The sequence below is a fragment of the Papaver somniferum genome, chromosome 6, assembly GCF_003573695.1.
Source record: "Papaver somniferum cultivar HN1 chromosome 6, ASM357369v1, whole genome shotgun sequence".
Classification (NCBI taxonomy): Eukaryota; Viridiplantae; Streptophyta; class Magnoliopsida; order Ranunculales; family Papaveraceae; genus Papaver; species Papaver somniferum.
In genome coordinates, this window is record NC_039363.1 from 133,314,462 (window position 1) to 133,385,998 (window position 71,537).

General features: G+C 38.6%; 5 protein-coding genes across 7 annotated transcripts; 4 read left to right on the top strand and 1 right to left on the bottom strand.

Annotated features, from left to right (window-relative positions):
• Positions 1–27,323: 27,323 nt before the first annotated feature.
• Positions 27,324–27,797, top strand: LOC113291515. Its single transcript, XM_026541040.1, has one exon. It carries the CDS (start codon positions 27,324–27,326, stop codon positions 27,795–27,797), a length of 474 nt encoding a protein of 157 aa, XP_026396825.1.
• A 4,527-nt stretch (positions 27,798–32,324) lies between these two features.
• Positions 32,325–34,470, top strand: LOC113289382 (transcription factor HHO6-like). The gene is made up of 5 exons (XM_026538623.1): positions 32,325–32,645; positions 32,780–33,003; positions 33,111–33,495; positions 33,655–33,731; positions 33,847–34,470. Exons 1-5 carry the CDS (start codon positions 32,414–32,416, stop codon positions 34,147–34,149), a joined length of 1,221 nt encoding a protein of 406 aa, XP_026394408.1. The 5' UTR covers positions 32,325–32,413; the 3' UTR covers positions 34,150–34,470.
• A 1,338-nt stretch (positions 34,471–35,808) lies between these two features.
• On the top strand, positions 35,809–39,469 carry LOC113289383 (protein misato homolog 1-like). Of its 3 annotated transcripts, none has more exons than XM_026538624.1 (9): positions 35,809–36,285; positions 36,712–36,813; positions 36,933–36,978; positions 37,117–37,195; positions 37,282–37,612; positions 37,881–38,130; positions 38,357–38,596; positions 38,674–38,793; positions 38,909–39,469. In XM_026538624.1, the coding sequence occupies exons 1-9, from the start codon at positions 36,214–36,216 to the stop codon at positions 39,358–39,360; spliced, it is 1,692 nt and encodes a 563-aa protein (XP_026394409.1). In that variant the 5' UTR covers positions 35,809–36,213; the 3' UTR covers positions 39,361–39,469. The 3 variants fall into 3 exon arrangements, with proteins under 3 accessions (XP_026394409.1, XP_026394411.1, XP_026394410.1); XM_026538626.1 differs by having other exon boundaries at positions 36,148–36,285; positions 36,641–36,813; XM_026538625.1 differs by having other exon boundaries at positions 36,156–36,285; positions 36,651–36,813.
• A 101-nt stretch (positions 39,470–39,570) lies between these two features.
• LOC113289384 (protein OSB1, mitochondrial-like) lies at positions 39,571–42,230 on the bottom strand. Its single transcript, XM_026538627.1, has 4 exons — positions 41,894–42,230; positions 41,661–41,799; positions 41,249–41,375; positions 39,571–41,108 (listed from the first exon to the last, which is right to left on the bottom strand). The coding sequence occupies exons 1-4, from the start codon at positions 42,037–42,039 to the stop codon at positions 40,819–40,821; spliced, it is 702 nt and encodes a 233-aa protein (XP_026394412.1). The 5' UTR covers positions 42,040–42,230; the 3' UTR covers positions 39,571–40,818.
• Positions 42,231–66,754: 24,524 nt separating this feature from the next.
• Positions 66,755–68,665, top strand: LOC113289385 (50S ribosomal protein L25-like). The gene is made up of 3 exons (XM_026538628.1): positions 66,755–67,209; positions 67,298–67,430; positions 68,150–68,665. Exons 1-3 carry the CDS (start codon positions 66,826–66,828, stop codon positions 68,455–68,457), a joined length of 825 nt encoding a protein of 274 aa, XP_026394413.1. The 5' UTR covers positions 66,755–66,825; the 3' UTR covers positions 68,458–68,665.
• Positions 68,666–71,537: the final 2,872 nt, after the last annotated feature.

A 71,537-nucleotide genomic window follows, 5' to 3' on the forward strand; every position in this document is an offset into this window, starting at 1 on the left:
CTCTATTCTGCAGCATAGTCCTTGTAGTAATCGGGTTGTGCTTAGATGTACTATAAAATATACTTTAGGAGGAATAGTTTTACTTCCTAAGAGAGCATCAAAGTTGCAGTATTCATTTTCTTCCATCAACTTGTCATAAACTTTCTTGGATGTGATATCTCCCACAACCTCATCCCTTCCCTCATGCTTCACTTCAGACAGATCAATTCTTTATGCAAGATTCGATTCTTTTCTGAAAGAGAAAGTCCAAATGCCTCTTCTGATATTGATTTCAGAGTTACTCTTTTGCAAACTAGTATTGTACAAACAAAGGTATTTACTGTCCAAAGAATATTTGCCAGCCCACACATTATTCCAAAACCTCACATCTGCACCATTTTAAACATGAATATCAACACAAGAATGAAAATTTTACTTAAACTACAAATTTTCTTCTCATTTTGCCTTCTTTTTTTCATTTCTAACACAACTGAAGTTGTTGGAGGTCAAAATTTTACCTAAATCCTATTCTACGACGTATTTGTATTTATGTCATTTTATTTTTGAGTTTTTAATTTTGTCTATAGATTTTGTTTCCACTTAGAATAATCTACAATTGTCATACGCCGGAGGGACTAGTATATACTCCTTTTGTCCCTAAATAGATGACCTATTTATTTTTAAATTTTTTCCGACTTATATCATTAAATAAGGGAAAATTTCTAAAACTACCCTTTATTTGATTATTGTTAGTATAAGAGATATGTATAATTTGGTATCCATATTTAAATTCGTTATGTAAGTGTTATAAAATGTTTTTCAATGGTATAAAGTTTACGAATATCTGTGGTGTAGTTTAAGAGATAAATCATTTTCATCTAGTCATGTACCTCTAATACCATGACTTTATTTGTTGGGTTGTTTTATCCTTGTCTTTTGTATTCTTCTTTTTAATTGGGTGTTTAGCTTAAAAAGGGGGATTAGGGTTAACTTACCTTCCTGTATCCAACGGTAGGGGTTGCTGATAGCAGTTGATTAGTAGCTGGTAGTTCCCTTAAAAGAAAATGATTGCTTTGAACTCTGTAAGAAGTATTTGAAAGTAATTGAAATTAAGCTCAACCATTGTTTTGGAAGAGAGGTACTGTGTTGTTGGAATTCCCTTGTAATTGTACCTTCAGGTACGTTACAATTGGTATCAGATTCACTTTCCTTGGACCTGAATCATGTCGGGGGGAGAACAACCTCTAACAGTAAAGGTTGTTGTTGCTCAACAACAACTTCATCTTGATCGACTAACCCTTCTTGAATCATAGGTAAAAGATCTTAAAATTCATCTTACAGAGGCTGATGCTTCAAAGAAGACTTTCGATCTTTATGTGAAACTCAATTTGCATCTGTAGCTCAACATTTGGTAGCGATTAGTTCATTTTTGGGTTTGTCTTCACCAAAAAAGGAAAGGATGCATCTACTTCTGTTGGCCAACCTCCAGCATAACCCCAATTAGATTCGTGATTTGATTCATCATTTTACTCGCTACCCTTAAGGTGACTTATCTCGTACTTCTAAAATTGATTTTCCTCGTTTTGATGGTACTAATCCCCGCAGTTGGATTCATAAATGTGAGCGTTATTTTCAATTGAAGAATATAGATACTGCTCATAAAGTTGACATTGCTTCTATTCATCTGGATGGAAAAGCTGATTCATGGTTTTTAGATTATCAAGAGGGTAAACAGTTTATTGATTGGGATACCTTTATAATTGATATCTGTTATCGTTTTGAGGATGTAGCATATGATAATTATGCAGGGAGCTTCAATAAATTTTCTCAAACTAGTACTGTAGAGGATTATTTTGATAGGTATGAATCTTTGAAAGCATGTATGAAACCTAACAACCCTTCTCTATCTGAACAATATTTCACATTAAGCTTTATCATTGGGATGAAAGATGAAATTCGAAACTCGGTAAAAATGTTTAAACCTTCATCTGACCCTGAGGCTTTTTATCTTGCGCGAATGCAACAAGCTAATATTGATGTCCAGAACAAACGCACTCGACCTTTTTCTAGACCCTTCATTCCACCGCGTCCACAATTTTCTCCTTCGAGCTCTACACCCAAACCTTCCCTGCCACCTCTTACTTCCATTCCTAAACCATCCTTCTCTAATAACAAGCCTTTCATCACCCACCCTATTACACCCACCAAATCCACTCCATCCATTCGCAAACTCAACCCTGCTGAAATGAAGGCTCGCAGAGACCAAGGTTTATGTTATAATTGTGATGCTGTTTATTGACCAGGTCATGTTTACAAGACACAACCGTTGTTATGTTGGTAGCTACTTCTGAGGATTATACTTCTTTTTCTGTTGAAGAAACTAATGATGGGTCAACTATAACTTATTATTCAGAGGAGTCTCCAATGGAAATTTCCTTACATGCACTGACGTGCCATGTTGCCCAAGATACTATTAGGGTACCAGGACTATTCAATAATTATACCATTATGGTACTAGTGGATACTGGCAGTACCCAAAGCTTCCTGGATGATCATCTAGCAGAGCAGTTACAGGTTCACATACAACCAACTAGACACATGTTGGTTACAGTGGCTAATGGAGATTCTACACTCAGTAAAGGTTTGTGTCCTAACTTACAATTGTCTATGCAAGGTCATCAGTTTTCTGGGGATTTGAGGGTCTTGCCATTAGGAGGTTGTGGCATGGTTTTAGGTGTTGATTGGTTAAAAAAACTAGGTTATGTGACCTTCAATATATATCAATTGAAACTTTCTTTTATCCACCTTGGACATACAATTACCCTACAAGGAAGCTCTAGTACTGCTTCTTTGAGCATGTTGAGTGGGTCTTCAATCAGGAAGTTCATTAAGAGTAAAGAACCCACCCTTATTGGCCAATTCTTTTCAGTCTCTGCTATACCCTTGTCACCAGTACCTCTTGCCATTTCTTCGGTTTTATCTAGCTTCACTGATTTTTTTGCTGAACCTTCTTCTATGCCTCCTACAAGTGTTAACGCATTGCTCGGTCAACCTCGCATGCTTTGCTATCTCAAGCATGTTTGTCAATGTTAGTGATCAAAACTATAAGTCTTGATTTATAGTCTATTATAGCTAAGTCTCGGACTAGGATAGAAAGTGTAGTTGAGCTCAAGGACTTCATGGCGATTCATCATACAAGAATAAGAACTACTCAAGGAACCGATGGAACTTCTCGAAAAAAAAGGTATGTGAAGACTTGAACTTATCTGTCACTCAAAAGTCTATCTACTCTATCTCCTACTCTTTGAGACAAGAAGTCGTATGATATATATATAGACTGGATTATACACATTTGGTATTTCGAGCCAAGTATACCTCGCCTATCTATATCTCGAAATATGTGTTGGTAAGCGTTTCGCTTCAACCAAGTTTATCTTTACCTAGTGACGAAAGTCATGATATGTTTCAATCACTTTAAAAATTGCTTTTACGAGAAATGGTTTGTGAATAACAACTATATAACGTCCTCTAAGAATGTTTCAATGATTGTAATGAGAGTTTAGATTACATAACCAATGGTGGACATAAACATTGTCGTGGAAACACATTTATGTATAAGTCCTATTCCTTGAACCAAAGTTTGCGAACTTTTTTGATCAAGAGAAACCGAAGAATGGCGTGAGCCAAGTCCGCGAACTCAGTCGCGAACTGCCGAACTTCTCATCCCGAGAAATTCTGCTGGAGTTGATAAACTAGACTAGTCCACGAACCCAGTCCGCGAACCGACGAAAGTCTTTGCCGAGATTTTCTACTGGAGTTTGTAAACTCTACTGGTTGCTTAAGTCAGCGAACCTAGTCTGCGAACTTAAGAAGGTTATATACCTGAAGATGATTTCTGAACTTAAACTTATAAAGACTAAGGAATGCATTTTGCAAACCGTGGCTATAAATTTCATGAACCGATTCGAGTGAATCAAATCATCTTTGCTTCAATTGTGTCTTGTGTAGTACATGATATTTCCTTGCAATTGAACTACTCTGTAACTAGTTCATTTGAGTCATTTGAACTAGTTATGGTGAAGAAGAACATGGTTGATATGAGATGCTCATATGGCTAACCTTTTGGTTGACTATTATTGAACCAACAAGTCCATACGTTGGGGTACAGTTAACAAACCTATAAGTGTGCATCGTCAAGTGTGTGTAACAATCTAAGTTTTCGATATAACAGTTGAGAAATATTAGATTGAATCTAAATCATATTTTCATCTAACAGTGGATATTGTTTGCTTTGTGACCAAGGCCAAACCCTGATTTGAAGGACTATATAAAGGAGACATCTAGTATTGTGCAAAACTAATCCCCACACCTTACTTGTGATACTAGTTTGCGTACTAGAGTCGATTCTCCTTTAGCATCTGGTTTTCTTTTCTCAAACCGGGTTAACGACTTAAAGACTTCATTGGGATTGTGAAGCCAGACCGATACTACTTTTATCGTAGTTGTGTGATCTGATCATGCATCTTCTATCGTACGAGTACAATCAGATTGATTGTCTTGAGATTGATATATCCGGTAGGAAAGATATAAAAAGTAATCACAAACGTCTTTGTCTCATCGTTTGTGATTCCACAACATCTTGTTTCTTTACCATACGATTAAGATTGTTGTGAGGTGATTGATTAATCTAGGCTGTTCTTCGGGAATATAAGACCGGATTATCAATTGGTTCCTGTTCACCTTGATTATTATCAAAAGACGAAACAAAACCTTTAGGATTTATCTGTGGGAGACAGATTGATCCTTTGATAGACTTATCTGTGTGAGACAGATTTGTTTATTGTTAAAGCCTGCGATTTTGGGTCGTAGCAACTCTTAGTTATGGGTGAGATCAGCTAAGGGAATCAAGTGCGCAGTATCCTGCTAGGATCAGAGGCATAGGAGCATAACTGTACCTTTGATCAGTGGGAGATTGATTGGGGTTCAACTACAGTCCATTCCGAAGTTAGCTTGGAGTAGGCTAGTGTCTGTAGCGGGTTAATACAGTGTGTGTTCAATCTAAACTAGGTCCTGGGGTTTTTCTGCATTTGAGGTTTCCTCGTTGGTGTCTGTTTTATTTCAATTTCCGCATTATATTGTTTTATCTTTATAATTGAAATAATACAGGTTGTGCGTTTGAATCAATCAATTGGAAATCCGACCTTTGATTGTTGATTGATATTGATTGATCCTTGGATATTGGTCTTTGGTACCATCCAAGTTATTCCTTGTGTTTCATTAAATATTCGCTGATTTATATTAGCTTGAGTAAATCAAAACAAGAGAAAGATATTAACTCCTCCATATACTTTAATCTAGATTGAGTCTGACTGTCTAGTTGATTCTCTATTAAAGTATATTGGAGTTAGTCCATACATATTGCTAAGCGAAATATTGGGTGTTGTTGTTAGACCCCCGCTTTTTCGTATCGGAGCAGGAAAACACGTTCAAGACCTTACAAGTCTGTGTTTGTAGCGATCTGACACTATGGACAAGAGTAGTATCTCTGATAAACACGTCACCAGAAATAAAAGATCTGTCCCGTCTAAGTCTAATAAAGAGAAAGATACTTCAATCTCGAATATAGACGAACCTTGTGTTCTGACGAGACAGACAAACACTGACATGTGTGATTCCGATTACCCTTCAAAAGAGACCATCTCTATTAATGAACGGGAAACAGCTGAAGAGAGTGCATTGTTTCTAAATCTTGCTAAAATCTAAGATGATAGATTTAATCGGTTGAAACACCATGTCAATGTTCTTCTTGGTGTAATAAGAGACTGCAAATTCAAGGAAAATACTGAAGATCATTCTTCACGTATGACTCTTGAGGCTAGCCTGAAAAAGGATGCCTTAGAAATTGATCATCGCTTGAGTAAACTCTCTATTCAAGGATGCTCTAAGCAGTCTAATAAACCAAATACTTCTGCTACCAATGAAAACGTTCCTAAACCAGAAGTAATAACAGAATCCCTTCCTGTAAGAAATGATGTGATTGTGTCTTCCTCTAATCAAGGAATCTCTACACCACATGGAAGGAAGAAGTCTCCTAACAATGGATGTAAAACTGTTTCTCCTGATCACCTCTTTGATCGGAAAGTATGTCTCCTTTGTAATTCAAAAGTACATGATGAACGAGAGAGAAAATCCAGGTTGAATGACAAATCTTTTGATCGTCTTCAACACACCTTATATTTGATTCCTGAAGGTGTAACTGACATTCGCATGTCTAAACCAACTGGCTTTAGTACTCGCCCTGTGTTCTATACCAGGAAGGTCAGTTCAAGATGTTCCTCAAATGTTCAAAGGAGAGACAGTCTTCCTAAATCATTTCATCAAAGAAGAGTTCATAAATCTTCTTATGATAGAAAGGGAAATGATATTCTTCTCGATGTGAAAAAGGAACCAGAAGAAAGAAGCAAAGATGGCGAAGACAATCTAAAAATGGTAGTTGAATGTTATAAAGAGATCATCAACAGGTTGTCAAATTGCCCTGGTCAAGCTACTACAGGTAAAAATAAAAACTATGCATCTTATTTTGATGATAGCAAATTTTATGATAACTTTTCACATCATAATCGTTTTCCCTCAAGACTTTTGAAAAAGAGAGTCAACCATAATCTACAGTCGTTTGATGATCTCAAGGCTCATATTTGTACTAATTAATCACAAGGTGGAATCTCATTCACAAAAATCCAGTTTGAGTGAGATATAGTCAGGTATACTTGATAGCAAAGTTTTTTTTTTGACTCTCTAAGCTATTTTCTTACCGTCTCTAGCTGGAGTATCAATCACAAACATTTTTGCATAACTATTTTTTGTGCTTTGTTTGTTTTATTCTTTTGGGTAATGTTTTACTCGAACGGATACATGTTCTGGCCCAAGTCAAAGGTTCTAAGAAACCCTAAAATCCCTTCCCCAAGAATAAATATCCGACCTCCTGGTTACAAGTCACGTACGTGTACTCCAGGTTGGATTTTGGGTTTTCAAGGATATCTTCCTCCTCATCTTGCTACGGTGGTTTTGCAAAAGGATTCCTTGACAAAGAGATTGTTGTTGAATCTAAGAGGAAGAGAACAATTGTAGATGAAGGTCATCCTACTGCTTCATGTTTCTTTGCCTATGATCATGAAGATGCTGAGAAGGATGATATGATTTTTGCTGAAGTTGTTCATGACTTTCTTAAGTACTTTGGGGAAGCAAAACAACAACTCGTTGATACTCTAAAAGGTCTTGATAAGTTGAAAACTGAGTTGGAAAAGGTTGTCTCTGACCTTGGTCTCATAAAACATCAAATCAATGATCTTCGTAAAGAGAATCATCTCTCCGATGATACAATGGTAGTTGTTGATCACAAGCTCAAAGACCCTATGACTCGTGAGGATCCTGATCCGTCCATATGATCTTAGTTCGTGTTCGGGCATAGCAATGGAGTCTGTTTTTCTTTAGCTTGTTGCCTAGTATGTCTTCTTTTTTATTTAGTTGGAAGATAACTAGTACTTGAATAACAATGATTATGACTACACAACTATTATTTTTCATCTTCTTGTTATTTTTTAGGTTTTTGGTTTAAATTCTAAAAATATTTGGAGGATGATGTTTTTGAAGTATTAATATTTATGATTTGTTATATTGCAATTTGTTATGGGATATGTATGGTTGCGTCCGTGAACTTGAAGGTCCCATATATTGTCAAAAGTAAAGTTGTTCATGAGTTGGTATTCACGCACTGGTAAAAGAATGAATAGACTTTTGACAAACACAAAAGTTAAGCCTATATTGTCAATTCTTTGATGGAAGATAGGTTAAAATCTTTTGTTTTCAAGGATTATGTCTATTAATATCATTATGCAAATAGTGATTGAAGATAAAATGAATCCTTGTGTATTCCGCAGTATTGATCATCCCTGATCCATATTTTATGTATTATTGTGAGGCTCCGTAATGTGTCTTATGTTGAGCACGATACAACCGAGTTGATTATTTTTTTGATTAGCTTTGTTGGTTGTTCCGTAAGGTACTTTATGTTGGGAATTTTTGAACCAAATTAATCATCTTGTTTGGTTATTTAATTATTGCTCCATAAGTCTTTTTATGTTGAGCAAAACAATTGACAATTGAATTGATTACTTTTGTAATTAGTTTGGTTGTGTATTCCAATTAGATTAATTATGGGTTCACTTGTAATTAATCTAGTTGAGTATCTTCATACTCCGTAAGATTTCTCTTATGTTGAGTATATGAACGACTATCCTATTCATTTTCTAATGGTTATGTTAGTCGTATGCTCCGTAAGTTCTCTTATGTCGAGCATAATCAATTAAGTTGATCACTTTTTGTGTTTAATTTGATTGCGTATTCCGATTAAATTAATCATGGGTTTACTTGTGATTAATTTGATTGAGTTTTTGGATATAGAAAATCATGCTCATGGTTTTTGGTGTCCATTAAAATCCTTCTTTTCGTTGAAATTAAGGTCGCTCTTGTTATTCTTTCGGGAATGACATCAAATGGGGAAGAGTTCTTTTGAACTTGTGCTTAATGGTAATATCTTGAGGAGAGTGCGGCTGTGGAATATTAGAGGAGTTATCTTGTATCTTTAAACTCCTTGATGAATGCTATTAGCTTCGGCTATATGATTGCATCTGAATTAGATGGTATGTATTTCCTTTTAGTCATGAAACGTCTCTTTCGGAAATTTCATTAGGATCCCGTTCTTGTACCTTTGCCAATTTTATTGACAAAAGGGGGAGAATTAATATGTAGTTCAATCTACAAATACATATGGTTTTCGTATCATTGTGTAAGGGGGAGTGGTTTCCATGTGAGATGGAGTATTGACTAAGGGGGAGTGATACATATCACCATAGTATTATTGTTGAAGTTGTGATACAATTGAACTTTGACACTGTGTAACAATACTATGACACTGTATAACAATGATCGAGACTGATGCTTTCTCATTGTTATAGCAATGGATCTTCAACAATGGTGGTACTAAACTTACAACCTTTGGGATCATGGGAGTACTTGGAAATGACGAAGATTTCGAGGAATGTTGAACATTAGACATGTGGAATAGGACCTACTAAAGTTTCTTTATCTTTTTTTGTATTCCATATGTATTGATAGTTTTGTCACTAAAATTGAAAAGGGGGAGATTGTTAGAGCATTGCTCGGTCAACCTCGCATGCGTTTCTATCTCAAGCATGTTTGTCAATGTTAGTGATCAAAACTATAAGTCTTGATTTCTAGTCTATTATAGCTAAGTCTCGAACTAGGATATAAAGTGTAGTTGAGCTCAAGGATTTCATGGAGATTCATCATACAAGAAGAATAACTACTCAAGGAACCGGTGGAACTTATCAACAAAAAGGTATGTGAAGACTTGAACTTATCTATCACTCAAAAGTATATCTACTCTATCTCCTACTCTTTGAGACAAGAAGTCGTATGCTATATATATAGACTGGATTATATACATTTGGTATTTCGAGCCGAGTATACCTCTCCTATCTATATCTCGAAATATGTGTTGGTAAGCGTTTCGCTTCGACCAAGTTTATCTTTACCTAGTGACGAAAGTCATCATATGTTTCAATCACTTTGAAAATTGCTTCGACGAGAAATGGTTTGTGAATAACAACTATATAACGTCATCTAAGAATGTTTCAATGATTGAAATGAGAGTTTAGATTACATAACCAATGGTGGACATAAACATTGTTGTGGAAACACATTTATGTATAAGTCCTATTCCTTGAACCAAAGCTTGTGAACTTTGTTGATCAAGAGAAACCGGAGAATGGCGTGAGCCAAGTCCACGAATTCAGTCCGCGAACTGCCGAACTTCTCATCCCGAGAAATTCTGCTGTAGTTGACAAACTAGACTAGTTCGCGAACCTAGTCCGCGAACCGGCGAAAGTCTTTGCCGAGATTTTCTGCTGGAGTTTGTAAACTCTACCAGTTGCTTAAGTCCGCGAACCTAGTCTGCGAACTTAAGAAGGTTATATATTTGAAGATGATTTCTGAACTTAAACTTATAAAGACTAAGGAATGTAGTTTGCAAACCGTGGCTATAAATTTCATGAACCGATTCAAGTGAATCAAATCATCTTTGTTTCAATTGTGTCTTGTGTAGTTATGAGATTTCCTTGCAATTGAACAACTCTCTAACTAGTTCATTTGAGTCATTTGAACTAGTTATGGTGAAGAATAACATGGTTGATATTAGATGCTCAAATGCCTAACCTTTTGGTTGACTATTATTGAACCAACAAGTGCATACGTTTGGGTACGGTTAAAAAACCTAGAAGTGTGCATCGTCAAGTGTGTGTATCAAGCTAAGTTTTCGATCTAACGGTTGAGAAATACTAGCTTGAATCTAAATAAGGTTTTCATTTAATGGTGGATATTGTTTGCTTTGTGACAAAGGCAAAACCCTGATTTGAAAGACTATATAAAGGAGACATCTAGTATTGTGCAAAACTAATCCCTACACCTTACGTGTGATACTAGTTTGTGATGTGATTTCAAGTTGTCGTAATAATAAGATTCAAACTCTAAGACTTGTGAAGATTAAATTTAAAAATTTAATGAAAATAATAAACAAAGGCGAGAGTTACTGGGACTAGAAATCCACCGAATTCATATCATAAGGCTCACTTATTTATTCTCAACAATTATCGCTTAATAAATAAAATAACATGGACTCTTATTTTTGCCAAAGTAGATTCTCAAAATATTAGTTATAAATTGTAATCATAGGACATCAAACATCTAAGCAAGCATGACCCATCAAATAAAATGATAACTAATTAATTCAAATCATAATTCTATTTTAGTTAGTGCAAAAGTCAAATAGAAAAATAAAATAAATTTACCCATGCATGAAATTCGGATTCCTCCGTCGACCCAGTGTAGGGGTCTAGCTCATCATGTTGTAGACACTCTTAAAAGATTATTTTATTGCTCGAAAAGTGTTTACAATGGTGAAAATGAAGAAAAATTAAACGCAACTATTTTGCTCTTCCAAAACTCCCCCCTCTCCGGATGCCTGTTTGGTCCTATTAACACCCTATTTATACACAACAACCCATTACTCAAACATCTTTTCAAAATATTCTTCCATAACTCCACCAGATCTTCTCTTTAATGAAAGATATCTCAGGAATAATTTCTTTCTCCATTTATCACACATCTTCCTCTATTTGCTAGAATAAAATCCTGGGGATATTATCTTTTTTTATTTATAAATAAAACCACAGATTTTCTTTCTCCTTTTCAATAAAACAAACTCATCAATATATTATCTCTTTTAACTTCAAGATATGAAAACTTCCTGTATAATAGGCAAGAAGATATCTTTTCCTTAAATCTTTGAGATCTCCCATAAATTATGTGAATCTGTTTCGAATGAAGAAGAAGAAGGTGCCTCTATCCATTTGTTGGGTGCCTGTATCTGAAATGATGGGTGCCTTTATCAGTTCCCCTGGTTGCCTTTAACACTTTTTCGAGCTTTTTTTCCAAAAGAGCTTATTTCCTTGAAAAGACTTAAAACAAGATTATTAGTGATTAAATTAGTCATAGTGAATGTAGTTATGGGTGAAAATGCGTCACACTTGCGTACTCATCAGTTTGCGTATTAGAGTCGATTCTCCTTTAACCTCTGGTTTTCTTTTCTCAAACCGGGTTAACGACTTAAATACTTCATTGGGATTGTGAATCCAGACCGATACTACTTTTATCGTAGTTGTGTGATATGATCTTGCATCTTCTATCGTACGAGTACAATCAGATTGATTGGCTTGAGATTGATATTTCCGATAGGTAAGATATAAAAAGTAATCACAAACGTCTTCGTCTCATCGTTTGTGATTCCACAACATCTTGTTTCGCTACCATACGATTAAGATTGTTGTGAGGTGATTGATTAATCTAGGCTGTTCTTCGGGAATATAAGACCGGATTATCAATTGGTTCCTGTTCACCTTGATTATTATCAAAAGACGGAACAAAACCTTTCGGGTTTATCTGTGGGAGACATATTGATCCTTTGATAGACTTGTCTGTGTGAGACAGATTTGTTTATTATTAAAGCCTGCGATTTTGGGTCGTTGAAACACTTAGTTGTGGGTGAGATCAACTAAGGAAATCAAGTGCGCAGTATGATGAGTGCCAAATATTGTATATATTTATCCCTTTTTGTTGGCATTTAACTCATCTTTTGATCATTAATTCTACATTTTATCCCATATTCTGTATTTTCATTGTTTTCAAGAATAAATATTTTTATTAATTAATTTTGCATTTTTAGGTAATAAATAAAGTTCGGATGACTTGCGGAGCAAAAAGAGCAGAAAAGTAGTGAAAAGCCGGGAGAAATCACGCAAGGAAGCCGCGAAGAATGGTGCGCACAACCTCATTTTCTACACACAAAAGCGCCTCCGTTCTCAGCCATCAGATCAGTTCTCGGGAGCATCCGACGGTCGCTCCTGCATAGAGCATCAAAATCTGAAGTCTCTGCCAAGCACCACAGCGCTGAAATTCCAAGCCTTCAGATTAGATGGTAGTTGAATCCAACGGTCGCTCCTATGCCTGTGCATCAAATCCCGATACTTCCGCCTTACACTACAACACCTAACCTAATCTAGCACCGTTGACTTCGTTGTGTTCAACATCCAACGGTCGCTACAAACTGCTTCTCTCTTAGCCGTCCGATCTACCTACCATCTCCATATCCAGCGGCTCAGCTCGCCAAACATCGAACCAGATGATCCCGCTTCACACCCTAGCACCGAATCCTATTATCCACCCAAACAACCCATCGCCCCAAAACTTCATCTCCTTCACCCGACAGTTGCAGAGCTCTGCAACTCCACCACCTCCCCTCTCTGCCGCTGTCACTTCCGTCACCACCACCAGTTCCATCACTGCCACTACTATCTCCATACCGACAACACCCCCATATCCCTAGCCTAGTTATTTTCTTCATCTCACAACCTCTGAAACCCTAGGTTTTGGGGTGAGTAAAATAACTCGAAATTAGGGGACAATAGGAGCAGAGGAAGAGCATCTAGGACTAGAGGAGGCATGGGTCGAGCTTAATTCAGAAAATTGGTGAGAGAATTTGATTTTCCCCAAAATTTTAGGGTTTCGAATTAGGGTTTGTATTTTTTGTTGTAAACTATAAATAGGAACTGATGTGTAGAGAGAAAACTGTTCTTGGACTAGCCAAGTTTCCACCCAATTTGGGTTAGCTTAATTTCAATTGTTACTGTTATTATCTTGCTCCTGTTACATTGCACTGTTAACCATTTGCATATGTTTTTTATTGTGATGTGTATGATGTTGTTGTGTGTATCTGTTTGATGTTTGTTAGCATGTTCTAATTCACCACTAGGGTGAAGATGAAACCTTAAAGCCACTGTGTAGGAGATTACAATTTTTGCTTTTCATCACTTTGCTCTCACATTGTATGTCAGGCATACTCTGTAGTTAGGATACCCCTGTGACTGAAAGTGCAGCAACCCATGTGAATTGCTTATGGTCCAAACCTCAGACTAGTTATGCTTTAATCAGATAACTAGTACCTTGGGAGGACATTTTGGTTGCAATTGGAATATCCAACTTAGTCTAGGTTAAGAGGTGGAATCAATGCCCTAGTTTGCCATCCATCTTCAACTGTTAGTATTGTTTTCTTTCATTTGTTTGGTTTACCTGCATTTCTGTTTTGCATTTTCACTGCTTACTTGCTTTCCCTGCTGCATTTCTTCTATTGCTGCTGCAGCACTTGTGTTGCTGCACTGTTTTTCCCTCTTCTTGGCCTTGTGCTGTTTTGCCACTTCTTTGCCTGCTGCACTGCCAAGTTGCTGCTGCTGGTGCCTGCTGCACTGCTGCTATAGCTGCTGTTGCTTGTTCTGCTGCAGTTGCTGTTGGCCTTGCTGTGCAGCTCTTGCTCTTGCTGCTGCTGCCCCTTCTTCTCCTGCTGCCTTCCAAGGCCAACTGAGTCCAAGGTCCTAAGCCCAATTCACAGTTGAACTGTTGAGCCCAAAGCTCAAATCAGTTCACTGAAACAAAGCCCAACTTTCAAAGCTCAAGCCCAGTTTCTAAAACCAAAAGCCCAGAGCACAAATTGGGCTCATCAGAAGACCATAACCAAAGCCCAATTACTGTGAAAGACCATTTCACTGTTAAGGTGAAATTGAGCCCAAAGCTCAATCAAAGGACCAAAGCCCATTTGCACTTCAAAGATAACTGAGCCCAAGCTCAGTTCATTTTATCTTTAACAAACTCACTAAGCCCAATTCATTCAAAGGGCATTCAAACCCATTAGCACTCAAAGCCCAATCTAAGCCAAAAGGCTTCTAAGCCCAACAATAGCAAATCTAGGAACCCAATTAGCTAGAAAACTCCAAACACACCCGATCTCTGTGGATCGACCCGTACTTGCACGAGCTACAACTGACGACCGTGCACTTGCGGTATTACTGTAGGCCCGTTTCCATTGCGCTCAATTTTATTCACATCTCCGGGCCCATCAAGTTTTTGGCGCCGCTGCCGGGGATTGGTGCTGTGTTTTATCTGTGTTTTTTAGCTATTTTGCATTTCACTGCATAGCATTTGCATCTGCATCTGCTTCACTTCATTTGCTGTTGGACCTGCTGTTCTGAACCTGTTCTTCCTCTGCTGGGACGCCACTAAGGAAAAGAACCAAAACCCAACTGGGTTTTTGCAACAATATCAGAGCAGCTGGGCTGTGCTAAAAAGGTAAGCCTAAACCCATTCAATTGAGAGAACCCAACCTGTGGGCTTCCAATTTTTTATTTGTGGGCTTGTAATAATTAACCCAATTTTTTGGGCTTTTTATTTTTCTATTTTGGGTTTGTAATAATTTATTTGTGGGCTTGTTGTTTAATTTGTGGGCTTGTATTTATTTTGTGTGGGCTTGTTTAAATTTTTCCATTGGACTTGTATTTTGGACTCTGGGTTTAAACCCAGCTGATAACCGATTGTGGGCCGCAGCCTTCCTTCCATTTCATTAGAGGCTTGCACAGTGGGCTTGCTCCCATTCAAAAACCAAATTTTATTTTTTTTAATTTTATTTTCTTTAAAAAAAAAAAAAAAAAAAAAAAATATTTCTACTTTGCTCCCAATTTTAAAACCAAATTTTTACTTGCTCCCATCTTAAACCAAATTTTTATTTTTACTCCCATTTTAAACCAAATTTTCAAATGTATCCCACCAAAACCAAATTTTTCCCAAAAATCCAAACCCATCAAAAACCAAATTTTTTAAAACCCATTAAAACCAAATAGTGGGCTTTGTGTCATTTCAAAATGGGCCAACCTCGTGCTCTCCATGAATACATGTATCCATCAATACAAATTCCATTATCATGTATTGTCTTACCTCAAACTAATAACCCTTTTAAAATAAATGCAAGCATGATACAAATACTTCCTATATTTCGAGGGTTCGATTCTGAGAACCCCTATACTCATGTAAGAGAGTTTGAACAAATTTGTCGGACTATGCAACCTGATCATATGTCCGAAGACTCTCTGAAATTGCGTTTGTTTACATTTTCTTTAAAGGAAAGGGCCAAAACATGGTTTTACGGTTTGAGACCACAATCAATCAACACTTGGGACCAACTCACAGATCTATTTTTCAAAAATTCTTTCCACACCATAGGACCATCGCTATTCGTCAAAGTATCAATTGTTTTGTCCAATTGGATGAGGAAACTGTTTTTCACTATTTTGAACGTTTTAATGATTTGTTGAGTGAATGTCCGCACCATGGAATTGAGAAGTGGAGACTTGTCGTCATCCTCTATGAGGGACTAGACTTTAAATCTCGAACCATGGTTGAATCTATGTGTAATGGTGAATTTATTGATAAATCTGTGGATGATGCATGGAATTTTTTAGCCGAGATTGCAGAAAAACCCATCAATGGGAATCCGTTAGGGAAACAGGAACAACACCACATGATATGAATCATCCCCATGAATTAGAGTTTTATTCTTGTAATAGCTCCGACCTTAGGATTGAAAATTATCCTAGATTGCAAAATGTCTACCATGATGATGATGATGATTATGATGTTATGTTAGAAGAACATGTCTATACTGAAAATGTTATGGAACCTTTGGGTTCAAATACATTAGGCTTCTCTGCCCCGACCTTAATGCATGATATTTCTTCTAGTATTCCATGTGATGTTTCCCCTGATGTGCCGATACACGAGAATAAATCTGTTGATGATGTTGATAATTCTGATTGTAATCTTGCCAATTTGATTGATGATTGTGAGCATGATGTGACATGTGTAGATGAGTTAGAAGATTTTGATTTGATCGATAATGATATGCCTATTCTTCTACTAAGTCACAATCTGATGGCCTTCCACCCAACCTAGATTTGGTTTGTACCCATATTGTCAAACCAATTTTTCTGAAAATTCCTAATCTAGGATTGGAACTGTGTGCTTCCCAAGTCCTCTTGGACTATTTTGCTTCAAAATATAACACTTTTAAAGAGCCACAGTTGGAATGCATTTCTTTGCCCACCCCGAAAACAGTCCATTATGAGTTAGACCTTTTGAATCCTGAACCCCTAAAATTAATAGATTTTGTGCTTAAAAGTAAACCTGTTGAAAAATTTGGTTTAGGGGTGATTCATTCGGTTTTTCACTCTCACTCCCATTTAAGTCCAATTTTAGTGTTTTGAAACTTTCTATGTCTCTACACTTTGTCTTTTGGGTTGATCCTCAACTCTTTAGATTGTTAGTGTATGGTGAATTTTTTTTGTATATAATCCAGTAGATAAAATTTTAAAAAACCTTTTGTTCCTTTTGTATATATTTGCTAATCCAATATGATCTCGGCTGAAATATGTTGGATTTTTGCCTTGAATAACGGAGTTTTAATTCTGCTTTCGCCGAAATCGGGTATTCTCTCTCCTTTTACTCTACTCATGTCCCTTTCCATATGTTGCATTTTAATCCTTTCCATTTTGAAACATTGAGGACAATGTTTAGTTTAGGTTTGGGGGTATAGAGTAGATACCATGATAATTTGTCATAATTGAAAACGAACTCCTTCTTCTTTTTGAAAAAATTGAAAAATTCCAAAAAAAATTAAAAAATCAAAAAACAAAAAAATTAAAAAAAAAATGAAAAATCATAAAAATGGAGCTCATTTACCTTGAAATGTTGACTCTTGTGCAAATATGTATTTTTATTAGGAGTCTTAGTCTAGATATTTAGGCACCCTGATTCTAGCACAATTCACATAGTGATCAGAAATTTGCACGCGCACGATCTACTAATACATGTATGGCCTCGATCTTCAAGGTGTTGGATAGGAAGTTACGATTGCCAATCACTTTAGAATACTGAACGAAACTTGACTAGCTTGTTCTTTGGTTGGTTGGGATAGAAGGTGGAGGTTACATTAAGAAAGACAACCATCGAATTTAACTGGGTGCATCAAAAAGGGCTACCTCTTGCAAAGTGTCATGTAATCTTTTGTTTCTTTTTGTTATGTATCAAAAGTGTTTCCTTGTTCTAAAAAAAAAAAAAAAAAAAAAAAAAAAAAAAAAAAAAAAAAGAGAAAAAAAAATATCAGAAAAATACAAAAAAATTCAAGTATTTATCAATTCCATCATCTCTTGTTCCAAAAATAAAAGAGATTTGTCAATGTAAATAAGAGTCATGTAAAGAGTTCTTTTGTGTTTCGTTGTAATAAGCAAGGAGGGTGTATGCCATTGATGTACAACGCGAGTAATTGTGAAATACCTCCAACTCATTCACAATTCTCGTAAAGTCCGGACAGCTAGCTAGATTTCGACCTCAGTTCTTAGCCTGAGAAACTATCTCTTGGTGATTAGTAGTCATGACTTCAGATCTTTCTTTACACATGTGTAGATACACTTTACACTCTTATCACATGTCCTTATTTGTTATCAGTGCTAGGATTGTGCCTTCGATAGCTAGATTGACATCTCCATTTTGCTGTGAGCTTAAACTGTTTTGCACATGTCACATTTGACGGAATATGAGCTTATATTTTGTCATTAGGTTTTGTAGGCACACCTCTGGTAAACCTTCACGAGACTTCAACTCGTCCACTAGGGACACTTAGTGGTTTAAAAGGCTTAGTGCATACGCTAAATGCATTCGAGAGACCAGCGACAGTGGTATAGTTAGGATTTCCTTAGTTTTGTTTTACTTGAGGACAAGTAAAATTCAGGTTTGGGGGTATTTGATGAGTGCCAAATATTGTATATATTTATCCCTTTTTGTTGGCATTTAACTCATCTTTTGATCATTAATTCTACATTTTATCCCATATTCTGTATTTTCATTGTTTTCAAGAATAAATATTTTTATTAATTAATTTTGCATTTTTAGGTAATAAATAAAGTTCGGATGACTTGCGGAGCAAAAAGAGCAGAAAAGTAGTGAAAAGCCGGGAGAAATCACGCAAGGAAGCCGCGAAGAATGGTGCGCACAACCTCATTTTCTACACACAAAAGCGCCTCCGTTCTCAGCCATCAGATCAGTTCTCGGGAGCATCCGACGGTCGCTCCTGCATAGAGCATCAAAATCTGAAGTCTCTGCCAAGCACCACAGCGCTGAAATTCCAAGCCTTCAGATTAGATGGTAGTTGAATCCAACGGTCGCTCCTATGCCTGTGCATCAAATCCCGATACTTCCGCCTTACACTACAACACCTAACCTAATCTAGCACCGTTGACTTCGTTGTGTTCAACATCCAACGGTCGCTACAAACTTCTTCTCTCTTAGCCGTCCGATCTACCTACCATCTCCATATCCAGCGGCTCAGCTCGCCAAACATCGAACCAGATGATCCCGCTTCACACCCTAGCACCGAATCCTATTATCCACCCAAACAACCCATCGCCCCAAAACTTCATCTCCTTCACCCGACAGTTGCAGAGCTCTGCAACTCCACCACCTCCCCTCTCTGCCGCTGTCACTTCCGTCACCACCACCAGTTCCATCACTGCCACTACTATCTCCATACCGACAACACCCCCATATCCCTAGCCTAGTTATTTTCTTCATCTCACAACCTCTGAAACCCTAGGTTTTGGGGTGAGTAAAATAACTCGAAATTAGGGGACAATAGGAGCAGAGAGCAGAAGAGCATCTAGGACTAGAGGAGGCATGGGTCGAGCTTAATTCAGAAAATTGGTGAGAGAATTTGATTTTCCCCAAAATTTTAGGGTTTCGAATTAGGGTTTGTATTTTTTGTTGTAAACTATAAATAGGAACTGATGTGTAGAGAGAAAACTGTTCTTGGACTAGCCAAGTTTCCACCCAATTTGGGTTAGCTTAATTTCAATTGTTACTGTTATTATCTTGCTCCTGTTACATTGCACTGTTAACCATTTGCATATGTTTTTTATTGTGATGTGTATGATGTTGTTGTGTGTATCTGTTTGATGTTTGTTAGCATGTTCTAATTCACCACTAGGGTGAAGATGAAACCTTAAAGCCACTGTGTAGGAGATTACAATTTTTGCTTTTCATCACTTTGCTCTCACATTGTATGTCAGGCATACTCTGTAGTTAGGATACCCCTGTGACTGAAAGTGCAGCAACCCATGTGAATTGCTTATGGTCCAAACCTCAGACTAGTTATGCTTTAATCAGATAACTAGTACCTTGGGAGGACATTTTGGTTGCAATGGAATATCCAACTTAGTCTAGGTTAAGAGGTGGAATCAATGCCCTAGTTTGCCATCCATCTTCAACTGTTAGTATTGTTTTCTTTCATTGTTGGTTTACCTGCATTTCTGTTTTGCATTTTCACTGCTTACTTGCTTTCCCTGCTGCATTTCTTCTATTGCTGCTGCAGCACTGTGTTGCTGCACTGTTTTTCCCTCTTCTTGGCCTTGTGCTGTTTTGCCACTTCTTTGCCTGCTGCACTGCCAAGTTGCTGCTGCTGGTGCCTGCTGCACTGCTGCTGTAGCTGCTGTTGCTTGTTCTGCTGCAGTTGCTGTTGGCCTTGCTGTGCAGCTCTTGCTCTTGCTGCTGCTGCCCCTTCTTCTCCTGCTGCCTTCCAAGGCCAACTGAGTCCAAGGTCCTAAGCCCAATTCACAGTTGAACTGTTGAGCCCAAAGCTCAAATCAGTTCACTGAAACAAAGCCCAACTTTCAAAGCTCAAGCCCAGTTTCTAAAACCAAAAGCCCAGAGCACAAATTGGGCTCATCAGAAGACCATAACCAAAGCCCAATTACTGTGAAAGACCATTTCACTGTTAAGGTGAAATTGAGCCCAAAGCTCAATCAAAGGACCAAAGCCCATTTGCACTTCAAAGATAACTGAGCCCAAGCTCAGTTCATTTTATCTTTAACAAACTCACTAAGCCCAATTCATTCAAAGGGCATTCAAACCCATTAGCACTCAAAGCCCAATCTAAGCCAAAAGGCTTCTAAGCCCAACAATAGCAAATCTAGGAACCCAATTAGCTAGAAAACTCCAAACACACCCGATCTCTGTGGATCGACCCGTACTTGCACGAGCTACAACTGACGACCGTGCACTTGCGGTATTACTGTAGGCCCGTTTCCATTGCACCAAATTTATACACTCTTCCGGGTCTGCCACAGTAACCTGCTGGGATCAGAGGCGTAGGAGCATAACTGTACCTTGGATCAGTGGGAGATTGATTGGGGTTCAACTACAGTCCAGTCCGAAGTTAGCTTGGAGTAGGCTAGTGTCTGTAGCGGATTAATACAATGTGTGTTCAATCTGGACTAGGTCCCGGGGTTTTTCTGCATTTGCAGTTTCCTCGTTGACAAAATTTCTGGTGTCTGGGTTATTTCAATTTCCGCATTATATTATTTTATCTTTATAATTGAAATAATATAGGTTGTGTGTTTGAATTAATCAATCGGAAATCCGACCTTTGGTTGTTGATTGATATTGATTGATCCTTGGATATTGGTCTTTGGTACCATCCAAGTTATTCCTTGTGTTTGATTAAAGACTCGTTGATTTCTATTAGCTTGAGTAAATCAAAACAAGAGAGAGATATTAACTCCTCCATATACTTTAATCTAGATTGAGTCTGACTGTCTAGTTGATTCTCTATTAAAGTATATTGGAGTTAGTCCATACAGATTGCTAAGCGAAATATTGGGTGGTGTTTTTAGACCCTCGATTTTTCAACAAGAGTATTGGACCTTAAAATTCCTTTGAAGCCTAATTCAGAGCCAACCTCTCAAATACCATACAGTTCCCTTATGTTAAAAAAGTCGTGGTAGAGAAATTAGTCCAAGACATGTTAGATTCTGGTATTATTCAAAATAGCCATAACCCTTTTGCATCACCAATTTTGTTGGTTAAGAAGAAAGATGTATCTTGGAGATTTTGTGTGGATTATAGAAAGCTTAATGAGATGACAGTGAAGGAAAAATTTCATATACCCTTGATTGAAGAGTTGCTCTATGAACTCAATGGTGCTGTCATTTTTTCCAAAATTGATTTGAGATCAGGCTATCACCAAATTTTTTTCCAAAATTTATTTGAGATCAGGCTACCACCAAATATTGATGCACCTGCCTGATATCCATAAAACTGCTTTTAGGACACATCATGGGAATTATGAATTTAACTAATTCACCAGCCACCTTTTAGGCCCTCATGAACTTTATTTTCCAACCTTTTTTATGGAAGTTTATTTTGCTCTTCTTTGATGACATTTTGGTCTATAGCAATTCACTGGAGGAACACATTGTCTATCTCTCTCAGACTCTTTCACTCTTGAGACAACATTCATTATTTTCCAACCTCTATAAATGTCATAGTGCTCAACACAATTAGATTATCTGGGCCATTTGATCACTGCAGAAGGAGTTACTGCTGATTCATACAAGATTGCAGCCATGGTTAGTTGGCATATTCCATCTATACTTAAACAATTTAGAGCGCTCTTGGGCCTTACATGTTATTATAAAATATTTATTAAAGGGTATGGCCTCATCAGCAAACCTCTAACAGATATGCTTAAAAAAAAATCTGACAGAAATCTTCCACAGTTGACAAAAGTGAAGTATCTCTACCAACTGCCGATGACGAAAAAAAAGGAAATTATGTCAAGCTCCAAAGCAAGCACATACACATTCAGGTAACACTAAACATAAAATTTTCCACTATACTAAACATTGCTTTTATTGTGGAAAACCAGGTCAGTTGCAAAGGAATTGCAGATTTCTTAAACGAGATAAATCCAGATCTGATTCTGTTAAGATGACAAGGTCTGATGTTCCAAACAGGAGAAAAACTTAGTCTCATAATATCAGTTCTTCTAGTATTCCCCCGAAGAAGTTTTATAATTATATTGGGGAGAAAAAGAAATACGCTGCTCCAAAAGCTGCTCAGAAATGGGTACCAAAGAAGATCAATAAAGCAACGAGTGCTATTAAGAAGGATCTCCCAGACGAGAGTTCGACAAGGGATAACATCTTAAAAAGGTATGGAACAATTATTGAAAGTTTCAAGGAAGTTGTTAAATTCCTAGAGTCCATGCATGATTTTGTTTCGAATACATGTGGTGAGCAAGATTCTGCTCACCTCAACACGACCTGATTGTGTTGGAAGTGCATCCTCACGAAGAAGCCCTTGTAAATGCGGCGAGGATTGCAAAAGAATTGGGGCGCACATATTGTGTTGGGTAATTTTTGAATATGTGGAACAATCTATTATTTCGAGCTGAGTCTAACTCGCTTACATATCTCTCAAAATATGTGTTGGTAAGCTTTCGCTTTAACCAAGTTCATCTTTACTAGTGACGAAAGTCATATTAAGTTTCAATGACTTGAAAATGGATTTGACGAAAAATGGTTTGTGAATAACAATCATATAACGTCCTCTAAGAATGTTTCAATGATTGAAATGCGAGTTTAAATTATATAACCATGGTTGGATATAAGCATTGTGTGGTAACTCATACATATATAAGTCCTTATTCCTTGAACCAAAGTATGCGTACTTTGCTGCTCATGAAAACCGGAACTAGAGTCCGTGTACCCAGTCCGCGTACTGTCAGAGGTTCTCATCCCGAGAATATCTGCTGGAGTTTGTGAATTGAAAACAAACTTATTCAGGGTAGTTAAGTCCGCGTACTAGTATGCGTACTTAAGTTGGTTATTTTCTAAAAACGATTATTTGTGAACTTAAACTTATATAAACTAAGGAATACATAATTGCAAACCATGGCTATAATGTTCATGAATCGATTCGAGTGAATCAAATCGTTTTTGCTTCAATTGTGTCTATTATAAAGATCTAAGCAATTGAACAACTCTCTAACTAGTTCATTTGAGTCATTTGAACTAGTTATGGTTAAGATGAATATGATTAAATACCACGCTTATGATTCTTAATTACCTAACTTGATTTGTGATTAAAATTCTTAAGCATAACGTTAGAAGCAATAATCAAAACCATTGGATGTTGGTTTTCATTGTCAAATAATATTTTTCATACTTAGTAACCATTCTTGGTGTAAATCCTTATGGAAAAGGCTATTCTTCCTTCTAAGCATATCAATTCTTGTTTATACAAGTTTGTATCTTAGAAAAGATGATCACAATACTTGATCTTCATGATTACATATTGTGTACTATTACCATGAGATAGTTCTATTGTTTTTAGTAACACGATCTCATGAGAAACTTTCAATGATTAGCTCTTAGTTCGTATATCCTTATGGGGTTTCTAAAATCCAATATATAAATCCTTATCTCTGGAGTGAGGTCACTCTTGTTGTTCTTTCGGGAATGATATTTAATGGGGTAAAGTTCTTAATTGAACTTGTGCTTAATTGCTATATCTTTGAGGGGAGAAGCGGTTGTGGAACATGTAGGGGTTAACTTGTATCTTAATAAACTACTTGATAAAGTCACTAAGTTTCGACTCTGTGATATCGTCTAAACAAAGTTGATATGTTTTCTTCTTTTGGTCATGAAGTGACTCAGTGAAAATTCCATCAGGATCTCACTAGTTTTCGTACCTTTGCCTATTTATATTGACAAAAAGGGGGAGAATTAATGTGTAGTTCACACTACAAATACATATGATTTACGAATCATTATGTAAGGGGGAGTTGTTTTCATGTTGAGATGGAGTATTGACTAAGGCGGAGTGATACATATCACCGTAGTATTATTGTCAAAGTTGTGATACAATGAAACTTTGATACTGTGTAATAATACTATGATGGATCTTCAACAAGTACAGGATGAACACACGCAGAGTTGAAGAACCAAGGAAATCAAGCATGTCGATTTTTCTTTTAACAAGTACAAGCCATATGTCAAATGGTTTTGTCAGGAGGAGATTGTTAGAGCATTACTTGGTTGAACCCACTAGCGTTGGTATGTCAAGTTAGTTGTCAATTTTAGTTGCCAAAATTCATTCTTGATTTAGCATACTAAAGATAGTTTCAGACTAGATTAGGTCTAAGAAGATTGAATCAGAGCTATCCTTAAAGGATGAAGATTGAAGACTACAAGAAGACATCAACAAGTACTTCATCAACAAAGGTATGAGTTAATTTATTTCATTTGGATTCTTGTTCAATCCTACCTTTATAATCATCTAAACAAATGCTTACTCTATGGACCAATTCCTATGACGGTAAATGTACATATATGTATATATACTAGAGGTTATTTGAGCCACGACTTTTGTGACAATAACCTTTATCCCTGGAAAGGTTCTCATGTTATAGTGAATGATCTTACGAATTCAACGAGCCAAGAATCACTCAATTCCGAGTTATAACGATGAAGTTATGAGTGATTTATTAGTAGGAAACAGTTCGTTAGTAGGAAACAGTCCATGTACTGTTTGCAACGGTTCACGGACTTGGGCCCAATTACGTGACTAAAAGACTTTTTTGGTCAAGTTGGTGATATTTCCTTATCTAGGAAAGATGGATATTAATCCAAACATATTTGATTACCATATTAAAGTGTTTGTGATAACTTTTAATTCTTGCCTAAATTAAAATGTGATTTATTCACATAAATACAATATATGCTAATAATTATTTATTTAATTATTTATGCAAAATATTTGTAACCTAGGAAAGACTCCCAAAATTAGGAGAGTCTTGGAAAAGGAAAATAACCTAAACCCTAGCTTAGCTTGCAAGCTAACCTATTCACTATAAATAAAGAGTTTGTGAATGCTACACGTTTTTTATCCCCTTTGGAAAATTGGTGTAAGCTCATAAGGTTGTTTTCCATGTCTTATGTTCTTCGTGAACAAGAGTGAGATAAAAGTCTTTGTATTGGGGATCACAAAGCCAAGTTGGTTTTAATCTTCGTGATTGATTATACAAATTGTAATCTAGGTTTTTCACCTCTTGTCTGTTCTAAGGTTTTCTCTTATGATATAAAACCATTAAAGAGTTGTTGATCATAAACCCTAGGTTTTGATAGATTTCAGTTTCCGATCGTATACCAACACTTATTAGTCGAAATCAGAAGCTAGAAAGAAAAATTCGATTAAAGCATCTCGTAAAAATCCTTAAGAATTTTTTAAACAAGATATCTCTAGATTTATTCTAGTTGTTCTTGTTGTAAAATAATTAGGTTTTGTCTTCCTCTATTTAAGAGTATAATAATCCGTAATCTACAAGTTTGTTTTGATATTACTTTTACCTAGTAATTGTTTTTATCAAAATAAACACAAGATTTCCAAAACCTTGATTTACATCTAAAGGGAAATCAAACCGGTGTTTTTTTCAAACAAAATATCGAATCGTATCAATCGTGTTGTTGTATCTTCTAAAGAGAGCCTTAGGTTCTGCTAGAAGATTTACGAGAAGAATTCCTAAAGACAATCGGTGTTGTGCTAGGAGTTTTATTAGTGCTGAAGCAGGTATTACATCTATTCCGAATAGGTAATAGGAAATTGGTGTAACAACTTATAATCAGTGTGTGTTTATTCTGGACTAGGTCCCAGAGTTTTTGTGCATTTGCGGTTTCCTCGTTAACAAAATTTCTGGTGTTTGTGTTATTTATTTTCCGCATTATATTTGTTTATATAATTGAAATATCACAGGTTGTTCGTAAGTTCAATCAATTGTGAATCCGGCCTTTAGGTTGTTGATTAAATTGATTGACACTTGGATATTGGTTTTTGATACCGTACAAGTTATTTCTTATATTCAATCGGGCTCGCAAATTTCTTTTTCTTTGATTGCGGATTGAATTGAGAAATTGAGATATAACTCTTTGATATACTTTTCTTAAGATTGAGTCTGACTGTCTAGTTAATTCTCTTGAAAGTATATTGGAAATAGACCATACAGATTGCCAAACGAATCATTGGGTGTGGTTATTAGACCCCCACTTTTTCAGATTGGACAACAAAGCTGCTGATGCTCTATCCAGGGTTCCTCATACTGCTTATGAGTGTTTAGTAATGTCCTTAGTGCAGCCACAATGAACACAATATATTCTCAGCAGCTACAAGGATGATGTTGCAGTGCAACAACTCTTATCTCACCTGCTAATCAATCCTGCTGACAAGAATTTTTTTCTCAAAACTGGTATTCTCAGGTACAAGTCAAGACTCTATATTGGTTCAAGCAATAACATCAGGGATTCCATCATGCATTCTGTTCATGCCTCAGCAGTGGGTGGTCATTCAGGTATGACATGTACATATAACATAGCCAAAGCTTACTTTTATTGGCCAAGAATGAAACATGATATTCTTCAGTTTGTAGCTGAGTGTAATATTTGTCAAAGCAATGAAGGCGAAATGTCTCATACTTCAGGTCTTTTACAACCCCTACTAATTTCAGACACAGCATGGCAACATATATCTATGGACTTCATTGAGGGCCTTCCTCTGTCCAACAAGAAAAATGTTATCATGGTGGTGATGTACAGACTCACCAAATATAGCCATTTCATTGCATTGGCTCATCCATTCACTGCCAGCTCAGTGGCTAAGGAGTTTCTACAACAGGTATTTAAGTTGCATGGATTTCCTACATCTATTATTTCAGACAGAGATAAGATTTTTGTCAGTCAGTTTTGGCAGGAACTGTTTAAGTCCTTAGGGACTAATATCCATCTCAGTACTTCATACCATCCACAAACAGATGGACAAACTAAAAGGACTAATGCCCGTATAGAGTAATACCTGAGATGCATGACTGGTACTTCTCCAAAGAATTGGTTTTATTGGCTGCCCTTTGTTGAATGGTGGTTCAACACTAATACCACTCCATCCTCAAGATGTCACCTTTTCAAGCCTTGTATGGTTATTTACCTCCTCACCTGGAATTCCGCACCAAGGATACCACCTCTGTTGCAGCTTTACATGAAAATCTAACTAAGAGAGATCACATGCTTCAACTTCTTAAAGAGGATCTTCTTCAGGCTCAAGATAAGATGAAGCTATTTGCATATAAAAAAAGAGTTGAAAGGGTGTTTGCAGTGGAAGATTTAGTCTTTATGAAGCTACAACCCTACATGCAATCCTCTGTAGCTATGAGGAAAAACTTCAAGTTATCTTCTAAATATTATGGTCCTTTTGAAGTTTTACAGAAAATTAGAGTCGTTGCTTACAAACTCAAGCTACCAGTGGGATCTAGGATCCGCCCAGTCTTCCATGTCTCTCAATTAAAGAAGAAGATTGGTGAACATGCCACTACAACATCTACATTACGCTGGTGGATGCTAATGGGGCTTTTATTGTGGCACAAATAGCAGTCCTAGACCACATAACTAATATCACTGGTGACAGACCTACTCAGCAGGTATTGAGTCAATGGACAAGCTCACCCCCAGAGGATGCTACTTGGGAAGATGTCCGTCATATTCAAGCTCATTTCCATAACTTCATCCTTGAGGACAAGGATGTCTAAATGGAGAGGGTATTGTCATATACTTCTAGTACCATGATTTTATTTGTTGGGTTGTTTTATCCTTGTCTTTTGTATTCTTCTTTTTAATCGGGTGTTTAGCTTAAAAAGGGGGACTAAGGTTAACTTACCTTCTTGTATCCAACGGCAGGAGTTGCTGACAGCCGTTGATTAGTAGCTGGGTACTTCCCTTAAAAGCAAATGATTGCTTTGAATTCTGTAAGAAGTATTTGAAAGTAATTGAAATTAGGCTCAACCATTGTTTTGGAAGAGAGGTACTGTGTTGTTGGAATTCCCTTGTAATTGTACCTTCAGGTACGTTACACACATCTCTCTCTCTCCTCTATCTTTTGCTCCTTGTTTTTCAACAAAACCTTCAACAATTACCCTTTTCAGCTCAGAGCAGATTTCTTCACTAGTTTTTGCTTTCTAGGTTAGTTAGTAGTTTTAACTTAGTTTTTTTCTTTTTTTTTTACTTATCTACATCATTATGGTGGTTATATTTATCATTTTGAGGTTTATCTTCGCTTTAATGGCGGTTCTTGGTTGTTGTGTTGTGTTTTAAGATCAACAGTGATGCCACCCAACGATGAAATCTTCATCTTTGTTGTCTCCGGCGACGAAATCTTCATCGGAATCTTCATCATCATCTTATCCGGTGATGGAATCTTCATCGATGATTTCTTTGACGACAAAAGCTTCATCACTCGTTAAAAGAGATTTGAGAAAAGCACTCCTATTATGGGAGCACATCTTTCTAAAGAAGAAAAGAAATTAAATGGTTGGAATTTAATTCCGAGAAAAACCAATTTTCCTCCGAATTAATCGGATCTTATTCGTACCAGGGCCGGTCCTGAAGGGGAAGCAGCGAAAGCTCTACTTCGGGCAACAAGCCTAGGGGGGCAACACAAATAGGAAATATTATGTACTATTTAGCTTCTAACTAAGAAAAGAATGGGGGAAAATATGATGATTAAGGAACTAATTATCCAGTCGATTGAAAATGGACTCGAGTTGGTGTTGCTAGGAACTCTGAATATTTTGAAATAGTTTTTTCATTTCTCCAAATCTCTAAAGGTAAGGTTTAGGTTTTTAGTTTAATCTAAGGTAGTGTTAGTGTTGTTTTTGCGTCATTTACTCATATTCAAAGTTTGGAATGCGATATAAATTCAGTTACAATTCCATTTTTCGGAGGCTTGGCTCGATGCACATAATTCTACTATATTCTTCTTTCTAGGGATGGCCAGGAATATCGATTCGGTTGACTCAAAATAATATCCACTTTGCCTACATGTTCATATAGAATATCCTTTCTTGTTATTCGATAACTTTCACCTAAATTGACAAGATCTAACATTCAAACCTTACATGGAATTCCTGCATTAGAAATACACAACCATATGGCGGGTATTTCAAGACTAAAAAACGATACCCGATTACAAACTACTTTTATGCGATTTCGCCTTTTTACTTGTTTCTTCGTCATCCTATATGAGTATCTCCAAACTATACATGTGTTTCCCTTTTGAATACAATATTCGTAGACAATAATAGATCATCCATGATTCAATGTTAATCATTATGTTGGCTTTTCATGATGGAAAAGAATTTGAAACAAATTAGAAACAACATTACGCAGCCATGTTCTTGATCATGTTTCTTTTAGGATAAGGGGGGGGGGGGGGGTAAAATTGTTCGGGTTTGCTTTGGGGTAAAGAATACTCGGGACCAGCCCTGATTCATACTTGAATTTGTCTTATTCGGTAATCATTTTTTTTTCTTTTCGGATTTCTCGGTATTTTACTTTTACGATATGTTTTTGTTACTTTACGTTCTCTTATTTTCGATCTTAAACTCGTTGTAACCTTGAATTTTCATTAACGAAAAGGTTCCTTATTTATATGAAAAAAAAAGAAGAGATAATAATTTCTAAATTTTACTAATCCATATGGCTATAATTGTAAAAAAAACGTAAAAATATCCTCATTTAAGTTAGGAATTGTGTTGTAAAGTTGAAATAGATCATCTATTTAAGGCCAGAGGATTACAACACAAACCGTTGTCGATCTGAATGGTAGAAGATATTAACGTAGGTATTAAGAATAATCTTGCTCGTATATTATTCAGCAAGTTATCTTCATCAAAACAAATTATTATTCACCAAGTTGTCTCATTTGGCACCGCATCTTTGATAATTTGATATTCTGTCACTGACGAATAAAATTATACTAATTCTTTTAGAAGACTATAATCCTTCTTCCTTATCTGCAAAAGTCTTCCAAACAACATTTATCTTCGGATAATTCTATTTTTATTAGCACCGTTCAAATGAAGAATGAAGATCCAATAATATTTTAGCACGTGGAGACAGGACAGCGAAGCTTAGAATAAGGAATCCAGCATTAAATTTCTTAATTTCAAAGTAAAAGATCTCGTAAACCCACCATCGCAAACACGAAATCACGATCTCCGCGTAAGCTAACGATTCCCTTGGAATCCGTAGAAAACAAGAAAACAGCAGCAGCAGCAAACACTTGTGGGCCGAGAATGAGAATCTCACAGCTCTAAATTCATTTTAGATCCCGTGGCCACGTGGATTAACATGGTTGGATTTAGACGTCTTTGGAAGCATTGAAAGGCCGTATTTTGGATTTAAACGCCCCCCTCCCTCCTGACTCAAGATTCCATCTCTTTTCACAAACAAAAGGCGTTTTATCATTTTTTGACGCTTTTACCCTCGGCTCCAAACCTGATTATATTATGATTAAAATATCATATCCGGATTAGGAGAGAGTTCACTTTTAAAAGTTTGATCAAAATCTTGGGTCGAGATACCATGTGCCCTTCTTCCATGTGCCCTCGTGTCTCTCCTATAATGTATCGACACGTGTATCTTATTTACGTCCCATATTTTCTACAGTTTGAAGATTTTGCTATTTTAAAAAACAATAGCGGAAAGATAAAATACTTTCCTTTGTTGGCGCTAAGAGAATCAAATTCCTTCTCAATATTAATTTTTTTAAACAAGTTCATATTTTCTTAATTGTATGAGATGCATCAGTGAGTTGCAATTACGTTAACAAAATAAACCCAAGCTTAAAATAAAATTTGATTTGATTTTTGTATTTTGTTGAAGGTATTAGTAGTAGTCCATCATTCATGTAGAATAAAATTTTGATGATGTTGTTTTAGAAAATGATACGATTACCCCATCTACCTCAGCTTACTGGGCATGGAGTATTAAAACATGATCGTAACGAACATGGGATATTAAGAGATAATCCTTCAAACTCATGCTTGCGATCATCAACTAGCCTTCAAACCAAGTGGGATTGATATTCACTCCTTCCCTTCTCCAAACATTACTGGAATTTGTGCTTTGCTTATTCTCGAGCGAATTGATTTATCACTGCATTTGACTCTTAATTAGAATTAGCATCTAAAGAAATTTTGAAATCTATGTTCTTACCAAAATCCAGCTTGCGTTGTGCTTGACGATCATTTGGCACATGAATAGTTTTTATTTTTAATCGTTCATGATTTATGAACTGTGTTGATTTTTTCTTTCAACAGAAAACATTGCTGATTAACAAGTAGATATTAGGTTCAGATTTGGTTTAACGCCAACAAAGGAAAGTGATTATCTTTCGGCTTTCATTTCTCAAAATAATGAGATTTTCTAACAGTAATAATTATGGGAAGTAAAGAAGAGACACGTGGATACATTATAGAAAGGGACATGAGGGCACAAGGAAGAAGGGGACATGGTATCTGGACCCCAAAATCTTACACTTCTATTTATAAATGGAGGCAGCTGCTTAAGAAAATCTTGACCGTCAAGTGGTATTTAGCGTCGGTGTACCGGTTAGAGCACGATTTATGTCAAACGCATGTGAAAAATGTAATGGTAAGTGGATGAGTAGGTGGGTAAAAGTGAAACCGAAAGTTTAAAAAGATCCCATAAAAATGAATTATAGTGTAGCAGTAGTAATAATTAAGACAACCTGGGCCCACTGATACCTCCAGCCCACCTACTACTCATCCAAAGAAAAGAGAATCTTGGAAAGTAAGAAAAAAACGAACGAAAATTTAATGAGGAAATTTTCACATTCCGCCTCATCTCACCTAAATTTAGGAAAAAGATTCCGTATCTTTTTTACTGACTCACCCGAGTTTTAGTGAGTCAACACCGTGTATATGCATTTACTACTAGCTACTACTTTAAATATACGCGACGACTCGAATAAAAAAAATTATTGTCTAAAATCGGCGTTGTTTACAAACAGAATCTTTTGCCTTGTTTCTCTGGTTTCTTAAAACCGCTTTTTTAGATCGGATTCTGGTTTTTTTTTTTTTCTCCTTTTTCTTTTTCACTGTGTATATATAAATCCCAACTCAGATCTCATCTGCTTCCTCTTTGTCTGTATAATTTTGTAGAGAGAAATCAGAAAAATCCTGAAAATGGGTTCCATTGCCGCCGCTGCTGCTGTTACACCAGAGCTCAGTTTAGAATTAAAACCGACTTATGTTCATAAAAGTATAAACCTTTTCCTGAGAGAAATCTCTGTGATTGGAAACGTTTCTGAGAGATTATCTAAACTTGATGATTATATTCACCGATTAGAAGATGAGATGAAGAAGATTGATGCCTTTAAACGAGAACTTCCTCTTTGCATGTTGCTTTTGAATGATGGTAAAACAATCTTTATTTTTAGTAAATGATTGATTCTTTCTGAAATATAATATGGGTTCTTAATTTCTAGAGGTTTTGATTAGTGGGGTTGTTCTTGTATTTTGATTTTTCTGATCTCGATTTTGGTTTCGCAGCTATTTTGATTTTGAAGGAACAGACATTACATTGTACCACATCATCATCAACAACAATAGATGCTCATCCTGTAATGGAGCAATTTATTCCATTAATGAAGAATAATTCAGATGATGGGTTAAAAAAGGAAAAAGTATCCAAGGATAAAATGAGCTGGATGAGCTCTGCTCAGCTCTGGAGTAGTAATTCTTCTCAGGATGAGAAAAAGAAATCACCAGTTGAGGTAAGGAAACAGAAAATTTAACAATGGAGAGAGTTACAGAGTGATTTTTCATGAATCTACTTTCTACGTTTTTTCTGAACTGTTTTCTTCTTGTTGTTTAATTACAGAGACCTATAGAAGAAGTTGCTGATGAGTGTGAAGCCCTGAACACTCTACCCATGCGTAAATTTAAGAAACTTGATGGAGCATTTTTGCCATTTAAGGGTTTTAATGGATTTCCAGCAACAATGCCAAGGACAGTAAGGAAGGAAGATAAAGAAGTTCCACAACCAGCAACACCTTCTCTTTCTCTTTCTCCTCCTTCTAGTGAAGAACAATTGAATTCTCGTAGCCGAAATGTTCAATCCTCAGCAGCAACCACAAGAACAAACCCTCCAGTCTTTTTACAGAATGGAACCCCTCAACCACCTTCTAGGAAGCATAGGAGATGTTGGTCTCCTGATTTACATAGACGATTTGTTAGTGCTTTGCAACAACTTGGGGGTTCTCAAGGTAAGAAAAAAACCCTGAAATTCTTACAGAAATTTGTTTAGTTTGGTCATGAATTGCAAATTTTGGATGAAATTCTGTAGCTTCGTTTGTGTGGATCTTGAATTTACATTTTGTTGCTTCCAACTGTTAAATTTTGTTTGTTTATTTTTGTTGTTTCAGTGGCTACACCAAAACAAATTAGAGAATTGATGAAGGTAGATGGTTTAACAAATGATGAAGTGAAAAGCCATCTTCAGGTTAGGATTTCTAAATGGATTCAATTGTTGAATCATGTCTCAAAATTCCGTGTTTTTTTTGTTCCAGTCATGATTATGGAATGACTGACTGAGAATTGATTTGTCATTTTCGCAGAAATATCGTTTACACACTAGAAGGGCTCCTAATTCTTCTTCCACTACTGCTGCAAATGAACAACAAGGTGGTGTTGTTTTAGGAGGATTATGGGTATCATCATCTCAAGACAATGACTATGGATCATCCAAATCTGGCAATTCTGAATCTGAATCTCCACAAGGACCCCTTCAATTGGCAGCGACTAATGGTGGGGTTTCTACTACATGTGGTGATGATAGCATGGAAGATGAAGAAGATAGAAGGTCAGAAAGCTACAGTTGGAAAGGTCATCTTCATAAACCAGTAGAAAGTGATGCTTAATCTGGTTTAGTGTTGGTGATTACAATATCTATATATACAATGTGGGTGTTTTAGATTAATAACAAATATATAATACAAATATATACATAAACCATGAACATCCTGAGAGATAGTGAAGGAGGGTAGAAATATAGAGTCAGAGAGGTTTAACAAATTTTGCAGGTGTTCAGGGAGTTGTTTCTAGGTTTCTTACTTCAATTGCTTCCTTTTAAGGTTTTCTATCTTTTAGTCTTGTTAAAAATGGAAGTAGTTCATGTATAAGAATCTAATATATCCATATATGAAAACATTAACAGAGAGGGTCTTTTCCACTCAAGTACATATACATTTTCATTAAAACATCTTTTAGATTGATTTTTGATGTTTGATATTTCTGGTTGTTTAATCTCAATTGTGATATTTCTCTTAGTTTCAAGCACTGCAGCTTCAAAACCATGTCAAATTTCAGTTCTAATTGATCTTAATTCATCCTGAAATGAGTTATAAATGACCAGGTTCAAAGGTTTCTGCACTCTGCTAAAATTCTTATCTTTTCAAGTACTTGGATTCCATTTTGTTTGTCTGTCTGAGTACAATGTGAGGGGTTGTTTAACTTAATCTGGATAAACCAGAAAGCAGCAGTGTACCACTTGGTGCTTTTCTACGGCAAATGGTTCTTCTGTGGATGGGGGAAAGTCTCTGGAAAAGCAAGCCAAGCACTAATCCGGAGAAAATACACCTAGTACACAGATGGTGAAGTTTTTAACATGCCAGTTACTGGTAAAAGAAAGGATATTAGACTTAAATTTCCTGGCATTCTTCTTCTTGCATTATAAACCAAAGCGAAACGAACAACCCAAATGCAGCTTTAATTTTTTGCCGATTCTGGTAATAATGTTCACTTTGCTCACTGATTCTTAGTAAAATTCTAGTTTTTCTTACTTCATGTTTTACCAAGGAGCTTCAATAGAAAGAAAAAGAAATGTCAAAGATCGTTGTTAGTTGAAAATATTTTAGTAAATGACCCAACCTTGAACATGAAGTCTGTTGAATACACCTAAAAGAAGAATATTTTTCTAGTTTCAGATTCTATTCTTCAATCTTAAGCTTATCTTGATTCTATTAATTAATAATAACAACAAAAAAAAAGGGTTAACTAATTTGGGTTGCTTGAGTGAGAATTGATTCAGTTTTTATGAAAAGGAAGGGTTAGGTAAACACTTATAGCCAATCCGACCTTTTTCATTTCATGGGCAATTCAAGCTCAGCAATGACTTTGGCAATGTCTATCTCTTCTCTGACCATGACATTAATATTTTTAGAAAAAAAGGAATTATGGGATTAACTTAATTTATCCCTTTACAGATCTTGGATACGCGATACACAATCATCATGTCATGTCTTATTCTTTGTAAATTATTGGGTGTGTGACAAAACAGTCGTTCTCACTCGAAGAATCAAAAGACCAAAAATGTTTCAAGATAAATGAAATTCATTCAGTGAAACTACTCACAATAAATTATTGATTAGGGTTCCTTGTTTAATACTAATAGTTTGTTCTCATATAATTGGACTGGTCCATTTCTACAACTAGCATTACTTGATCTAGGTAAAAAAGGGTGTCGACCTCTCAACTGACTGCTGTCGAAGATCTAGGCATCCACTTGTCTGGCTCCGATTCATAGTCTAACATTTTCTCACCAAACTTTTAACCGGCCTCCCACAGTTCCGGCACCACCTTTCTAGGCAGAGGCTTGTGCCTGGTGGTACCCTTTACCTTGAACCCGCCTTCAGATTTCATGCACCGAGCCCGCTGAAGGGAAATGAAAAGAAAACCGTTGACCGATGTAGAGTCGGTGCCTAAAATGGTCCATTTATATTGACTTTAGGTCGACAGGATTTATAATCGAGTCAGCGGGAGATCAAAAGAAAGAAAAGAAAAAGAAACTAGGGTTTAGGCGCTAAACCCAGTTTTTTCCTTCATAACCCTTTAATCTTAATTTACAGTAATTATTTAAATTATTTTGATTTTGCTCTGAGTTTGGATTTCTTTCTAGGGTTTAAAGTGTTTCTGACTGAACAATCATGAAAGAAATTGTGACAATCCAGGTTGGAGGTTATGCTAACTTCATTGGCTCCCACTTTTGGAACTTTCAGGTAATAAAATTTATCTTTCTTTTAAATAATAATAATATGATCGAGATCAGGTCTTTGAGGAAACTAGATTCTTCATAAATTGGTACCAAGAGTACTCAATTTGATTTTCGTAAGACCTAGAAATCAAAACCAGAGGAAACTTCTATGATCTAATAAAAAGACTGAGACATACCCAAAATCTGATTTTTTACTTGGGTTCATCCACTTTCTAAACACACCTCTTAGTCAAGTTACAGATTCAAATTTCCCTAGGCCTGTGTGGTTTTGTTAGTTAGCTTCAATTAGTACTTCTGTTTCAAATTTTGCAGTGTTTAGCCTTGATATTGTCATGTTGCGAAGCTTAATAACATATCAGTTTTCGTTAGGAGTATGATACATTGCCCAAGCTGGGTTCGTTCAAAAATGTCTGTGGTTTAATATCTGAAGGACGATTTGCTTGGTTTGGCTGATGATCCACATGGAAATGAAGTGTTTAGAAATCAATCTTTGGATACGGATGTGTTGTATCGGTCTGGTGAAACACATCAGGTGAGATACAGACGCATATTGATGTCTGCTACTCTGCTGCTTAATTATTTTGATGGGATGCTTTCTCTTACTTATTAACTAACTGAATTTTTTGTGCCATGGCTGTAAACTGATACCAGGGTGTTCAGACTTACACTCCTCGTTTGTTATCCATCGATCTTCAAGGTAAAGATAAAATCTGGCTTTGTTCGTGCTTTCTTTTCTATTTAAGTGCGGTTCTAGTCTTTCAACCAACTACACTATTATGAGTTTATAACAATTACTTCTTTTCCCTGCTGTCCCCAAATTATATTCATATTTCAGGATCCCTTGGTTCTATGAGTTCTCATGGTTCTTTGTATAATGATGTTTCTTCATCTGGTCCTTCTTATGTTCAAACATGGTATGTTTTTCTGAAAGTACTAGTTATTAACCTAATTTAAATAGGTAATTAATTGGTTTTACAGGTTTAATTTGTGTCTAATGAAGGAAAGGTAATGTTACTCGAGAAGTATCTGAGCCACATAAAAAGAATCTGTTCTTGCAAAGCTTGTATGAGGGAGAACAGAAGGTTGATCCCACGAAGAAAATTGAGGATAAAGACCTAGTTGACAGTCTACAGGAGGATGTTCGATTTTGGACAGACTTCTCAAAAGTTCATTATCATCCAAAAAGCTTGTATGAAATAAATGGGTTATCTATGGATGCCAACCAGTTTAATAATTATGGAACTGGAAGGGATGTCTTTTCTGAAGGCTCACGTGGAGAGGAAATGAGTGAGAGGCTACGGTTCTTTGCAGAAGAGTGTGACCATATTCAGGTACTGTAATCTTACCGTGAAACATGGGTTGTAGGATTTTTGTGCCCCCTTAGGGATTATCTTAACCTTGAAGCATTAGTATGCATTTGTATCATTTCTTCTTGACATATATAACCTGTATTATGCGAAAACCATTTTACCACTATTGGCGCTTGTCCCTCATTATGTGATGCTATCGCCTTTTTTCTTCCTTAACGATACTTATACCATGAATCAACATGTTGGTCACTGGTCTTCTAGCATTGAATTTTTTAAGCTGATGATTCAGGGTATCCAATTCGTCGTTGACGACTCGGGAGGCTTTTCAAGTGTGGCTGCAGATTTTCTGGAAAATATTGCTGATGATTACACAAACATTCCGGTTTTACTTTATTCTGCACGAGATCCTCGCCATTACATAAAGCCTATGAACAGGGAGGATTCCATATCAAGAGCTATTCATGATGCAGTCACATTTTCAAGACTTTCATCCTTCTGTAAATTGATTGCTCCGATTGGATTACCCTCATTGAGTACAAGTAAGCATTTTCTCATTTTTGAGTTCCTGTATTACAGTTTGGTTTTCTCTTTGTTGTCTGAAACCTCATTTGTCCCTTTTCAGCATGTATTAGAGTTCACCGGCATGTTCTCCTATTTACTATGCAAATACATGTGTATATATGTTTATTTTATATGCCGCTAAGCCGACCTATTTGCAGCATTGATGTTTTCTTTGCTCTTATGTTTTACTTTTCTTGACCTAAGGTGAGGTGTGTAGCTTTCTCCACATCGACGATGCAAAACCTTTCTACTCCAGTGCAGTGTATGCGTCGGCACTACACTCCATAAGTCTCCCATTTCGGATGGCACCAGTTGGGCCAAACGCAGACTCCCGATATGTTGCTGGTGCTGTTGATGTTAATGGGATTGTACAAATGTTATCTGGCCAAGGAAGGCAAAATATGGTGGCAATTCTGGATGTGGCTATGCCAGCTCCTTTGATAGGTATGCATCTGGCCCGGTTTCCTTTGATATTAACTATTCCTGGAACAAGCTCATGTAGTAAAGCTTCTTAAATCCAGGTGGAGCAAGTCAACGATCTTTCCAGGGAAGCTTGAATTCTTTGACCCCAGACGTTAAAGAAGATGCAGAAGACTCTTATGAAGTAGAATCCATGACTATTCATGGAGCCCTCCGTTCAGGTATCTTTTCATCTATAGTTGTCTCTATTGTGAAGTTTATCTATTATTAGCTCTTCCAAATTACTCGCAGCTTTTTTGCGAAATTGATTTTTTACAACAATTTTATTGTAAACAGGAGGCAATCACGCTTCGATTTCTGAAGTAAAGGATTCAGTGACCGCTGCTTATGAAAGTTCAGGAAAGAGACCAATGTTCTCTCATTTATCAGTGGCTTCCTGTCCTCTGCCAGTACCACTGCCATTTCCTTCTATATTCGGCAACTGTGTGGGTCAACATGGAGAACTGTTAGGCAGCCCGATTCCAGGGTCCCTGCCAAGGAGGAGTTCGCTCGACGTTCATTCTGTTCCCATGGCAGCAAGACTTCGGTCTAGCAATGCTGTGTTGCCATTCCTAGATAAAAGACTGAGTAACCTTAGAAAGTTTGGGATGGATAGAGGAGCTGCGGGGATAGGTTTACTTCAGAACTGGGGTTTTGCGAAGGAAGAAGTAGATGAAATGGGAGAGTCATTAGCGAAGCTGGTGTTGGCTTTGAATCCTTATTCTCAAGATTCCTCTGATTCTGATTAGTCGGGTCAAGTGCCTGTAAAACTAATTTTGTTTTTAACATATTTTATCTTTTTATACAAAATGTAACTAAAGAAACTTGCTTCCATACAAAGTGTTACAAAGGAACTTAATTATCTTTCATGTTGCGAGGTTGCTAATTTTGTTTGCTTCAAACTTCACTTTTGTTCAAGAGTAAACACCAGTTGGTTAATAGGAGTGTGAGATCCTTCATGTTTCGTAAGAGGACATACATTGGCATTTCACAATCATATTAGACTCTGGGAGTAGTCTAGGGTATCAAAAAAAACAACAAACATTAGACTCTGGGAATGAGAGCAGCAATACAAAGAGGAGATAACCACCAAACAGAGATGTGGTTGTCAGAGGCGAATTTTGCTAAAGAATGTGCTACTGTATCAGCATCTGTTGATATACTGTACATGAAGTGCCAATTCTCTGATCCGAAGAATCTGCTTCCTGATTCTCCAATGGTAAGAGCGCGAGTTACTATTGAGAATGTTTACCACAAAGTGCTCATTCACCCCCCTCGATACTAACTCTAAAACACAGTCCAGACCAACTTTATTCCACGAACGAAAGCTTCAGCTTCAACGGGGCTCGAGTAGATGACATTCAGATACACACCCTTCGAAGGCTGGGATTGTAACTGTGGCAACGCAGCACCAGCAGAATGAGTTCCACAGTAAACTCCATCCACATTGAATTATATAGTATTTATTTCTGGTGGATCCCATTTTCTGCTCTCATTTTGGCTGTATAGTTGTGCCTATTGAGAGCATTTGACCAGAATAAAGTTTCTCCAGGCGGATGATGCATTACTTTTGAATACAGTCTCACTCCATTCTTTCCATATGGCCCAGATGACACAAGCTCCCATTTTGAAAAGATGATAGTCCTGACCTTCACTAAGCGAACCTGAGATGGCATTGCTTAACGATGAGAGCGAGTCACTGAGCAGCTCTAAACATAGAGGAGATCCGAAGAAGACTGCTTGAGCCACTGGACAAACTAGTAATAAATGCTCTATGGAATCAATCGCTCTATGGAATCAATCGCTTGATGACAGAACCTGCAGTCTTGATATATTTCGGTAAAACTCTCTCCTGGAGTGTGGTATCGGATGTTCTCTTCATCTCTTGGAATATAAATATTAGACTTTGATCCACCACTGAATTTGGAAATAACTTGTGAAGTAACTCGACATTCCGATTGCTAAATCACTCACCTGAAACTGAAAACGAGACTTGGCCATCAGGTTCAAGAGTAGTGCGGTGATGATTTGAAACCCAGTAGGTGGATCCTTTTCCTACTCACCAATAGCAATTATCCTACATACAAATTCTGTAAGACTTCGCAACATCTAGCCCAAATAGCCACTGAAAATTTCCACTGAAAATCATAACTAATTCTCGAAGCAGGTTTCATGTACACTGAAAACTATTAGCCAGAGACCAGCATCTAGCCCAAATAGTCTCCAAAACTTTTACGGGTAGAAGACTTTGCAAGTCCTCGTAATACTTGTTCAGAGTCATATTGTTCGATTTGTCTTCTAACCCAAGAAGGGTCGTTTGCTTTGAACCACAAGGCTTCATTAGTATATTTGTGACTGAAGTCCGGAAGCTTTGGATTTGTCTTTTTACGTTCTCTATTGTCACGCCATTCTCGAGGATTGGCAAAGAATATCTGCCACAAGCGCAATCTGTCCACCTTTTCTTCCTTACACAATGAATCTTCTGCATTTGAAGATCCTAAAAAGGATTATAGAAAAAAAGAACCATGAGGATGCAGTGAAGTTTAAGGAAAAGAATGTACTCACACAGTCTCCACATCCCTTTAATACCTGACAAAGAACTTTATATCAACAGTACAAGTGAATAAGAGAGCTTACGTGGGATGACATAGACAGGACATTCACCATCACCATCTTCGGATACAACCTTTAATCCTGTTTTTTTCGATTCCTTTGTTTCACAATAAGGATAGTTCTCGACAAAGTTTAACTCATTAACAACCAACTGCAAGGAAATGGAACAGCAATGTTAACTCACTTATCAGGTGTCAAAAGGCCTAGGGAAATCATACTGTACCTAATGTAATTTGAGCATTTCAATATGCATCCAATATTTTTGCAAAACCACTTATCTAATGCAGTGTTACAAAACATAAAAATTAACAAAGAAAGATACACTAAAAATGACTGACATAAATGACGCAACATAAGTTCAGCTCAAAGTAACAATAAAACCGAGGTTTCAGTCTCAGCAAAGTAAAATAAAGGTTATACTAAGTTTTGTGCAAACCTTAAAAGTCTTAGTTTCATTTCCACTCAAATCAACTTTTGCCATTGTACCTAATCGACCGGAGACAAAAATGGTATCATCTTTTTGTACATGTTTCAGTGAAATTTCTGCCATCTTATTCCAGAAGTTCAAGAAAATCCTGTCAAAATCAAACAACAAACAAACTATTCATAATTAAATAACTCAATTAGCCACCCACAAAACTACACAACAGATTTAATTCTCGAATTTACCTAAAATTGGTGTCAGGATCTTTGGGGTATCTGACTTGAAGCCAAGTATAAGCACCTAGATTACTGCTGGAATTGACAAGTCTCGGAGGAAATAAAACTGAGCCAATAAAACTTACTGAATTATAATAGGGTTGTTGAAACTTCATTATTTCAATTGTATCAGGTCTTTGACACAAAAGTTTATGCTTATAAACCGAACTTTCATCCTTTTTCTGATCAAAGAAAGAATTTGCAACTCTTGGACTATCTGCTAATGAATGAGAAAAATGAACAAATTTTTGATTAGACAACAAAGAAACTCTTCTCGTCAAAGCTGGTAATAATCCAAACCCTTTCATCGTTTGGGGACGAAGAGACCAAAGGGAAAACTGAAAAGCCCCTCCTTTTGTAGGGTTTGGGGTTTAGTAAATAAATAAACCTGCCCGTAGGAAATTGATGGGTGTCTATATAAAGAGGCGTTAGGCCGGTTCCTGTAGGCATGACAAAGCCATGAGTTTGCCACTTTTGCACTCATTATGGGCATGACAAAGCGGCAAATTTACCACTTAGCCAGGCGAGGTCTAGTGTCTACCGAACGAACTAGTTTGGGCCGCTAACGATAATGACTCGACCGCCTGGTGTAGACTACACTGGTCAGTATGTCTGAATCAATGGCCATAGATCCACCCCCTTATAAATACCCAGTTCTAACTTCATTTCAACTCACACCTTCTCTACTCTTCTCATTTCTTACATTTGTGATAATCTAACACAAATTTCATCACCCAACTCCCATCTTCTCTGCAATTCACTACTATTATGTAATTTTTGGAATATGGATTCTTAATTGAAAAAGCGTAACAAAATTAGGGGTGCAAATTTTACCATAGGAGAAGATGAAAGCATTTGCAGAAACTATGTGTTTACACAAGATAGTATTAATGGTGCTCAACAACAAAGTAACAAATTATGGGATAACATGTTTCATAATTTTTGTGAAGAACAACAATGAACATCAACGATCTCATGCAATTGGATTGTCGGGTAGTTTCGTTATAATTAACCCCAGGTTGCCTTGTATGTTGTTGTTATAATGCAAGTTGTCGTGCTCGAGCGAGTGGTCTTGTTGGTGTTGATGTGAAACGGAAGTTTCGAAATGATTGGCACGATAAGCATCGGAATTTTTTTGCTTATGAAAGTTGTTATCATATTCTGAAAGTGTTGCCTAACTTTAATCCAGAAGTGTTAGCAAATATGCAGCTGTTTGAGGGTGAAAATGGTTTCTGCTGATTTTGGTAATTTCGGGTGTGTGGGTGAGAAACAAATTTAAACCCTACACAATGTACTGCAAGGGAGTACTTTAGATTCGAGAGATCAATCTGTACAAATCCGGCCTAAACCAAGAAATGGACGTTCCAGACTTGCTTCGGTCACAAAGTGAAGGAGAAGGGTTGGTTTGGGGGAGGGAAGCGAAGAGAGTGTTGAGACCAGAATAGTTGTTTTACGACTTGTATCAGAAAGTGGGAAGATAACAGATGAGAAAGCTAGAAAATGTTTTTCTGAGTGTTGTATGCTCCTGACCAGAACTTGTCGTTCGGTGGAAATAGGTAAGACCTATTTATACAAGTCGAAGTGAAACGTACTCTGGTCTCGTAAGAAATGGAAAACGGATGAGTAAATTGGAGGAGGTGGTAACCGGTAACGCCTGGAATTGATGTTCCATAAAAGAAAGTGTTTCACCATTACTCCCTGTATTTACTAACCGCCTCATCCTTATGACACTGTCTTATAACGGGCGTAGTGTACGCCGCACGCTGTAAACCGCCAAACCAATACCCAATGAGCATCCCCCAGTTTGTGACATGTGTTGATGTCTCGAGCGTTTTCGTGGAAAACATGTAGCATGTTGTTGTTCGGCAAGTTGAGCTTGGGAGACTTGCCGGCTCGGTGGTGACCTTCGACGGTCGAGATTTTGCATCTTGAGAGGAAGGGTAGCCGTTGATTATTGCAACCCTTCGTTTGGTAGCCAGTGGCATGAAATCATGGTCGGTACGACTTTAATATGTCCTAGTTTAGGCGCGGCCAAAAGTTAGGGTTTTGACTTTGTTAGGGCGCAACCAAACTAGGGCTTGGCGTCGGGCCAAAGGTTGCCATGCGTCAGGTGGTAACCTTGGACGGCTAAGATCTACATCTTAGATGGAAAAGTGGCCGTTGATCTTCGTAAGCCTTTGTTTTGGTAGCTGTATAGGGAAGGCCGGCATGGTATGGCGCGGCAAGGTGGTTGGCATGCCATTGGCACATGTAGCATGGCTGGCATGCCTTGGCGCGGTTTGGGCGTGGCCAACACAATGGTTTTGGGGTTGGGCCAAAGGTTACCATGCGTTGGTTGGCGACCTTGGACGGCTAAGATTTGCATCTTAGATGTAAGAATGGTCGTTGATTGTCGCCAGCCTTTGTTTTGGTAACCGCATAGAGAAGGTCGGCATGGTACGGCGCGGCAAGGTGGCTGGCATGCCATTGGCACATGTGGCATGTCCGGCATGCCTTGGCGCGGTTTGGGCATGACCAAAACTAGGGTTTTGGACCAAAGGTTACCATGCGTTGGTTGGCGACCTAGGATGGCTGATATTTGCATCTAAGATGGAAGGGTGGCCGTTGATTGTCGCACGCCTTCGTTTTGGCAGCCGTGAAGGGAAGTCCGACATGGCATGGCTTAGGCGCGACAAGGTGGATGGCGCGGCATGCCATTGGCACATGTGGCATGGTCGGCATTCCTTGGAGTGGTTTAGGCCCGACCAAACTAGGGTTTTGGCGTTGGGTCAAAGGTTACCATGCGTTGGTTGGTGACCTTGGACGACTGAGATTTGCATCTAAGATGGAAGGGTGTCCGTTGATTGTCGCACGCCTTTGTTTTGGCAGTCGTGAAGGGAAGGACGGCATGGCATGGCTTAGGCACGTCAAGGTGGATGGCGCGGCATGCCATTGGCACATGTGGCATGGTCGGCATGCTTTGGCGTGGTTTAGGCGCGGCCAAACTAGGGTTTTGGCGTTGGGCCAAAAGTTACCATGCATTATTTGGCGACCTTGGACGGCTAATATTTGCATCTAATATGGAAGGGTGGACGTTGATCATCGCACGCCTTCGTTTTGGTAGCCGCGAAGGGAAGGCAGGCACGGCAAGGTGGATGGCGCGGCATGCCTTGGCGTGGTTTAGGCGCAGCCAAAATAGGGTTTTGGCATTGGGCCAAAGGTTAACATGCGTTGTTTGGCGACCTTGGACGGCTAAGATTTGCATCTAAGATGGAAGGGTGGATGTTGATCATCGCACGCCTTCGTTTTGGTAGCCGCATAGGGAAGGCCGGCATGGTGTGGCATAGATGATGTCAGTCAGTGTTAAGGGGTCTGCCGTGGAACATGACCCATTTAAAAAAAAAGGGTACCCCGGTAATTCTTACGTAGGCATGTTGATTGATTCAATAAATGTGCTAATGGTCATAGTGACGTCATGTAAGATGTACAGTTTTACGATTTTGACCCTAATCTAAAAACCACCATCAACATTAAGTCCACTGCTTAGCTCGGAACAGGAGCATTGTTGCGAGGTAAGCATAAGATGGTGACAGGCGAGGATAAAAATCGAAATGACGGATCGTGAAAAGATGGTCAGGAAAGTCCGACTAACCTTTTTCGAGAGATAAGGAGAGTTCATGATCCTCATGTTTGGTGGCCTTGCGCAGATTCTATTCGTGGTGTAGACCGTGAAGTGGTGAGATGAGATCGTCGGCTTAGTCTGGCCATGTATCACCTTGGCTGGGTTAGGGAACATCATGACGCTGGCTTGGAAAGTTGTTGGTGTTGGCGCGACAAGGCATGGCGCGAACGTCTTGGCATGGTGGGGCCAAGGAAAGGCGCGGTTTGGTGAGGCAAAGCATGTGGACGGCTTTGCGTGGTGGGGCCAAGGCATGGTGCGGACGGCTTGGCATTGTGTGGCCAAGGCAATGGCACGGTTTGGTGAGGAAAAGCATGCGCGGACGGCTTGGCATGGTGATTTGTCTTCGCGGGCCCGGTTGCCTCTTTTCCTTACTTGGCTCAAATAGGAAGTCCTTTCCTTATTCAAACTCCCAAGTACCACGCCTATAAAAGGGGGCCGGACTCTCCTTTTATTTCACACCTTTATATTTTTTTTTTATTCTGGCTGTGTGGTAACAGTAAACCGGACAAGCGAATCCGAGGTATGTCTTCCAGCACTTCCTCTTTAACTTGTTTTTCTTGTTTTCTTATGTTAGTGCAAACCCTAGCTGTAGGCGCACCTTTTCATGAACTTGTAAAAATATTGTTATTTTGTGTTGGTATGAATCCTAGCCGTAAATATGATTTGCGTGAACTTGTAGTAACATTTAGGCGTGAATACCGTAGTAATGTTGGCCGCCTCAATTACTGTGCAAAGTAGGCATGCATGAGCTAGTAATTGTCATTCCCTTCCCGTGAAAACCTAGCTCCTAGGGTTTCCTCCCTTTTCCTGGTGTGGCCGTGTGTATTATTCCCATGGTGGGGCGCGCCTCCTCGTCCGGGCCCAAATTTCCTGCTGCCGGGTACGACCTTGGCATGAGGTGGTGATGCAGGGTCTGTTAGTCCCCCATTTCTTTGCTCATGCGCATTATGACTTTGCAACAAATTGGTTTGCGTCCATGCTGGATCTCCTGTGTCTGATAAAATAATTTCCATGCACTTTCTGTAATAATTTCTCTTCGTATTGTTCCATTGTAGTTATTTCGAAGGTGAAAGTAGCGTGAGAGAATTTCGTTAGGATGTCATTTGAGAAAAGTTCTGTCGTATCGAAAGATGTTGGCAATTCCAAGCCAAACATAGACGATGGGTTCTTTACAACATCCGCCACAATTAGGAAAAATCATCCCAAGTATGTGTCGATTCTTCTGACTGGTCCGGAAAGTGAAGGAGAGGCCCGGTAAGTTCGGCCTGGAGGTGTAATAAGGTTTTGTCTTCAGATGAAAGAGTATTCTGCTTCTCCCATTGACTTTAAAATCTGTGTGAGTCCGTTGCGTTCCTTTGAGAAATGGATGTGATTCATGATGAGTCAGGAATGTGTAAAAGCCAGTTTGACCAAGGCGCAGATTATTGATGCTGTCGCGGCTTCCGCAGTGCTTCAAATTAGGAAAGACATTCCAGGCTTGGTTGCTTTTATTTCCATATGGTGTCCGGACAATCACACGACCATATGCAGGTGGGGTGAAATGACTATCTCTTTAGAGAGTGTGCCCGTCTTGCTGAACCTTCCCGTAATAGGAAACCTCGATGTCAAGGTGTCTGCAGATGAAGAAGAAATGCGCGCCGCTCTGGTTGCGAAATCAAAAGGATTCGTTCGGAAAGAAAACGAGACGAGGTGCTTCTATGGATGATGGGTGTCTCAATGGTTTCCTGATGAGTTGGAGCCGAATCAGAAAAATAATAAACTTCATGTCGCAGTGTTCTTGGCTCTTTGGTTATCCAGAGATATTTTCGATGACGGCTCTGGTAAGAAGGAGATAAGACAGGAACTTATCAAGTTTTCCATAAAATTGGCAAAAGGTGTCGTTCTCCCTATTGGCGGCTTGTTTCTTGGTTCTTTATACACACACTTGGATCATCTGGTCGCGGACATGTGCGCTTGATGGTTTATCAAAAGTGATTGTAGTAGTGGTAAAAACAGGGTCTTTTCAGACTTGTGAAGAAAACAATTTTTCTAGATTTAAATTAAACAGGCAAATAAATAAAATAGTTCAAACCTTTAGAGAAAATACCAAGACTAGGATTCCACCATTAACCAATTAAATAGTAAATTCTAAATAATATTCATGCAATTCTATCTTTAAAAATAATTCTAATATTTGCCTCAAATATATTTTTGAAGTAATAATTGTAATCACAAAGTATAAAACATCAAAAGTTTTTAAAACCCAGCATGCTTCATCAAAATAATTCACAACTATTCAATAAAAACTAATATTTTAAATTCAATTCCATGCAAATAATCAAATAATAATATTACAAATAAATAATAAAATTAGAATTATACCAATCAATATGGACCAATGGCTTCCTCCGTCGTCTCGGCTAATGGGTTTAGCTCCTCATCCCAAAGACACACTCACAAGATGAATTCATGGCTAAAATATGTGTTTTTATTGATGAATATAAGATGAAACAGAAATTTGCAACGCTGTAATGGTGTTACAGCGCCACTGTTACAAAGGGGTATGGTAATTTAAGACTGCTGTAAACGATAACTATCTACTGCTGTGAAACAACAACAGTGGTATGAAAATAGTCTGCTGAAGAACGACGGACTCTGCGAGTCTGTTCTTCGTGTTCTTCAGAAGCTTTAATGGCAGCAGCAGCAGCAGCGTTGTCTCCTCTATAATTGCTTCTCCAAGGCTCTCATCGACTCTAAACTCTCTCCTAAAGGTTTCCAACCTTTCTTTGATGTAAACCAACACTTATATAGCCTTCAGATTCCCTAGAAACTCGATCAAATTCGAGAATAAATCTCTTCTTCACGTGCAGTTTGAACAATAATTCCATCTGTCGATCTTTGTATGCGTCTGTGAGCTATTCTATTGCTCCCAAAATATTCTCTGACTTGAACTCAACTGTTTTGAAGTATATCCCACGCAAGAATCTCTCCCAAATCTTTCAAACCAATTCAAAACCCTAAACAGGGACCGTGTGCACTGTCTTGACTTTGTGTGGATTTTCTGACTTATCCAGCCCAATTAGATGGGTCTAATCGCTTCTAACAGGTCCCTTATGTCTTGTAGAGTCCGTGGGTACCAAATTTGCCCATTGAATCGCCTGCTAGGTCGCTCAAATCCTTGATCCAAAACTGTTGACGTGCTGCCTTTTTTCCCGCCAAAATCCAGTTTTGAAACTTTGAAGATGACCTCCCCCTATCCAGTTCCGGTCTCCCTTTAGCAGATGCCTGGAAATGGGTCACCCCTTAGTAATTAGGTTACCCCTTATCCAAATGAGAGTCCGTATAGTAATTTTCTCCCACGGCGCAAAAACCATTTTTTAGCCAATTTCGCCGCAAAAGCTTATTCTTCCAAAACACCTACAAATACATAAAATAACCGAATAAGTACAATATCGAGTACTAACAATATATACAATGAGCTATATTAGACACATAAATGCGTCTATCAAATACCCCCAAACTTATTATTTGCTAGTCCCGAGCAAATCAAAACTACAAAATAAAATCCTAACTCACTGTCGCAGGCATCGTCGATTGCATTTAGCGTATGCAATAAGCCTTTAAACCCCTAGGTGGCCCTAGTGGCCGAGTTATAGTCTCGGGAGGGCTTACCAGAGATATACCCACAAAACCTGTACTCCAGACCTTAGCTATCTACGCAGAACCTTGGAAGGCACTAAAGAATCTCCTTGGTTGGCATACTTATTGACTACAGGAAGAAGTACCCTGATGCGAAATTCCAATTGTTGTACACGAGTTTGCACTCAAGCATACTAAAATTCATATAAAGTGACAGAGCTCTACTCAGATAGTTGCACTATGGACATCATATTCGGAGTCAAAACTAATCACATGGATAGATCAAGAAGATGGATATAGAAAAACATAGATGGTTTTGATGTTTACTAAGTGAACGGCGTTTCCCATATCTGTCTGAAGGCCTCCGCCAAAATGAACCTATCCTAATGGATTGAGATACTAGTCTGACTAATATCAACACACTGGCATATACAAGGGTACCAGTGGTCGATAACCTAACTCTAGGTCAACACAACTGGCATATACAAGGGTACCAGTGGTCGACTTTATTGAATTTATTCCTTTTGGTCAAATGGTCTGGTCTCAATTTTTTTTTTTTTTTTTTTTTTTTTTTTTTTTTCTTTTTTTTTTTTTTTTTCATGGTATCTCAATCACTCTAATTCACCCTAGCATTGGTAACAACTTGAATCGTGGGCCCCACCTATCACTTAGAGAAACATAGTTTAAAAACAAAATAAAATAAAAATAGAAGTGAAAAGGACTCAACGAGATATGGTGAAACTATCATGTTATTTCTAACACCTGAGCTCTGTGCTTTTATGAATAGACTCTTTAGATGTTTCCATCTAATCAGATTGGTTCCTCAAACTCCTACAATCAAAATGCTTCCATCCACTTAGATTAGTTAGTGCAATCCTCAATAGGCATAAATTTCTAGGCTCTGGAGTTTATTTATTGCAACTAAAAGCTAACAAAAAGTTTCTTCCCCACCCCCAAACTTAAATCTAACATTGTCCTCAATGTTTCTCATGAAAGAACAGTACCAAGAATATAAGTAACATGAGGAAATAGTAAAGAGAGAGTTCGGAAAGATAGTACCTGAGTGAAGTGAAACCAAAAACTGAATACAAAAATTATACAACATACAAATCGCCTCGATGGTCAATCAAGGGTAAACAGGGTCCTCCAGAGGGACCTCCTCAACATCACCTGTAGGAAAAGGCTCTAAAAAGGGCTTCAATCGCTGACCGTTAACCTTTGAAGAACTACTACCATCCAGTGTCTCGATTCAACAGCTCCATGAGGAAAAACAGTACGGACCACAAAAGGACCGGTCCACCGAGAGCGCAGTTTCCCGGGGAATAGATGCAAACGAGTGTCATACAGAAGAACTTTTTGACCTGGAGAAAATGACTTCCGTAATATGTTTCTATCATGCACAAGTTTCATTTTGTTCTTATACTCCTTCGCACTATCGTAAGCATCTATACGAATCTCGTCCAACTCATTGAGCTGGAGTTTCCTATGGGCTCCTGCCTTGTCAAGTGAAAAATTTAGCTGCTTAACAGCCCAATAAGCTCTGTGTTCTAACTCAACAGGTAAGTGACATGCCTTGCCATAAACAAGCCGATAAGGCGACATTCCAATGGGGGTCTTAAACGCAGTACGGTAAGCCCATAAGGCATCAGTAAGCCTAGACGACCAGTCTTTCCGATTAGGATTAACTGTTTTCTCTAATATACGTTTTATCTCCCTATTGGAAACCTCTACCTGACCACTAGTCTGTGGATGATACGGGGTAGCTACCTTATGTGTAATACCATATTTCTTCATCAGAAGTCTAAAAGTCCCATTACAAAAGTGCGACCCTCCATCACTAATTATAGCTCGCGGTGTACCAAAACGTGTAAGTATATTATTTTTCAAGAACTCAATCACAACCCTATGGTCATTGGTTTTACACGCAACCGCCTCAATCCACTTAGAGACATAGTCTACGGCGACAAGGATGTATAGGTTACCAAAAGAATTAGGAAACGGACCCATAAAGTCAATACCCCACACATCAAAGACCTCAACAATTAAAATAGGGTTCAAGGGCATCATGTTCCTACGGGAAATGGTTCCTAATTTCTGGCATCGTTCACAAGTAACGCAGTAACTGTGGGAGTCTTTAAACAACGAAGGCCAATAGAATCCACACTGCAATATCTTAGCAGCAGTTTTCTTAGCACTAAAGTGACCCCCACAAGCATGATCATGACAAAAGGAAATAATACTGGACTGGTCACTCTCAGGTATACATCTCCTAATAATCTGGTCTGGGCAATACTTAAACAAATAAGGATCATCCCAAAAGAAGTGCTTAACCTCAGCTAAAAATCTAGAACGATCTTGTTTACCCCAATGTTGGGGCATTCGACCAGTAACAAGATAGTTCACTATATTCGCATACCAAGGTAATTGGGTAACAAAGAACAATTGTTCATCAGGAAAGCTATCCCTTATAGGAAGGGAATCATCTGGGGAACTAACAACTAGCCTAGACAAGTGATCTGCTACAACATTTTCGGCACCCTTTTTGTCTCTAATGTCTGGAGAAAACTCTTGCAACAACAGAATCCACCTAATCAATCTAGGTTTAGTATCCTTCTTAGACAAAAGATATTTTAAAGCAGCATGATCAGTATATATGATGATCTTAGAACCTAAGAGATAGGGTCTAAACTTGTCTAAGGCAAACACAATGGCTAATAGTTCCTTCTCGGTAGTGGTATAGTTCAACTGGGCATCATTCAGAGTTTTGCTAGCATAGTAAATCACATGAAGTAACTTATTTTCTCGCTGACCTAGCACAACACCAATAGCATAATCTGAAGCATCACACATGATCTCAAAGGGTAGGTTCCAGTTGGGTGCCTGGACTATGGGGGCGGTAGTGAGTAATGACTTAAGCTTCTCAAAAGCCTCTAAACAAGCATCATCAAAAACAAACTTAACATCTTTTGCAAGCAAATTGCAAAGAGGTCTAGACATCAAGCTAAAATCCTTAATGAAACGACGATAAAAACCAGCATGTCCTAAGAATGACCTAATATCTCTTACGGTTTTTGGGACCGGTAAAGTTTTAATAAGGTCAACTTTTGCTCTATCCACCTCTATACCCTTTGAAGATACAATATGCCCTAGAACAATTCCTGAACGAACCATAAAGTGACATTTCTCCCAATTAAGCACTAAATTCTTTTCCTTACACCTAGTCAAAACTAATGACAAATGATGCAAGCACTCATCGAAAGACGAACCAAACACTGAAAAATCATCCATAAAGACCTCTAAGAACCGTTCTACCATGTCAGAAAATATGCTCATCATGCAACGCTGAAAAGTCGCAGGGGCATTACATAGCCCGAAAGGCATGCGTCTATACGCAAAGGTACCAAAGGGACAGGTAAAAGTGGTTTTCTCCTGGTCTTCTGGGGCAATAACGATCTGATTATATCCAGAGTAGCCATCTAAAAAGCAGTAGTGACTATGTCCAGCTAATCTCTCTAGCATCTGGTCGATGAAGGGAAGGGGAAAGTGGTCCTTCCTAGTGACCTTGTTCAATTTCCTATAGTCAATACAAACACGCCAACCCGTGGTCATTCGGGTCGGGATTAACTCATTGTTATTATTCTGGACTACAGTAATACCAGATTTCTTGGGAACAACCTGAACGGGGCTGACCCACTTACTGTCTGAAATAGGGTAGATCCTGCATCTAATAGCTTAAGAACCTCAGTTCGAACTACTTCTTTCATATTGGGGTTTAGTCGACGTTGCATCTCCCTAGAAGGTTTGGTGTCTTCCTCTAAATAGATCTGATGCATACAAACAGTAGGACTTATACCCTTAATGTCTGCTATGGTCCACCCTAAAGCTTCCTTGTTGTTTTGAATGACGGTTACTAGCCTACTTTCCTGATCTATCCAAGTCGGAAGAAACAATAGGTAAAGTCTCAGACGGGCCTAAAAACACATACTTCAGGGTATCTGGCAATGGTTTTAGGTCCAACTTAGGAGGCTCTTCTAAAGAAGGAACTAGGGTAGACTTAGAAACTGGTAGTGGTTCGAACTTAGGTTTCCATCCATTACTAGTATCTAACAAAGGGGTTGAATCTAACAAAGCATTCACCTCATTAATTACATTATCATCATCAAAATCAATCCCAAAGTGAGCTAGGCATTTTTCTAATGGATCTTCTAACAAAGTGTTTGGTAATGACTCCTCGACTAATGTTCCTATCATGTTCACCTCTTCTATATTCGAGTCATCTAGTTCAGAGGGTAGCTTACTAATATTAAAAATTCAGCTCAATAGTCATATTACCAAAAGACAAATTCATAATACCATTTCGACAGTTAATGATCGCATTGGATGTAGCTAAAAACGGGCGACCTAAAATCACTGGTATTTGGTTCTCTGGGTCAGGGACAGGTTGGGTATCTAGGATAACAAAATCCACTGGATAAATAAACTTGTCAACCTCTATGAGAACATCCTCGATCACACCACGAGGAATTTTAACGGACCTATCAGCTAACTGAAGTGTCATCTGGGTAGGTTTCATCTCACCAAGTCCTAGCTTAAGGTACACATGATATGGAAGTAAATTCACACTGGCTCCTAAGTCAAGCAAAGCTTTCTCAACACGGTACTTACCTATTGTACAAGCAATGGTAGGGGACCCTGGGTCTTTATACTTAGAGTAAGTAGTGGTATTCTGAATAATAGAACTCACATGACTAGCTATGAAGGCTTTCTTCTGGACACTGAGCTTACGCTTTCGCGTACACAAGTCCTTAAGGAACTTGGCATAAGAGGGAATCTGCCTAATTGCATCTAATAATGGAAGGTTGATATTAACCTGCTTAAAAACCTCCAATATATCATTAAAGTTGGACTCCCTCTTAGTCGGAACTAGCAGCTGGGGAAACGGGGCTCTGGGAACAAAGCCGGGCTCAACAGGACCCTCATTGGTCTCCTTGGAGACTCTATCAGTCTCCTCATTTTCTGGCTCAGCAGGGTGAACTACAGCATGTTCACTATCAGGCATGGCAACCTTGTTGTCAACTTTCTTTCCACTCCTAAGGGTTGTGAGAGCATTCACATGATTGTACGATTTCTCTCCTTTTGGGTTTGGATCAGTACGACTAGGGAACCTTCCATCTTCTCTCTCACTTATAAACTTAGCTATTTGTCCTACTTGAAGTTCTAACTTGGCAAGACTCTGGGAAGTATTCTTCAATTCCTGCCTAGTTTCTTGTTGAAAGCTCATGTGGTTCTTTGATAGCATTTCATGGTTATTTGCTAACATAGTGAGAGTATCCTCTAAGGTAGAGATTTTTTCTCGGAAGTGTTTTGAAACTGGGTTTGACCTGAAGAGTTCTTAAAACCAAAACCTGGGGGAGGCTGAGAATTGCTAGACTGGCCTTGACTCTGGCCCTTAGACCAAGAGAAATTAGGATGGTTTCTCCAACCAGGGTTGTAGGTTTCTGAGTATGGGTCAAACTTCTGACGGTTCTCAAACCTAGAGTTGTTATAGACAGCATGGGCTTGTTCTTCACTAACTTGACCTTCCCAAAATGAATTATCGGGCTCTATTCCACAACTAGAGACTTGAGAGGCTCTATTAGGTTCAACAAGGGACCTATTTTTAGACTGGACCATTTCCAAAGCTTCTAACCTTCTAGATAAAGCAGCAAACTTAGCATCTGAACCAAAACTTGTATCTACCACATTGGTGCTACTTCTATTGACCAAGAGTCTTTTAGGGGGTTCAACACAAGATTCCCACTGTTGGGATTTTTCAGCGATAGCTCCTAAGAAGGTAAAAGCATCATCAGCATTTTTACTAGTGAACTCACCAGCGCACATAGACTCAACCATGGCTTTGGTCGAATAGTCTAAACCATCATAAATAATCTGTACAAGTTTCATATTATCAAATCCATGGTGAGGACACTGAGATAGGAGATCATTGAATCGCTCTAAAAACCTATAAAGAGACTCTCCCTCTTGTTGCACACTAGCACTAATTTTCTGCCTAACAGCTGCAGTTTTATGCTTAGGGTAGAATTTCATATAGAAGGCAGCGATAAGTTCCTGCCATGTTTCTATGGATTCAGACGGTAGGTTGTTCAGCCAGGTCTTGGCTTTGTCTCTCAAAGAAAAGGGAAACATCTTAAGTTTCAAGACTTCATCGGTAAGGTCTTTTATTCTAATTGTCCCACAGATTTCCTCAAAGTCCCTAATATGGAAATAAGGGTTCTCATCATCTTTTCCTAAGAATATAGGGATCATCTGAAGAATACTAGGTTTTATCTCAAAATTAGCCGTAGTGGCTGGCAATTTAATGCATGAAGCTCGGTTGGTCCTAGTTGGGAACATGTAATCTTTCAAAGTTGCCATCGCTGGCACAACAGAAGTACTAGGGGTACTTTCCTCACAAAGAGACAGATTCTCAAAACAGAAGTTTCCAAAAACAGGGCTCTCAAAAGAAGAATCTTCGAGCTCCCTGCTTAAATCAGAAGAACTACTAGGTTTTTCGCTAATCAATCGACCTAGAGTATCTCTTTTCCAAGCCCTATTAACAAAATCGGGCATACACTAAAAAGAATTCAAAAAGAATTAAAAAAAAAAAAAAAATCCTAACAGGAAGGTTCTAGCAATCACACAGCAGGCTGACTCGAATTTACCACAGCAAACCTAAAGATTTCTAGCAAACAACAAGCATGATGGCTCCACTTAGATTGTTTCTAGACCAGCTTCTAATCCTTCGAAAGGGAATTCGTTACAATTTGAGCAAACCCCTCTGGAATCAATCCTAGTTTAAGCAAGTTGAATCGAGGCGAGGGAAGCTCAGTGGAGCTTTGATACCCAAAACCTCACCGATCCAATGCGGCGCAGTCACGCATTCAACTCGCAGAAACCGTCAAGAACTTCGAGGTGTGCTTAAAAGAGTAACCAATATTTTTCGAATGATTGTCCTGTTAAGCTCGATACCCTATAGGTCTCTTTCTAGTCCAAATTTTAGGCTTAGGTTCGCTTTAGGTTTCGTTTTCCTAAGGCGGGCAAGAAGGGAGCGGTGATGAAATCCGAACCCTTATCTTATATGGTCCAGTCCTTGCCCTTTACTAGGAATTTAAAAACAGTCCATATTCAAGTCCTCAGCATATATTCACCTTAAGGAGTCCAGTAACCCGCTTGCAGGAGATTCGCGGGTGTTTAGAATTTTACCTCCCGTACCAGACGGGCGAAGAACCGCTGAAGTCGACTCGGGCCACGACTCCTATGCCGTGTGCGAACCCGAGGGGCCGAGACGATATCGTAATCGTCGTCCTTCCCTGCAAACAGTTTATATTTAAGGGTACCCTTCCGTAGGGTTTAAAAATAAAAATGTCCCAAAATTAATGTCCAAAGTCCATAAAAAAAAAAAAAAAAAAGAAAGAAAGTCTAATTAAAAAAAAATTACAAAAATAAAAATGTCTCTTTTTTTTTTTCTCTCTTTTACAAAATAAAGAAAATCTTCTTCTTTCGCTCCTTTAGCTTTGCTTTTCGCTCCCAAACTTTAAGTAAATCACCACAAGCTTTGGCAAATTTATTTCTCGCTCCAACTTCAAAAATCTGCAAGGAAACAAAAAAAAACCAAAAACGTAAAGAAGAACAAGAATAATAATAAAAAAAAATCTAAAAAAAATGCTACCTAAACACAAATCCGCGTCGGCGGCGCCAAAAATTTGATGGTTTATCAAAAGTGATTGTAGTAGTGGTAAAAACAGGGTCTTTTCAGACTTGTGAAGAAAACAATTTTTCTAGATTTAAATTAAACAGGCAAATAAATAAAATAGTTCAAACCTTTAGAGAAAATACGAAGACTAGGATTCCACCATTAACCAATTAAATAGTAAATTCTAAATAATATTCATGCAATTCTATCTTTAAAAATAATTCTAATATTTGCCTCAAATATATTTTTGAAGTAATAATTGTAATCACAAAGTATAAAACATCAAAAGTTTTTAAAACCCAGCATGCTTCATCAAAATAATTCACAACTATTCAATAAAAACTAATATTTTAAATTCAATTCCATGCAAATAATAATATTGCAAATAAATAATAAAATTAGAATTATACCAATCAATATGGACCAATGGCTTCCTCCGTCGTCTCGGCTAATGGGTTTAGCTCCTCATCCCAAAGACACACTCACAAGATGAATTTATGGCTAAAATAGGTGTTTTTATTGATGAATATAAGATGAAACAGAAATTTGCAACGCTGTAATGGTGTTACAGCGCCACTGTTACAAAGGGGTATGGTAATTTAAGACTGCTGTAAACGATAACTATCTACTGCTGTGAAACAACAACAGTGGTATGAAAATAGTCTGCTGAAGAACGACGGACTCTGCGAGTCTGTTCTTCGTGTTCTTCAGAAGCTTTAATGGCAGCAGCAGCAGCAACGTTGTCTCCTCTATAATTGCTTCTCCTAGGCTCTCATCGACTCTAAACTCTCTCCTAAAGGTTTCCAACCTTTCTTTGATGTAAACCAACACTTATATAGCCTTCAGATTCCCTAGAAACTCGATCAAATTCGAGAATAAATCTCTTCTTCACGTGCAGTTTGAACAATAATTCCATCTGTCGATCTTTGTATGCGTCTGTGAGCTATTCTATTGCTCCCAAAATATTCTCTGACTTGAACTCAACTGTTTTGAAGTATATCCCACGCAAGAATCTCTCCCAAATCTTTCAAACCAATTCAAAACCCTAAACAGGGACCGTGTGCACTGTCTTGACTTTGTGTGGATTTTCTGACTTATCCAGCCCAATTAGATGGGTGTAATCGCTTCTAACAGGTCCCTTATGTCTTGTAGAGTCCGTGGGTACCAAATTTGCCCATTGAATCGCCTGCTAGGTCGCTCAAATCCTTGATCCAAAACTGTTGACGCTGCTGCCTTTTTTCCCGCCAAAATCCAGTTTTGAAACTTTGAAGATGACCTCCCCCTATCCAGTTCCGGTCTCCCTTTAGCAGATGCCTGGAAATGGGTCACCCATTAGTAATTAGGTTACCCCTTATCCAAAATGAGAGTCCGTATAGTAATTTTCTCCCACGGGCGCAAAAACCATTTTTTAGCCAATTTCGCGGCAAAAGCTTTATTCTTCCAAAAACACCTACAAATACATAAAATAACCGAATAAGTACAATATCGAGTACTAACAATATATACAAATGAGCTATATTAGACACATAAATGCGTCTATCAGCGCTTCAAATGGATACATGAAAGTGGATTCGTATATTCATGTCGCCTTTCTCCAAGCGTGGTTGTGGGAGCACTTCGAAAGGTATGCTCCAAAACCGTTGGCCTTACTTCCCGAGTCTTGGGGTGGTTCTAGGATACTGCGCTGGTCGAATAGGCGCCCAAAGATTGGTTCGAACCTGGTTAGATTCCTTGACAACTCGCACACGGTCAATTTTCGTCCATGGGCTCCGGTGCATGCGTCCATAACTCAGATCAATACCTTTGCTCCTGCTCCTAGCATGTCTTTGTCTTCTGATAAAGAGGATATGAGTGTTGGAGAGATGGTGTTCATGCGAAGCTACACGCCCGGTCATGTGTCGTCTTTCTTTCGAGGATCTTGCAAAGCAGTTTCTTAAAATATCGATAGGGCGGCTCGGAATATGGGTTTTGACCAAGGGGTCCCACTCGTTCGTCAGCCGGTTGTTCCAGAAGACTCGTTGCCAACTGTTCTCGATGCTAGTGTTCTTGTGTCGGGTAAAAGTTTCCCTTTTCCGCTCGCGGAACGAAATCCATCAACAACCTCCAAATATAACATATTTTGGCAGGATGATTTTCTCGCTATCCATGGATTCGTGAATGATGTGGTAGAAAACCGTCGCGGTAAGCCTTCTCCTACGGTTTTAGCAAAGTACCCACTACTGAGGGATCTTTCTTCGACCAAGCGAAAATCCGTTAGCCCGAATGCAGATAGTCCCCAAGTGAAGGAGCGAAGGTCTAAAAGCCATGCAGACGGTTCCCAGTCAGATTCGACAGCCTTACCGACTTTCAGTTCGTCTAATATGCGGGTACGTATGCTTTTCCTCTTGATCTTAGTTGGATCGCGTATATCCTTGTTTCTTTTCTGAGTATCCGTATTTGTATCTTGCCCAGGGTCTCAGCAGCGTGAACACCTTTACCAAACTTGCAAGTAGTCAGAAAACATCGTTTCTCGAGACGGAGGGTGGCGGTGCTGAGCCTATCCATGGTGATGGGGAACCCGAGAAGGATGAAAGTTCAGAGTCCAGTGATGGCGAGAGTAGTTCTTCCGACAGCATTGCTGAATATTCCTCTAGTCAGTCTGAAAGCGAATCAGTGAGTCTCCCACATGTTTTTTCTTATTTCCTCTCTTCCTTTCTCTTTGGAAAATATCTAATCCGTGATATCATAGGGGGAACCCGTTTCTGAAGATGGCCCTGAGACGGAGACTAGCGGAGATACAACTTTGTCTCCAACTGTGACAGCCGCACCGGGCGACCTTGAAATGGATGTTGATCGAGATGAAAAATTCATTGTGACTCAGACAATGGAGAGTACTCCAGTGGCCGCAGGTGCAATTGTCGTTAGGAATCCCTTGTCGGTTGCTGATGCAGTCGCGTACGCCACTTTCCACCCTCCATATTTGGTTCCTCATCCGGATCATGTGTTAATCGGGGGATTTAGCGTGCCAGCAAAACACGCGGCGCTATACACCAAGACATGGGAAAGCTACGGATATATCGCCACGACCAAGAAAATTACTAGTCGATTTGCGTTGGTTAAGCGTGTGGAGGAAGCTTTGTCTTCTACGACATTTGCAATGTGACTGGTAATACTGTTTCTGAGGATGTAGTCTCGAGCTGGAGGTTCCATCGTGACACGTGTGTAAACTTCGAGTTCAATGTTCCTTGGTTCGTTGAAGGTTTCTCTGAGGTTGAAAAGTTGTTGTCTGAAACAGTCGAAGATCCTTCTGCGGATATGGTGAAGAAGCAGGAAGCGGAAGTCGAAAAGTTGTCCAGGAAGCTGAAGTTGAGGAGGGCGGCTCTCCAAAGCACGAAAGAGGCTTTTGCCAAGAAGAGCAAGCCATTGTTGAAAAACTTTCCTTGAATGCATTTCTGTCTTCTGAACTTCTTATTTTATTTTATTTTTTTAAAGGCAAATGAAACGCCTAGTTTACGGTTTTGATTTCCTAGATTTTTGGTTTGACAGACAAATGTTACCTTGAGGGTTTTGGATTATTATTTGGAATGAACTGTTTTTAAAATAACGATGCTTTTTGGTTACGATTGCGAATGGTGAAAACATCTCAGGAAAGCCACTGAATCGTGAGCATTGCTTGTCGACAGAGAGCATGAGATAAAACATAACATGGCTATTGGTTTCATCATTCCCGTGAAAACCTGAAGTAGTAAACCACTTATTTTGTCTAGGCAAGACTTACTCGGTTTTTGGATATTTTGGTGAAAAAGGAATCTTCCGGGTGTAAGATCGAGTTTTGTGGGAAACAACGTCGTGACTGTGGAAAATCCCCAGTCATTCCTTGTCGTGCTGCCGATCCCTGGGCGGATCGTTTGCTTCTAACCCCTCGGAAGTCCCCAGTCGTCCCTTGCAGTGTCACGACTGGTAATCGAGCCGCCTAGTAGCTGAGTCGTCGATTCCTGAACGGATCGTTTGATTTTACTGTCCCGACGTCTGGGTCAAGGTATGAGATCGAGGATTGAAAATTGACATCGTGACCGAAAGATCAGCCTCCCACTGTGGTCGCCAATTGTTTGAGGGTGAAAATGGTTTCTGCTGATTTTTGTAATTTCAGATGTGTGGGTGAGAAACAAATTTAAACCCTAAACAATGTACTGCAAGGGAGTACTTTAGATTCGAGAGATAAATCTGTACAAATCCGGCCTAAACCAAGAAATGACCATTCCAGACTTGCTTCGGTCACAAAGTGAAGGAAAAGGGTTGGTTTTGGGGAGGGAAGCGAAGAGAGTGTTGAGACCATAATAGTTGATTCTGGAAGAGTAGTTGTTTTAAGACTTGTATCAGAAAGTGGGATGCTAATAGATGGGAAAGCTAGAAAATGTTTTTCTGAGTGTTGTATGCTCCTGACCAGAACTTGTCGTTCGGTGGAAATAAGTAAAACCTATTTATACAAGTCGAAGTGAAACGTACTCTGGTCTCGTAAGAAATGGAAAACGGATGAGTAAATGGGAGGAGGTGGTAACTGGTAACGCCTGGAATTGAGGTTCCATAAAAGAAAGCGTTTCACCATTACTCCCTGTGTTTACTAAGCGCCTCATCCTTATGACACTTTCTTATAACGGGCGTAGTGTACGCCGCACGCTGTAAACCGCCAAACCAATACCTAATGAGCATCCCCCAGTTTGTGACATGTGTTGATGTCTCGAGTGTTTTCGTGGAAAACATGTAGCATGTTGTTGTTCTTCAAGTTGAGCTTGGGAGACTTGCCGTCTCGGTGGTGACCTTCGACGGTCGAGATTTTGCATCTTGATAGGAAGGGTAGCCGTTGATTATTGCAACCCTTCGTTTAGTAGCCAGTGACATGAAATCATGGCCGATACGGCTTTAATATGGCCTAGTTTAGGCGCGGACAAAAGTTAGGGTTTTGGCTTTGTTTGGGTGCAACTAAACTAGGGCTTGGCGTCGAGCCAAAGGTTTCCATGCGTTAGCTGGTAACCTTGGACGGCTAAGATCTGCATCTTAGATGGAAAAGTGGCCGTTGATCTTCGCAAGCCTTTGTTTTGTTAGCCGTATAGAGAAGGCCGACATGGTATGGCGCGGCAAGGTGGTTGCCATGCCTTGGCGCGGTTTGGGCGTGGCCAAAAAAAAGGTTTTGGCGTTGGGCCAAAGGTTACCATGCGTTGGTTGGCGACCTTGGACGGCTAAGATTTGCATCTTAGATGGAAGGATGGCCGTTGATCGTCGCCAGCCTTTGTTTTGGTAACCGCATAGAGAAAGCCGGCATGGTATGGCGCGACAAGGTGGATGGCATGCCATTGGCACATGTGGCATGGCCGGCATGCCTTGACGCGGTTTGGGCGTGACCAAAACTAGGGTTTTGGACCAAAGGTTACCATGGCGTTGGTTGGTGACCTTGGACGGCTGAGATTTGCATCTAAGATGGAAGGGTGGCCGTTGATTGTCGCACGCCTTCGTTTTGGCAGCCGTGAAGGGAAGGTCGACATGGAATGGCTTAGGCGCGGCAAGGTGGATGGCGCGGCATGCCATTGGCACATGTGGCATGATCGGCATGCCTTGGCGTGGTTTAGGCGCGGTCAAAAGAGGGTTTTGACGTTGGGTCAAAGGTTACCATGCGTTGGTTGATGACCTTGGACGGCTGAGATTTGCATCTAAGATGGAAAGGTGGCCGTTGATTGTCGCACGTTTTCGTTTTGGAAGCCGTGAAGGGAAGGCCGGCATGGCATGGCTTAGGCGCGGCAAGGTGGATGGCGCGGCATGCCATTGGCACATGTGGCATGGTCGGCATGCCTTGACGTGGTTTAGGCGCATCCAAACTAGGGTTTTGGCGTTGATCCAAAGGTTACCGTGCGTTTTTGGCGACCTTGGACGGCTAAGATTTGCATCTAAGATGGAAGGGTGGCCGTTGATCATCGCACGCCTTCTTTTTGGTAGCTGCGAAGGGAAGGCCGGCATGGCATGGCTTAGGCACAACAAGGTGGATGGCGCGGCATGCCATTGGCACATGTGGCATGGTCGGCATGCCTTGGCGTGGTTTAGGTGCGTCCAAACTAGGGTTTTGACGTTGGGCCAAAAGTTACCATGCGTTGTTTGGCGACCTTGGACAGCTAAGATTTGCATCTAAGATGGAAGGGTGGCCGTTGATCATCGCATGCTTTTGTTTTGGTAGCCGCATAGGGAAGGCCGGCATGGTATGGCGCGACAAGGTGGTTGGCATGCCATTGGCACATGTGGCATGGCATGCCTTGGCGTGGCAAAAACTAGGGTTTGGGCCAAAGGTTACCATGCGTTGTTTGGCGACCTTGGACGGCTAAGATTTGCATCTAAGATGGAAGGGTGGTCGTTGATCATCGCACGCCTTCGTTTTGGTAGCCGCATAGGGAAGGCCTTCATGGTATGGCGCAGCAAGGTGGTTGGCATGCTATTGACACATATGGTGCGACTGGCATGGTTGGCATGCTTGGCCCGGAGGTTCGGCTGGCATGGCATGCCATTGGCGCAGTGGTGCGGCTGACATGGTTTGCATGCCTTGGCGCGGAGGTGCGGCTGGCATGGCATTCCATTGACGCAGTGGTGCGGCTGGCATGGTTGGCATTCCTTGGCGTGGAGATGTGGCTAGCATAGTATGTTATTGGCACAGTGGCGGTGACGTGGCTGGCATGGTCTGCCATTGGCACAGTGGTGCGGCTGACATGGTTGGCATGCCTTGGCGCGGTAGCATGAGAATTAGGGTTCGGCATAGATGATGTCAGTCAGTGTTAAGGGTTCTGCCGTGGAACATGACCCATGTAAAAAAAAGGGTACCTCGGTAATTCTTACGTAGGCATGCTGATTGATTCAATAAATGTGCTAATAGTCATAGTGATGTCATGTTAGATGTACAATTTTACGATTTTGACCCTAAGCTAAAAACCACCATCAACAACAGCGTGCACCTGAAAGGTCACCATACCCTTCTTTTCCTTCAACACCAAGTTCACAACCATCTCAATCATGTCAAATTCAAGACAAGTTTGTTTCAGATCATGACAAAAATAAGATTCTTGGTGCAACACCGCGGTCATGACCGATCGATAAAAAATGGTATGGGAGATGGAATTTGACAGATTAGCAGAAGAGTTGGAAGAAAAACATAACAAGAGAAATTTGGAACAACAATATGAAGGTCAAAATGAAGATAAAGATGATGATGAATCAGAACATGATGAAGTAGAACTACTTCATTAACTTCATTATAATGTATAAGCTTTAATTTTAATTAAAATGTAATAGTTTTTCAAGATGAATGAAGTTGTAGTAGTTTTCGGTTGCTTGGATTTTGAATTACATAATGCTTTGCACGAAAGAACACATAAAACTAAAATAAAATAAAATCTCATTAAAACTTAAATTTGACAACATCTCATTAAAACTAATCAACAGACCGTTAAAAACTAACATCCCGTACGAGTCATGAGAAACTCCTTAAGAATTTGGAAATGCGATTCGTATACAAATTATTTTCCTTTCCATCTTCGCCAATTGTCTTGAGTTCGCACTCCCAATTCAGCATCGATGTCACCTTTAAGCCGATATCGATTGATAATCTGTCTCATAGCTATAAAATCCACAAGATCTTTTCCCATAATGATGAATCGACAAAACAAAGCAGCCCGGTCCCGGTTATGAGGATTACTTGTCTCTGTGCAGAATGCTTCATGAATTTCACCCCAATAACTCATACTGGGTAAACCATTCATCTGCCGTTCTTCACCTCTCTTTGGGTAGTACATTACATAGTTTCTATAAAGAGATAAATCTTCATCTTCAGTAAAGCTATGATCATCCATAAATTACCCAGAAAGTAGAGAAAATCTTGAGTGAAGGTGTGATTTTGAAATGGATGAATTGGTAGGTATATACATGGATTCTGGCAACCGAGTCTTGGCCACTCGGTGCTTTATAGGTAGCTCGGTAAAATGAAAAACGTAAACTACAACCTTAAAAGATTCAAAAAATTTGGGTATAAACCATAATTTTGAAAACTTAAAACGATTCGAATAATTTCACAACTAAACAAACAAACTTACAACAATCTAAAAAATAATTTGATCTAACACTAATCCATTCGCTCTCTCATTCTTCCAAACTCAACCCACATATTCGCTTTCAGATCATCCCTTAACCTGTCATACAAAGCTTTGTTCTCAGTGTGACAAGTTATTTGCGCGTGGTACTTTGCAGGTAATCCTCTTTCTGGTTGAACCTCATGTCTTAAATCTTCATCTTCATGGTTAGTCAAATATTTATTACGACGGGTTCCTGAATTATCATGTTATGCATAATTACACAAGTACTTAGACCACGATAAGGCCCACAAATGATGGCGAACTTCCGATTCAAAATTCCAAAAGCCTGTTCCACATCCTTCCTTAATATCATTTATCTACTATTGAAACAGGTGTATGTACAACCCAATTCGCCGAAATAGGGGGCTGACGGTAACAATAAACTAAAGTTGACCATTTTGGATAGATTCTATCTGCAAGATAATACCAGTGAGTGTAACGATGACCTTTGATAGTGAAATTTACTTTAGGACTAATTCCATACTTTAAAACTTCAAACAAAGACGACTTATGCAAAACATTTATGTCGTTCTGAGGCCCTGGAAGACCAAAAAAAAATGCCATATCCAACAATCATAAGAAGCAGCAGTTTCAAGGATAATAATTGGTTTTGCACAGTGACCCTTATACTTACCGACCCAATAGGTAGGGAAACTGGTCCATACCCAATGCATGCAGTCAAGACTACTCAGCATTCCTGGAAATCCCCTTTCATGATTTTGCTTTAGTATTTCTCTAACATCTACGTTAGTTGGTTTTCATAAATAGGTTGGACCAAAATGATTAAACATTGTTCGCAAAACAACCGCAAGATACTTGTATGCAGTTGTTTGCCCATACGAAGATACTCATCGTTAGAATCTGGAGGTTTTCCATAACCTAAAACCTCTAATATTCGGTGCATCGTACTAATAGTTAAATTGAGGTTCTACCTGACAAAGCTCACTAATAATCTTTAACACCAGATGTCGTGGCATGCAGAATCGATGTTGGAAATATTCATCAGAGAACACACAATCGGGAAGAAAATAATCTAACATCAGCTTGTCGTGGAACTCTTCCCTTCGTCGATGCGTATATCTTCTCGTGAATACCTCTCTTGGCTCTGGATCTCTAGGTATCTTCCCCGATGAATATAGCTGCATCACAATGTTGGTCAGTTCTCTATCTTCATCTGAATCGTTATCCATTTATTGCATCGCCTGAACGAACATTAACTGTTGTGATTCAAATCGATCCGCAATGAATACACACCTCTTCATCAGAATTCATTGATTAATGAAACTCAAAATAAGTAAACCAAGGATTAAGGTAGAAAGGAATAAGATGATAGTTAATTGATGAAAAAACAAGATGTGGTTAATTTGATTTAATGGGGTGAATATCTATGGTGGGATGGGGGAGATAGATAGCCAATAGACCATTATCTTCTAAGCGATGAAATCTCCACCGACCGGTTTTGACTAACCACAAGCGGTTGATACTCGACCGCTAGCAACAACGGTATAGTCTCCACCGTTCGATAGATACTCCATCGCTTAACGATTTCACCATAGCGGCGCTTCCAATTTGCCAGGCCACTTGGCATGGCATATGAGTGAGTTTAGCCATCCCAGAAAGGCTAAATCTTGTGGGTGCCATTATCATTTTCTGGGTTTCATTTTTGGACTGCTCAACTCTTTCCAGCATCTGAATCCCAGAGGGCTGAGAGATCGATTGAGAGTTGAGACAGAGAGAGAGATATAGAGAAATGGGTAATCGATTATGGAGTGGCGGGGTTAAGAAATTGATGAATGTTGGGATTTACAGGGGGGAAACATTGGCATCATCTAGGTATTTTTCTACTTTGTATCATACAATAGAAGCAGTACCAAGAGAATATACAGGAAACAAAATAGCAGCAAAAGATAGAGCGCAAGGAAGAATACCAACAGTAGTATTTGCTAAAGATCAGAGTGATCCAAACAAACCCGTTTCAAAGAAACTACTATTGACTACTGAGAGAAAACAAATCAAATCAATTCTCGAAACTGTTGAGCTTCCATTCTTTTGTTCTACTCGTTTTAAGCTTCAGATTCGTGCTGGTTCTGGGTCTTCTCATACTCTTGATTCTGGAACAGTTCTACCCATCAAGGTAATGTTTTTCTGTTTGTCCTTATAATTTTTTATTTTTTTATTTTGAGGGTTTTGATTAGGGTTTATATAATGGTGTTTACTTACAGGTTCATAGGGATCCTGAGACTGGGAGAATCTTGAATTTAGTATTGCTGTGGGCAGAAGATGGAGTTAAGGGTTTTAGGGTTAATATTCCTCTTGTTTTCAAAGGAGAGGACATTTCCCCTGGACTTAAGAAAGGTTAGTCTTTTGATTTATATGTTTCAATATATGAACATATTGTGTTTGTCAAAATGCATGAAGGATATTGAAGATTATACACATATTTGTAGAAATGGCCTTCATTTCTAAATGTGGATTGTACCAAATTGCTAATCGTGAATTTAGTCTAATTCTCTAATAATGATAATGTTTGTATTAATCATTGCGGTGTGCACAATTTGTGTGATTTATTGGGGCATGGAGAGAATTAGGGCCAGTGATACGTTCTCTTGGTGTATTGACTGCTCGACTTAAACATCACCTACTACCATGTTGGTGATACATTGTTTTACTGTGTCGAGTTGAATTACAGGTTACCATTTGCAACTTCTTTACTAGGAGTTGAGCATGGTTAGATATAAATGTATGAGCAGCAAATTTAATGCTTCCTAGCATCGTCTGGTTAGCTTTTGAGTTTAAAAAACAGCATATGTTATCAGCACTGAGTCGTGTTGTATGATTGTATCACCTACATATCCCCTTGATATCCATGGTATGTTATGCAAACCAAAGGGGTGTGTTTTGTGTAGTGCGACTATATATTCTCTGCTACTGATTTATGAGAGAACTGTTAACTTCCTTTACCTATGATGATCTCAGTCTACTGTAAAACTCTCGTTTTTGTTAGCACTCTTTAGGTATTGTCTCTTCTCATTTTGACCAATCACTGTCACTCTTTTTTTGTTTCATGGAAACAGGAGGACATCTGCAAAGACTAGAGACTCATCTTAGATGTGAATGTGCAGCTGAGCTCATTCCTCCAAAAATTGAAGTGGACATAAGCAAGCTAGATATCGGAGACAAACTTCACTTGAAGGATATCGGTGTTAGTCCGTCGTTGAAGGTTTTGACTAAGATGGAGAACTTGCCCATATGTAAGGTCATTTCAGCCACGAAAATGGAAGCAAACAAGTTGAAAATGGACGCAAACAAGTTGAAAAAGGAAGCGAAGAAGTTGAAACAGGAAACAACTGGGTTGAAAGAGGCAGATCCTGCAGTAATCTAGAGAATGCTGAATTTTGCAGTCAACGTAGGCATCTCTATCATCCTTAACTAGTAAGTAGAACTCTTTTCTTCAATATATATTTGGGGGTTGTTGGTCTCCTTGTTCAAACATAAAAGTATAAGTTAGCATGGCTGAATTTTCTGAGCACCTATAATGTTCTTTTTTTCCTTTTGGTTGACTATCCATACTTTCATTCTGCATCTTTTTATCCGTCATCTTTAAAATGGACTGTCTCCGCTTTAGTTGTGGCTTGTAATATCAGCACACACAAACTTCTCTGTAGTCTGTACTCCTTATTCTTATAGATGTTTGTCATGCCATTCTAGATAAAACTTTGAAACCCAGTGACTGCATTCTGTAATACACCTAGTGATAAAGCTTACTAGATTTTATATAATATTCTTTGACTAGGATTACCAAAACTTGTATCCAACTTATAATGCAGATAAGTCATGTGAAGCCATTAGTTTCTTGTTGATATGGTTATTGATGATCAAGTGAGAGATGGTAGTATGGAATTGTTGGTAAGAACCTGTAAGCAGTGTACATGTAATCACTAGGTAACTAATATTGCTGATAAGAACCGTGTACACATATCGGCAGTGTTCTGCGTTAGGGTCCTCAGGTAGATTCTGGACCAAGTATTTGGGCAACATATAGTGTTTCGGCTTTTCCACTAATACACATATGATGTTGAAGCAGTAATCAAGCACTTGTCACTAGGCTGACTTTCTCTCTATTTCTCACTCGGTTGAGTTTGGTTACAGAAATTAAGAAAAATACAACCCCTTTGAACAATTCAGACTTGATCCAGATTCCAAAAGCAATACCAACATTCAAAAACTAATGTCTCTTGTGTTCCCCTCATTCAGACTTCCATGAAACCTTTAAAGGAAGCTTGTCCTTTTCTTTTAACCTTGAAAGAACTTCTAAAGCAAGAAAACTACTAGGCACACTCAATTCAGCTTAGCACCAGTTTCTGACTAATTGATTCATAACCAATTAGGAAGCAGTAGTTGTTGGCAATTCCTTTGTTCGACACAGAGTTAGTATTTTATCACTAATTAGCTGGAAAGAAAAAATAATGATATAGAGACTTTGACAAAACCATCTTGCATTAGACTTGTTTTACCTAACATATTATTCTTTACAAAGGTTTGATGAATCATGTTTTTCAGTTTTCACACATGCTTTTGCTGTCTAGTTTTTGTTTTGAATTTGACCATTTCAAAGTTGGTAGTAGTTTCAATCCAAAGTCATCTCCTCCATAGACTCTTTAATCCAATTTGTGGGCTTGAGAATTTAGTGGACAAGGTGAGTACCGTACGAGTTTGGGTCCCTTGTTGACTGCAAAAGCAGGACTGTGTGTACGGCAACTTCCTTCTTCAATGTCTACGTTTGAGCAGCTCCACCTTCATTAAACTACTACTGGTTAAAATTGATCAAAGCATTTTTTTTCTCCCTGGAGGATGTAATGCAGACTCAAAACATTGAACTAATGTTGATGATATTTCGTATTCTTTTACCACTGTCTGTCCCATTGTTCACGGCACATGTCCCATCCACTCCATCTAATAATACAAAAATAAACAAACCAAAGAATCCTAATTTGTCAAAGGGTGCAGTTGACTGTTAAGCTATTAAAAGTATTTGTCTTTGTGGGTTTCAACTTTCAACTATAGGGTAGATAAAATTTGAGTTAGATTAAAAATTGACTTGGACACGAAAATCTTTTTAACTCTTCAAGTTGGATTAGAGTGTATGTCTGTCTTGGAAGTCAGATGTTTAACTTATAAAATAAACAATCATGGCCTCATAAGGAAAGGAGACCAGTGGACAAAACCTAAAACGAAGTTCCATGCAAAATGTATATATATAACGTAAGAATAACAGTGTAAGGAGGACTTATCAAGAAGAAGATTGATTAGGAAAAGACCTATGCAATTTCTGAAATGTGATTCTCAGGAAATGAGATGTGTGTTTTACTCAAAATTATTTTTATGTCAAACAAAAGATAAAATCATATTCCAATCATCTCATCACATGAAACAAAGGCTTAGTGTTTTCAATCGATAAAGAATTCGATGCTGACGAGTTTCGAGTTCTGATTACTAGTAATATCCTTATATATGATTTTACCACTGTATATATAGAAACACAGGCAAAACAAACAAGTACTTCAAGAGCTAAAACATGCAACTTGTTGTTAATGGGATTGCTTATCTGTGAAATGGCTGAATTAGTCTATAGGCCTAAACTAATTGCTATGGCTATTTTAATTCTCTCTTATCCTGTTTACATTATGATTGAATGACAACAGGCTTACCATTGCATCACGTAATCCAAGAGTTGTACACGGTTTGTTGCATAATGACACTGGAGTGTGTATTAGACAACTCTATTTGAGGGACCACATTCGTTCATAATTAAATTTTATATACTTAAACCTTGAGGAAGTCCAGATTGGAAAGCAATATCCCCATGTTTTAAAGCAGTACCAAGCCTTTTTTTAGTTGAAATTTTATCCAACTTTTAGTAATACTAGTTTAATTGATAATTAAGTAACTAAGCATCACTACTCTATGAATTGAATGAGTCATTTATTTGGAACTCACATGCAAATTAAGATGATCTAGCAGTGTGAACATTAGAGGGTTGACAATATAAGCACAAGCAGGCTGTTAACCTGTTACTATCTTTGATTAAGCGATTTTGGAATACTCATGTCCATTTGTAAACCCAGTCTATGGCTGCTGACAGATAAACTAGCCAGTATTATGTGAGCTAGTATCATGTAAAAAGAAGTATTATTGACTTTAGAGAAAAGGAAAGCTTCCTTTTAGATAGTTAATTGGTGTACTGAAAAGTGACATAGATAGGATGAAAATGCTTAAGGGACTCATACCCCAAAATTTTGACACCACTGTGTGTCAAAATTTGATTGGCTTATTCTTTAAAACACGACCCTCTATTTTCCTGGTGGGGTTGGATGAGATGGAATCTAGGATTTAGCTGCCACGTAGGGGTGTAAAAAATAGGGGTATAAATCCAGAGTCCTTGTAGCATCTTTCAGATAGGAT

Coding starts and splice junctions, on each gene's coding strand:
- LOC113289383 (XM_026538624.1), top strand. CDS start 36,214: ATGAAAGAAATTGTGACAATCCAGGTTGGAGGTTATGCTAACTTCATT. Junction 36,814..36,932: donor GGTCTGGTGAAACACATCAG/GTGAGATACAGA, acceptor AACTGATACCAG/GGTGTTCAGACTTACACTCC. Junction 37,613..37,880: donor AAGAGTGTGACCATATTCAG/GTACTGTAATCT, acceptor CTGATGATTCAG/GGTATCCAATTCGTCGTTGA.
- LOC113291515 (XM_026541040.1), top strand. CDS start 27,324: ATGTCACCTTTTCAAGCCTTGTATGGTTATTTACCTCCTCACCTGGAA.
- LOC113289384 (XM_026538627.1), bottom strand. CDS start 42,039: ATGAAGTTTCAACAACCCTATTATAATTCAGTAAGTTTTATTGGCTCA. Junction 41,376..41,660: donor ATGAAACTAAGACTTTTAAG/GTTTGCACAAAA, acceptor ATTTCCTTGCAG/TTGGTTGTTAATGAGTTAAA. Junction 41,109..41,248: donor TCCTGTCTATGTCATCCCAC/GTAAGCTCTCTT, acceptor AATCCTTTTTAG/GATCTTCAAATGCAGAAGAT.
- LOC113289382 (XM_026538623.1), top strand. CDS start 32,414: ATGGGTTCCATTGCCGCCGCTGCTGCTGTTACACCAGAGCTCAGTTTA. Junction 32,646..32,779: donor CATGTTGCTTTTGAATGATG/GTAAAACAATCT, acceptor TTGGTTTCGCAG/CTATTTTGATTTTGAAGGAA. Junction 33,732..33,846: donor AAGTGAAAAGCCATCTTCAG/GTTAGGATTTCT, acceptor TCATTTTCGCAG/AAATATCGTTTACACACTAG.
- LOC113289385 (XM_026538628.1), top strand. CDS start 66,826: ATGGGTAATCGATTATGGAGTGGCGGGGTTAAGAAATTGATGAATGTT. Junction 67,210..67,297: donor GAACAGTTCTACCCATCAAG/GTAATGTTTTTC, acceptor GTTTACTTACAG/GTTCATAGGGATCCTGAGAC. Junction 67,431..68,149: donor TTCCCCTGGACTTAAGAAAG/GTTAGTCTTTTG, acceptor TCATGGAAACAG/GAGGACATCTGCAAAGACTA.